This window comes from Cryptomeria japonica, chromosome 1 (genome assembly GCF_030272615.1).
Source record: "Cryptomeria japonica chromosome 1, Sugi_1.0, whole genome shotgun sequence".
In the NCBI taxonomy this organism is placed as follows: Eukaryota; Viridiplantae; Streptophyta; class Pinopsida; order Cupressales; family Cupressaceae; genus Cryptomeria; species Cryptomeria japonica.
In genome coordinates, this window is record NC_081405.1 from 711,000,819 (window position 1) to 711,072,907 (window position 72,089).

The following is a 72,089-nucleotide window of genomic DNA, read 5'->3' on the forward strand; positions in this document are numbered from 1 at the left end:
AGATCAATCACCATATTCATAAAATTTCCCTCGAAGTTATATTTCATATGTTAAAAAATGAGGCCAATCCACGAGGTGATATAGTTGCTCCCCTCACCCAAGTCATCAAAGATTTTTCAATATCAAGGGAGTATATTCCCTAGTTTGGGAATATGGATGAGGGTATATTCCAAAATGACAATTCAGATAATGAAAGTTGGGATAGAAATTACCCTAATATTGAAGTGGAGGCAGTTTGTGAGTTCATGGGCATCTCTCCCATACCTGATCAAGAAGATGAGACAACTCAAATAGATGAAGTAGAGCTTTAGAATTCAAAATATCTTAGAGCTTGATGAATAGGAGGACAATCCCAATGAGATATCCATTGGCATAGAAGGAGCAGGGGCAAAGTTGGGCCCAGACAATCTAGGTTTCCACTAAGTTCCTTATAAATCTAGACCAGGTTGTGGTAAATGCTCTAATAAAAAGGTTGGTAGGACATCTTTGCATGGACTAAGAAATATAGATGGTGTAATCACATAAATTTGTCCACTTAATTAAAATGAATATTTAGTATTTATTTGATTATTTAACCATCAATCAATAATTAATTAAATTAATATATTTAATTAATTCATCTTAACCCTCTTCTCCTGTTAATTAAATAAATTATTCAATTTATTTGATTTAATTCACTTAACCAAATTCAGACCATTAATTAAATAAATAAATCGTATTTATTTAATTAAATTTTCTCTCACATTTAAATAAATTAATATTTATTTAAATTCCCCCAAAATCCCACCTCTCACATTTAAATAAATTAACATTTATTTAAATCACCTTTATCCTCTACCCACTTGCATTTTCCTACAAATGCAAGTTGCACAACTATTTTAAATAAATCATTTATTTAAATCACCTTTATCCTCCACCCACTTGCATTTTCCTACAAATGCAAGTTGTACAACTATTTTAAATAAATTATTTATTTAAAATCCTATTTATCCTCACCCACTTGAAACCTTTAATGGTTTCCCTTAAAGTCTTCAAACTTGATGGCTTCCTTCTATAGTCTTCTTAAGCCTTTAATGGTTTCCCTTAAAGTCTTCAAACTTGATGGCTTTAAAGTCTTCAAACTTAATGACTTCCCTTAAAGTCTTCTTAAGACTTTAATGGTTTTCCTTAAAGTCTTCAAGCCTTTAATGGTTTCCCTCAAAGTCTTCAAGCATTTTAATGCTTTATCTTCCTTTTTCTCATTTAAATAAATTAATATTTATTTGAATATTTATCCAAATGCAAATTACACCATTTAATTGAAATAAATGATTTTATTTTAATTGAAAATACCAAAATTCCTCCCACTTGCATTTTCCTACAAAATCCACTTGCATGCCTAAACCCCTTCTAGATTCTTCTAAACCTTTCCTAATTAACCTAATCCATCCCCTAAATATTGTCACATTCCTAAGCAAATTGAAGTCACTTCTCAAAGACTCCAAAGTCTTTGAAAATCAATTAATGCTTTGTGTGTTCAACAAATTAACCTCTAAAGTCTTCCAAACCACTTATGGCTCTTACATGACCATTAATGGTTAATTCCACTTGCACCCATGGTTAAGGACTTTGACCCCTAACTTAACCCTCATGTAACTCATGTGTCTCTTCAAAGCATTTATTTCTTTGACTAGGGTAACCATCATGTCCCCTCAAGCATTTAATGCTCCTTATCTCTCCTCTCAAGCCTCCTCATGGTGACACTTGTCAACATGGGATTGGGTTGAAAGTCTCACATGGATTGAATATCTTTCAATCCTAACCCTTGTTAAGATTACTCAATCTTAACCCTTCATTTCCCCATTTCTTCTATAAATAGAACCCTTCTCCTCAAGCAAAGAGGAAGCATTAGAGTATTGTTGTTATACTGGCATTAGCATAGAGCTTTCTCATAGCATCACTATCTACACTTGCACAACATTTGCTTATCATATTCAACTATCTTGAATCTCCACATGGCATCCATGGCTAGTGCTAAAAGCTGAGAGCTACACTCATTTGGGACTTGGAGAGGAGAGGAACAAGGGAGGAGCAACTATGAGCATCTTGATTAGCTATTTTATTCTATGTTTATATGCTTTCTATTTCATGCTTAATATCTCTCTTGATATGCTTGTTTAGGATAATCTTTTGTTGCTAACACTAACGTTTGTTTCTTGTGCTCTTGTGTGTGTTGCCATCAAACAGATTTTCTAATCCTTTTTGCAAAGCATCATTTGGTGAACCTGACGTGAATCAAAGAGCAATCATTTTGAAGACTACTAACTTTTGAATGTTTTAATTGACACACAGGTCATTCTCTTGCGTTTTTGTTCTCAATTTAGCACCTTCGCAAATTGATACTTTAGCACTATTGTCTATATTGTTGCTCTTTCATGTTAAATATCACTTCTGTTTTCACACAGAGTAGAGCTATTGTAACAGAGAGTTGTAAGAAAATTCCTTGTAACCGAAAACCAAAAATTTTAGGCTTGTAGAAGCCCACCAAAACATGCGGATTTTTCTAACTAATTATCTTTTGTGCAGGTTTTAACTAACCCCTACAATAGGATTTTTTAGCAATTTTAGCTTAGGAAATAAATTTGTTCATATTTCTAACTTCGTCTTTCAAGTTAGGATAAAATAAATTCATTTTCCTTTTGGGTTAAAATCAACTACGCATTCATTTGGAGTTTTAAAAAGAACCACATCTTTCGTTTAGAGCTCTAAAAAGAATCACATTTGTTCAAAGTTAAAAAGAATCACAAAAACAAACACGCAAATTTATTTTTTTGCAAAGTTAGGAACAAATTCTTTTGGTGCTTAAAATCAACAAGGCAAATTTTATTTCTTGCATCAAGCTAAAACTCACAATCCACACTTCCATTTTTGGTGCAAATAAAATTCACAATCAACTTGTCTCATTTTTACAGCAATTTTACTTCATGCAAACGTGTTTTTCATTAAGTTAACCAGGATTTTCAAAATCTAGTTTACTCAAACAATTGCCTTTGAAAATTAAAAAGAACACCATGATTGTTGGAGCAACATCTCCAAATAGATAGAAAATCATTGTGATGACAAGTTAAAAGGAACGAGTGAATTTTGTGTTTGGCACACTTGTGCAAAAGAGTTGGTCGAGTGGTCCTACTTCTAACACACACTATCCTCTCCCTTGGCTCTTGTGGTCTTAGGTGCAAGAGAAAAGTGTTAGTAACACCCAAATTTTATCTTTTTAAGAGAGGCCTGCCAAGAGACACATCACTCTTGGGAACGACCTCGCGCGGTAAATCCTTTGAGCCGCTATAGAAATCAGGTGAGAGCGAAAGCTGTAGCCTTGGGTATAGCTGTTCCTACAGTGTAACTGGTCGAAAGGACAAATGGGCTCCACCGCCAGTTACAAGGCTCTTAAGTGAGTCACTGCAGAATGAACTTATGTCCAAAAACATTGAACATGACTAAACACCTTTAAGTAGTAGCCCACCCATTCTATTGATTGAGGATATTTGCGATATAACTTAGTGCAAGAGCATAGATGGTTTTGCTCCCAAGATACTCACCATACATATTTCCTTGAGTAGAAACATAATTTTTTGAAAAGTCACTTGTGGTTTGATAAAAGTGGTGACTCCCCCATCATAGGGATCATCTATTTGTTATGCTCGTGCAAGACTTAGGATATCACATCCTTACCTGCCAAGGCGGGATTCATAAGGTATGTAGTACCAAAGTCAAAGAAATATCAAGATGTGGGCTAAATTTATCACAACTGACCATTTGACCTTAGGGATAAAAAGTGTTTGAAGTGTGTTCATTTTAGTCAAGACCAAGTGCAAATTGAGCCGACTTCAGGCTTTGGAAATACACCTTAAAATACATGTAAAGGAAGGGTTATATAAAAGTCCAAGGACTGGGTTGATCTAGACCCATACTCATTTGTGCCTTTGGGGCAACATTCTTGTGTTTGTGTGCTTGCTTTGTTTTCTTGTCAAAGAAAAATCAGAAAATCACTTCCCAAAAATAAAGTATTCATCCAACCAAACATCTGTCAAAACAACCAAAAACATCAAAAACAAGGTACAAACAACAAAGAGTCAAATTTTATGACCATTCTTCACATCTTGCGAAAGAAGAAGCGTCATTAGAATATCAACTTGAAAAGAAGACCATTGAGTTCAAAGGCTTTGATCAAAAGGAGGAAATTCTTCTATATAAATAGACAAATCTTTGTCTCACATAGAGTCTTTCTGCATCACATGCATCTCTACCTTCAAGAAAAAACAAATGAATTTGATTCTGAATCATTGAACCACAGAGCTTTTATGCAATATAGAGCTCTAAGTTATCACAAAAACCAAGGAGGAAAGATTAATCCCAACTTCTTCCCAAATGTCTGTATCACATACAACACAGCTCAAGAAATACCACCAACACCCGAAAGGGAAGAGATAGAGTTTGTCCCATTTGTAACACAAAGTTTTTATTGAAGTTGAAAACATTTTCATCCATCATCTCACTCATACATCATCACTTCATCATCAATCCGTCCCAACTCTCAAAACATTAAGAGGTTCTTGTCCCAAGTTCTCTTTTAGATATTGCTTGAAATCAAACACATCACATCACTTTTTAGATTGTTTCTACATCTAGGATAAGCTCATCCTAAGAGACACATCTACGCAGGTTAAAACTAGTTCATGAGTGAATCCTCTCATTACTAGGTAATTAAATCTGTAACACTTTCTCAGATTTATCTACACCTTATCACATCAAAACTTATTAAACAAACAAGCAATTCAAAGAAGGAATTTCGGTTACATCCACCTTAAAGGTGCTAGAGATCCACGTGCAACACAATTCACCAACCATCAATCTCTCATTTCAACAAAAACTCATCATCATTTTCACACAACTTCAACAAAAAGCTTATAAACAAAATGGCCCAAACCCGATCACAGTCCAGGCAACGAGAAATAGAAAGGGAAGAAGAAGAAGAGGAAAATCTCAATGAATTTCAAGAAGCACTTGGAGGAAATGCAGATGACGAAAACCCAAGTACTCCCACTCCTGCAACAATAGAAAGGGCTCAGCATAACCCTCTCTTTAACAAACTTTTTGACGAAATACTCAGGAGCAATGCGGATGCTCACTTCTTAAGACTCGCTCAAGAAGGAGCAAAACTCCCCTCTGACTTTGATCTTGCCCAATTAAGACAAGCATCAGAAAGACAAAGTCGCCATGAAGAGGAAAGAGGTAGAGATCCCATCAGATATAACATTCCTCGAGGTAACCCACCACCTCCTCCTCCAAATGAAATGGAGATGTTGTGGCAACAAGTCGAGAATCTCGCCCAACAGCTTCATAGTGGTGTCAAGACTAGCCAATTCTCACTCAATGACATCTGTCCCTATCCTTTTGATAGAAATCTTTACATGCCACCATTTCCACGAGGATTTGAAACACCCAAATTTGAAAAATATAGAGGAAAGGGGGATCCCCACGATCATGTCCGAGAATTTCATTCTGCTTGTCTTGAAGTAGCATATGAAGACACATACCTAATGTGCCTTTTTCCCCAAAGCTTGGGAGGAACAACCACATCATGGTTTTCCCGACTACTAGGTGGCATTAGAACATTTGAGGAACTTATCCAAAAATTCCTCGCTCATTACTCTCATAACATTGAACACAACATCACCATGGCTGATCTGTGCAACACCAAACAAAAACCAGGTGAACTATTCTCAGTATTCCTGCAACGATGGTGCCAAATGTCTAGCAAATGTTCTCTTCAGTTACCTGAACGAGAACTAGTGGAAATATTCATTTCCAACTTAAACGAAGAAATGGAATTTCACCTGGATGTCAAAGACATAGACTCTTTTAATGATATGATCACCAAAGGTTTGAAATGTGAAAGGGCCCTCATCAAGAAAGGACTCATCAAAATCTATAATGAACCAAAGGATGGTCCTCGCCCACGCTTCAATAGCGATAAACCAAGCTTCTGGAATAAAAACAAGAATACCGTCAACGATGGGGTTGTAGATGCCCAAACTATCCAAAATGCACAACCTGTGGTTCAATTTGTAGGACAAAATCCTCCACCTCAGAATAACACAAATGTTCCTTATAATCAAGGTCGCATCACATCTCATGATGAACCAAGACCTCGTCAACAAAAACAGAAACGCACATACACTCCCTTAGGGGAACCCATTGAAACAGTATTGCGACAACTCATTTCTTAAATTTTGGTCACTCTACCTAAACTATCAAACTATGAGCCTCAGGTGAAACCGGCATGGTGGAGAGATACTGAACACTGTGATTTCCACCAAGGAAGAGGGCACAAGAAAAGTAATTGTCACCGATTGAAAGATCTAATTCAGGATCTTATTGATCGAGGAGAAATTGAAATTGAAGGACATGACCCAAAAACAACAAATAATGATCATCTGATGTTCAAAAATCCACTTCCATCACAAGATCAAAGGGGTCCTTCCACTTCTAGGTGAGGCACTGATACCACTGATTATACACAAGCTGCGTATAATTACACTGTAAATCATCTGTATGATGCCAATGAACAAGTTGCAACTATAACCTTCAAAAATCCCAACTCAAATTGCAATGTTTTTTTACGTGTCGCGGCAAAGTTACCATAAAGGCAACTCCACAAGGCACCACCTCCATCCCAAAGCAGTACAATCTTGTGGAACAATTAGACAAAACCCCTGCGTTTATATCCATTTTAGAGCTTTTGCGTCTATCCCCATCTCATAAAACTATCTTGGATCAAGCACTCCAAGAGGCGTCAGTCCCTGCAAACCTGAATACAAACCAATTTCAAGCAATGGTTGGAAGTCTAAAGTCATCACCTTGTCTCACTTTTTCCGAAAGTGACAACTCTTCCTTCCAGCAACCTCATAACACCTCACTCCACATCGAAGGATTTATTAACCAGCATAGGATCAAGCGAGTCTTGATTGATAATGGAGCAGGCCTGAACATTTGTACACTACAGTTGGTCACAGCATTGGGCTATGCGGTAGAATCAGTGGATCCTCGTAAGAAGATCACAATCAAAGCCTATGACGATGCAGAGTGTTCATCCAAAGGAGCCGTGGTAGTACCAATCCGCGTGGGCCCTATGGTAAAGCACATCATCTGTTAGGTTCTAGACCTTCCTCTGCCATACAATCTATTATTAGGGAGACCTTGGATACATGCCATGCAAGCCGTTCCATCTACCTACCATCAATGTATCAAGTTCCCACATAACGATGTAGAGATCACAATTCTGGGCGATGCAAACCCCTTTGCATTTTGCCATAATATCAGCCATCAACCAGAGATTACTGTTCCTAATAATAGAGAAGCCATTTCCTCCACATCATATATAAGTCTAGCCTCTCTTGCCAGTTCGAACACCACTATAACAAAGCAAGAAAATCTTAAGATGAAAATAGCAGAGGAAGGTCCCGGGGAATACAACTTGAGTCAACTCTTTTGTGTGGGACAGAGGCCCACTTCTCCTAGAACACATGGTAAACCACAACAGTTACTCCAACAACCACTAATCATGCCCGCATGTGCTTTGACGCCTTTCATCCTTGGAAAGAGTCAAGAAGAAGAAACCCAAGATGAGGACTTAGCAAAATGGATCTATAAAGATCCCATCACCACTGATCTACCACAAGTTAAACTTCCTACGGATCAGTATGGCAAAGGTCTCCTCATTATGCAACAAATGGGATATGATGGTTAGAGTGCTTTGGGATATTGCAAACAAGGACGAGATGAACCTCTACTGCTAGAATTAAAGCCCAAAGGTAATACAGGCCTAGGCTTTGAGAAAGAAATCTTTCCTAAACTCAGATTCAAAGGAAAACCCAACAAACCATTATGTCAGCCTACTGCAAAAAGGACACCTTTCATCATTAAAGCAGCCTCAAGCACCATCCTGACTGCCCCATCGAGGCTCACAACCCCAACACAACCATCTACAATACCAATCATCCCACCAATCAAACCAGTAATCCCATTCGCAGCAGCCATTACATCCATAGTACCATTAGCAGTAGCAACTGTATCAGAACCCGCAACAACATCTATGGTACCAACAGTTCCCGCAGAAGCCACTGAGTCAACACTGCCGATACTTCCTGTGCCAGATTCTTTTATCCCCATCAAACTTCCTGTAGCACCGATCACTACAAAGGTACATCAACCAATCACACCTGCAATGTTTAACTCAAAAGACATCCCAGTATGGTATAGCAATCGAATGCTGGAAAGTGATTCAGAGACCGACTCACATGAATGGGAATTTGATTCGGTACAACTTAATACTTCAGATGAGGAAGACACATCACCACCTCCACCACGCAAAGATATCCCTATTTATGGAGAAGCATAGATAAAGACCACTTGGGTTCCTGAACTGGAAACATCTTCCACAGACCCTACGTCTCATCCTATGCCTGATTCTGATAGGGAGAGTACCATTAACGACCTTCACCATAATGTCTTAACCCTCACTGATACATCTAACACACTTAACCTAATCGATGAAGTAATGCCCATTATCCACCCTGAACTCATCGAATGGAACCAACCAAATCCCCCATGTCTTGACTTCTTCCAAAATGATGAGGCCATCATTGACTTTTTGGAATTAAGGGATAACCTACCAAGCGGGGATCACAAAGCTGGATTCGCTATAGAACTTAATAGCGCAGCATACTTCGGGGCAGATGCCAAACCTTTCAGTTGCAAAAATATAACAATAAAACATGGATCTTCCAGTGAAAACCACACTGTGGCACTGTTTGATCTGACAAAAGTAAAAAGAAAGAGTGTATCCAATGATGAAAACCTCTTTGAGGCACCTGAGGATGAAGGGTTTGACATTCTCCCTGCTAATGTACAATAGGAACGATCAACGATTCTCATCGAGGAAACCAAAGAATACAATGTGGGGACTCCTAAAAATCCTCATCTCATACATCTGGCATCTCTTCTCACTCTAGAGGAACAGCCTAAATTTATAGAGTTCTTCCAGAAGCGTCATATCAACTTTGCATGGTCATATGCAGACATGCTTGGGCTTGATCCTGATTTAGTCATGCATCACCTCACCGTAGCAGAAGGAGCCAAACCTGTCAAGCAGAAGCTTCGTAAGATGCATCCCCAGATTGCAGTGCTAGTCAAAACAGAACTCAAGAAACTCCTAGATGTTGGTTTCATTAGGCCAATTGATTATGCAGAATGGATCTCCAACATTGTGCCTGTCGGCAAACCAAAAGGGGGCATCCGCATTTGTACTGACTTCAGAGATCTGAATAAGGCATGTCCTAAGGATGACTTCCCCCTACCAAATATCGACATCATAGTGGATCTGACAGCAAGACATGCCATGCTTTCACTCATGGATGGCTTTTCAGGATACAATCAAATAAAGATCGCACCAGAGGACCAACATAAGACAACCTTCACATGTCCATGGGGCACATATTGCTGGAATGTAATGCCCTTCGGTCTAAAGAATGCAGGAGCAACCTATCAAAGAGCAATGACCACCATCTTCCATGACATGATGCATACCATGATGGAAGATTATGTTGATGACTTACTAGCAAAATCACTCACCAGAGAAGGGCATCTCCACATCTTAGATAAAATCTTTGATAGACTAGAACAATACCATGTTTGACTCAACCCAAAGAAATGTGTCTTTGGAGTGACCTCTGGGAAGCTTCTAAGATACATTGTCTCAAGCAAAGGTATTGAGGTCGACCCAACAAAGGTAAAGGCAATCATGGACATGCCACCTCCAAAGAATATCAGTCAACTAAGGACATTACAAGGACGGCTTCAATCCATCTGAAGATTCATTGCACAATTGGCTGATAAGTATCACCCATTTACACACTTGCTACACAAGAACATCCGCTTTCAGTGGGATGCCCGATGCCAGCAAGCATTTCAAATGCTTAAAGACTATCTCATGAATCCACCATTGCTGACGCCACCACATCTAAGTAGACCGTTGTTATTATATATCTCAGCAACAAGTACAACATTGGGTGTACTACTGGCACAACATAATGCAGAAGGAAAAGAGTGTGCTGTATACTAAATCTCTCACACACTGGTTGGATATGAACTCAATTACACGCCTATTGAGCGAGCTTGCCTAGCAGTAATCTTAGCAGCCACTAAACTGAGGCACTATCTGTTAACACACAAAGTACAACTCATTACAAATATTGATCCACTCAAGTATTTACTCAACAAAGCAGCATTGACAGGCCGCTTGGCCAAATGGGTGATGATTCTAAGTGAATTTGACATTGAGTATGTAGACCGTAAAGCTATCAAAGGGTAGGTTATTGCAGAACAGTTGGCCGATGCACCACTCATAGACGAGCATCCTCTCATTTCCAATTTTCCAGATGAAGAGATATTCATGATCACAACAGCACAACCATGGAAACTATACTTTGATGGTTCATACACTAGACATGGCTCGAGGGCAAGCATTTTGTTTATCACACCTCAAGGTGACAGCATCCCGAAGTCTTACAGACTCACATTTCCATGCACCAACAACATAGCAGAGTATGAAGCCTTGATCACAGGACTCAGGTTAGTCGTACAATGGAAATTACAAGAACTACAAGTATATGGTGACTCCAAACTAGTCATTCGACAAGCAACAGATGAATATCAGACAAAGGATGACAAACTCATGACATATAAGCAAATGGTGGACACTCTAAAGACATTGTTTACTACTATCACCTTTGAGAAGATACCAAGAGATCAGAATCGAGCTGCTGACGCTATGGCTACCATCGCATCTCTCTTAGATCTTCCACAGAATTCAACACGCTATGAGTTCTTGGTCGAACAGCTTTGGATTCCTGCTTATGATATCCCCGAATCCGAAATGATATGTCACCTTGTCAGTTCTGAATCCCCATGGTACGGTGAATTCTACACCTATCTCCGTGATCACACCCTTCCTCCCAACCAATCAAATAACCAATGTAAAACCTTCATTCGCCAAATTGCTCGATATACCATTATTGCCGAAACCCTATACGGACGTGGTCTTGATGGTACTCTCCTTCAATGTCTGGAACAAGATGAGATAACAAAGGCTTTGGAAGAGGTACATGAAGGAATTTGCGGGACTCACTCAAGTGGTCCGTCACTAGCCAAGAAACTCATGCGAGCTAGATATTATTGGCCATCTATGGAAAAGGATTCCTACTACTTTGTCAGAAAATGCAAGAAATGTCAAGTTCATGGCGACCTGATACATGCACCGGCCTAGGAACTACAACCAATCACGACACCATGGCCTTTCTGTCAATGGGGCCTTGACCTTGTGGGTAAGATTCATCCATCTTCATCCAATGGCCATAAATTCATTATTACCGCCACCGAATATTTCACAAAGTGGATCGAAGCTGTTCCACTTACCAAAGTCACCGGCAAGCAGATCGCCTCATTCATCCTCAACTACATCATCTACCGGTATGGTGTACCCATGTCCATCATCACAGATAATAGTCTTCCTTTCAAAAATCAGGATGTTCGCGAACTTTGTGAGAAATTTCATATCCAACACCGCTTTTCCACTCCCTATTACCCACAAGGCAATAGTCAGGCCGAAGCATCCAATAAAAACATATTGAGGATCCTAAAGAAGACAGTCAATGATGCTGGTCGTGACTGGCATGTTCAACTAAATTCGACACTATGGGCATATCAAACTAGCATTCGAACCCCTACAGGTGCAACTCCTTATTCATTGGTCTATGGTGCAGAAGCTATCTTGCCTATTGAGGTTGAGATACCATCATTATGGGTTTCCTTGCACAATCTCATCGATGATGAAGCATATAGAGTATCCCGTCTTCAGGACTTAGAGTTACTCGATAAGAAGCGACAAGCTGCATACAATCACCTCAAAGCCTATCAGCAGCGCATGAGCAAAAGCTATAATCACCGAGTTAGATCTCATACATTTGAGGTAGGTGATCTTGTTCTACGAGAGAATCCTTGCAACCAACCAAACAGAGAACATCAGGGCAAGTTTGAATCAAACTGGCTAGGCCCATATGTTGTCACTGCTGTCTTCGGGTTCGGGGCATATCAGTTGGCTACATCAGAAGGAGAACCGCTCGCAGATCCAATCAACAACATGCACCTCAAACGGTTTTATACCTAAGCTATACAGAGCATCAGGCTCCCCTGCATATCAAAAAATACCAAAAATATTCAGAAAAATGTCCTAAAGAAATACAAAAACATTCAAAAAGTAAAGAAAAATCATGCATCCAAATGGTGAACAACCACTCCGGTGGCACCTTGGGTAAGTGCGATGGTGAAAACCTGGCAAACAGGCGCCACTCGTAAAGACAATGGCTCCAGTATCTTTTAGATTCGTTGCAATCACATTCATGCATCCACACATCCATCCATCTAAACCATGACTTGTTATTTGATCTGTAATCAAAGAAAGTACTTCATGCGTCTTGCATCCCGCTTTGTCATAGTCATGTCTACACTTGGGGGCAATGCCCTTAAATCTAGTTGGTGGAAGTGAATTCTACATTACTGATGATTCATTGGGTAAAACATTCAAAAATGTTTCACAAAATCCAAAAACATTCAAAACTATTTCACAAAATCCAAAAAAACATTCAAAAATGACTCACAAAATCCAAAAACGCTCAAAACAATTCAAAATCCAAAAACATCAGAAAACATAAAAAAATCAAACAAAAAAACATGGCAATACATTGTACATACCCATCTGAGCAGATCCCAAACAAACATTGCGACATACTTAACAAAATGACCATTTATCAATCAAACCAAACAACATCAACAATCTACACAACAAACTGTCTTCAACAAGGATGCATCATTCCTTACCAGAACAAAGACAAGATGACATTTTCTTTGACAAGAAAATTCTGTTTATGCTATCAAATACTTGGTTGATTTATGGTCTAGTAATTTATATCAGGTTCCTACGGCATTGTTTGTGTATCTTCAACACATTATTCTGATGAAGTTCTGGGGCATGTACTAATGGTGTCTACGTGGGAAGTTCACTAAGCTATGTGATCATAGGCAAAAATACAGTCATAGATCACTACGGCTTGCTGACTACAGCGTATACCTCGACCATATGAGCATGAACCATTACCAAGGATCCATATTCTTTATTCTTTATGTATATATTGTTTGTTTGCAGGTACAATGCTTTTTCTTTGGTTCCTCCTACCTCATCCAAACTGGATAAAGGTTTTATCTCTTATTACGGTATGCACTTGTCTTAGGATATGATCAGCCTAAGATCAAGGAGGACGATCCAAGTCATGCATGAAAGGAGATAATCCTTGTCTGTTCTGCAAGCAATACTCAGGTCAACTTGATCCATTATATCAAGTTGCTTGTATTAACTTGCTATATAAAATCCATGTAAGAAATACTCTGGTCATCTTGAATCTTTATGTCAAGTTGCTTGTATTTTCTTACAACATTTTAAAGCTCAATGATGAAAAATAAAGCACCATGGATCGTCATTCCATCTCATCTGTATATATTGCATTTCGTTGCATTCCACCCATCCATACATTCATAATAGTTGCATATCATGCATACATAGTCATAATAATGCATACTCTATTTTACTCATCTTCTTCCATAGAACTCAGTCCTAGTCCTCCATATCTTCTATCCAACATCAAATCCCCCCTCACCCTCCCTATCTTGATCATCAACATCATCCTAATCCCTTCATCGCTTCCCATCCTCACTCATCCACAAAATTAAGCTAGTTACTCTATCTACATAGATACATCGACTTCCACACACCTAGACTATCAATAGATACTCTGATCAAGTATCTTCGGGTCTCAACAGGTAATTGATCATGGTAATCCTAGACTACATCAGGCATTTATCATAATGACCTAGTCTCAACGGGGTTGCCATGATTCCCCACAACCATCCATCCCACGCACACACTATCAATTGATCAACCAATCAAACACAATCCAATGGACAATTACATCAATTGTCTAAGTCTCAACGAGTATTTTGCTTCAGATACCTTGACTTCATCCGGCAATTATATCAATTGTCTAAGTCACCAACATGTCACTTTGATTCACTTACTCCGACTTTATCATGTCTAAGCAAACAACTGACATCAACTGTCACGCTTTGACTTGATCGGAGCAATTAAACCAATTGCATCAGATTGTCCAACCAATTTTGATCAATTGTATAGCATCAATCCAAACCCCACACTACATCTGCTATGTATCTCTTGCATGACCTCAGGGTACTCACTTGCTTGTTGTTTCTTCATATTCACTCCATTTTCTCTCATTCTTTCATCATTAGTTCTAATTTCTTCTATTCTACCTCCCCTCCACTTTTCATTCTTTTTCGAGAGATCGCCCGATTTTTCAAAAAAATCCGGCCCATCTCTCGAGGGGGCATACCACCCATTAAATTTACATTTTATGGGGCATTTCTTCACACCTATTTTTCTTTCTTTGAAACGACGCGATAAATTGCACCGTCTCAAAGAGGGGCAAATGTAATCACATAAATTTGTCCACTTAATTAAAATGAATATTTAGTATTTATTTGATTATTTAACCATCAATCAATAATTAATTAAATTAATATATTTAATTAATTCATCTTAACCCTCTTCTCCTGTTAATTAAATAAATTATTCAATTTATTTGATTTAATTCACTTAACCAAATTCAGACCATTAATTAAATAAATAAATCGTATTTATTTAATTAAATTTTCTCTCACATTTAAATAAATTAATATTTATTTAAATTCCCCCAAAATCCCACCTCTCACATTTAAATAAATTAACATTTATTTAAATCACCTTTATCCTCTACCCACTTGCATTTTCCTACAAATGCAAGTTGCACAACTATTTTAAATAAATCATTTATTTAAATCACCTTTATCCTCCACCCACTTGCATTTTCCTACAAATGCAAGTTGCACAACTATTTTAAATAAATTATTTATTTAAAATCCTATTTATCCTCACCCACTTGAAACCTTTAATGGTTTCCCTTAAAGTCTTCAAACTTGATGGCTTCCTTCTATAGTCTTCTTAAGCCTTTAATGGTTTCCCTTAAAGTCTTCAAACTTGATGGCTTTAAAGTCTTCGAACTTAATGGCATCCCTTAAAGTCTTCTTAAGACTTTAATGGTTTTCCTTAAAGTCTTCAAGCCTTTAATGGTTTCTCTCGAAGTCTTCAAGCATTTTAATGCTTTATCTTCCTTTTTCTCATTTAAATAAATTAATATTTATTTGAATATTTATCCAAATGCAAATTACACCATTTAATTGAAATAAATGATTTTATTTTAATGGAAAATACCAAAATTCCTCCCACTTGCATTTTCCTACAAAATCCACTTGCATGCCTAAACCCCTTCTAGATTCTTCTAAACCTTTCCTAATTAACCTAATCCATCCCCTAAATATTGTCACATTCCTAAGCAAATTGAAGTCACTTCTCAAAGACTCCAAAGTCTTTGAAAATCAATTAATGCTTTATGTGTTCAACAAATTAACCTCTAAAGTCTTCCAAACCACTTATGGCTCTTACATGACCATTAATGGTTAATTCCACTTGCACCCATGGTTAAGGACTTTGAACCCTAACTTAACCCTCATGTAACCCATGTGTCTCTTCAAAGCATTTATTTCTTTGACTAGGGTAACCATCATGTCCCCTCAAGCATTTAATGCTCCTTATCTCTCCTCTCAAGCCTCCTCATGGTGACACTTGTCAACATGGGATTGGGTTGAAAGTCTCACATGGATTGAATATCTTTCAATCCTAACCCTTGTTAAGATTACTCAATCTTAACCCTTCATTTCCCCATTTCTTCTATAAATAGAACCCTTCTCCTCAAGCAAAGAGGAAGCATTAGAGTATTGTTGTTATACTGGCATTAGCATAGAGCTTTCTCATAGCATCACTATCTACACTTGCATAGCATTTGCTTATCATATTCAACTATCTTGAATCTCCATATGGCATCCATGGCTAGTGCTAAAAGCTGAGAGCTACACTCATTTGGGACTTGGAGAGGAGAGGAACAAGGGAGGAGCAACTATGAGCATCTTGATTAGCTATTTTATTCTATGTTTATATGCTTTCTATTTCATGCTTAATATCTCTCTTGATATGCCTATTTACGATAATCTTTTGTTGCTAACACTAACGTTTGTTTCTTGTGCTCTTGTGTGTGTTGCCATCAAACAGATTTTCTAATCCTTTTTGTAGAGCATTAGATGGCAAGGCAGAAGGGCAACTAAAAATCACATCTCTTGGATTCAAGGAAGGGAAACCCCCTTTCATAGGGGCCATGATGCTCCTTTTGTGGAATGTTAGGGGCTTAAATGCCCCTATCAAAAGGTGCCTAGTCAAGAAGAGGATTAGCTTGTCTAGGGCTAATATTGTCCTGATCCAAGAAACCAAACAATCAAAAGATGAGGCAGAGTTGTTATTTAGGAGTTTCAATTATTATAAGGTGGAAGGAGTTCAAGTTGATGGAGCTTCTGGTGGATTGACAATTTGTTGGAGCACGACCTCTATATGTTTTGAGTTTTTGTATAGTGGTAGATGTTGGGTTGGAGGGAGAGAATTTTTTTTTTTATCCAACCTACATTTCATTCTAATCAATGTGTATGAGCCTATTTCCTATCTTATTAAGAGATCTCTCTGGGTTGAAATTGATAGTTTCCTATCTTCTTATCCCTTGGAACACTTCATATTGGGGGGAGATTTTAATGCTATCCTCTATAGACAGGACAAGAGAGGAGGCATTGGAAGGCTAGGAGAAACACAAAATTATTTTGAAGATTGGGTTTCTAGGTTTATCCTACTAGAGATTGAGTCAAAAATGGTAATTATAGATAGAACAATAGAAGATTGAGATTCAACAACATCGCTTAAAAAATGGACAAATTCTTTTTTGCTAGTGATTTGACAACTTTCCCTTTCACCCTAGAGGGTGTGATTGTTCCATGTTCTAGATCAGATCACTACCCAATCTAGCTTAATATCCTAGGGGAAGTTAAGCCATGAAGATCCCTCTTCAAGTTTGAGAACATGTGGTTTAAGGATGAAAACTTCATGCCACTCATCAAATCCTAGTGGAACCACGCTTCTTTTGAGGGGTCCAAGCTTTTTTATTTTGTAACAAAACTCAAATTCATTAAGAAAAAGCTTATGGAGTGGAATAAGGAGCACTTCAAGAATATTTTTGAATCCAAATCTGAATTAGAAGGGGCCTTAATAGAGCTAAATGAAGTAGTTATCATGGTTGGCATGAATGCATAAAGTTTTCTTATAGAGAAGGGGATTCTCAAGAAATATGAAGATATTTTGGCCAAGGAAGAAATATTTTGGAGACAAAAATCTAGAGAAACATGGATTGATGTTGGAGACAGGAATACAAAGTTTTTTCACAACATCATAAAGATAAAAAAGGGATCTCAACTATATCTATAAATTGGAGTTGGGAAATGGTGCAATCATCGAGGATCCTAGTGTAATCAGGGATAAAGTTGTGGCCTTTTATTCAAACCTTCTTAACAAAGAAGTTGGCCCCACTATCATTGCACAACAAGAGCTTCTTGGTCACATCCCCAAGGTCATAACTAAGGAACATAATAGATGGCTCAATAGTAAGTTTATTTCATCTGAATTGAGTATGATTTGAGCCAATCACGCATAGATAAGCCCCCCAAACCGAACAATTTCCCATATGCTTTCTTTCAAAAATGTCAAGGCATTACTGGCAAAGATTTGGTAGAGGCTATAGAGGTAGCCAGAAATTCAAGAGATCTCTTGAAGGAGGTTAATAACACCTTCTTGACAATCATACTAAAGAAGAAAAAGGCCTCTAAATTAGAATATTTCCATCTCATCTCTCTCTGCAACACCATTTATAAGATTTTGACAAAGATAACGATGAATAGGTTGAAGAGAATTCTCCTCTTTGTAGTTCCTCATGCTTAGGATTTAGTGTTTAGGGGTTATGGTTGATGATGAAGAGTTGAGGGTTTACCTACATCTCTATACATCATCTCTAATGTCTTCTCTTTCTATCTCTTTAATCTCCCTCTCTCTTCTTCTCTTTATCTCATATATCTCTTTTATCTACCTTTATATCTCTAAATCTCATCTCTCTCTCTCCCTGCTCTCTACCACTTTATCTTTCTCTCTCTCAAGATCTATTTTAACTTTATATCTCTTATCTTTATACATCTCCCTTCTTTCTTCATTATCTACCTCTCCCTCCCTCCCTCCCTCCCTCCCTACTATCTCTCTTCTCATCTCTATCACATGTGTCTCAAGTTTTCTCTACCTCTCTTGTCTCTATCTTTCCTAGACTCTCTATCTCTCTCACCCCTCTCTAAGGGTTGAGGGCTTATTTTATAGGATTTAAGGCTTGTTATCAAGGGATAGGGTTAGGTTTTAGGGTATATAGTTTAGGTTTTAGTGTATAGGGTTGATAGTTTAGCATATAGGACTTAAGTCCTAGGATTGATGGATAAAGTTTTGGGTTAATGGTATAGGGTTGACGGTTTAGCATATATGCTTTAGGTCATAGGGTTGAGGGATAGGGTTTAAGGTCCAGGGTATAGGATATGGGTTGAGGGTGTAGCATATATGATTTAGGGTTAAGGGATGAGGGTATAAGTTATAGGGTTTAGGGTGGTTTAATTTATACACTTTAGGGCCTAGGGTTGGGGGATAACATTTAGGGTTTAGAGATGAGGATTGTATAGGGAATATGATTGAGTGTATAGCGTTAATGGTTTATCCTATAAGCTTTAGGACCTAGGGTTGAGGGATAGTGTTCCAGGTTCAAAGTATAGGATTGAGTGTATACGGTTGAGGGTTTAGTGTATAGGATTTAGGGCCCATGGCTTAGGGATAGAGTTTAGGGTTGAGGGTATAGGTTTTGAAGTTGAGGGTATAGGGTATAGGATTGAAGGTTTAGTGTATATGATTTAGGGAATAGGGTTGATGGATAGAGTTCAGGGTTGAGGGTATAGGCTTAGGTTTTAGGGTCGAAGGTCTATTGTTTAGGGTAGTGTATAAAGTTGAGGGTATAATGTATAAGATTTAGAGGCCAGGGTTGAGGGATAGGGTATAGGATTGAGGTGATAGGGTATATAATTGACTGTATAAGGTTAATGGTTTAGTGTATAGGCTTTAGGGACTAGGGTTGAAGGATAGGATTTAGTGTTTAAGGTTGAGGGTTTAGTGTATATTCTTTAAGACCTAGGTTTTAAGAATAAAGTTTAGGGTTAATGGTATAGGGATTAGGGTTAAGGAATTTATGGGGAATAAAATTGAGTGTATGGGCTTGAGGGATAGGGTTTAGGGTTGATGGTATAGGGTATAGGGTATAGGGTCGAGTGTATAGCATTCTGGGTTTAGAATATAGGCTTTAGTGCCTACCGTTGAAATACAGAGTTTAGGGTTGAGGTTATAGGCTTTAGAGTTGAGGGTATAGGGTTGAGTGTATAGGGTCAAGGGTCTAGCGTGTATTATTTATGGCCTAGGGTTGAGGGATAGCATTTAGAGTACACAGTATAAGGTTTAGGGTTGGGGATACAAGTTGAGAGTTGAGTATATAGGGTTGCAGATTTAGCATATAGGCTTGAGGGCCTAGTATTGAGTAATAAGTTTTAGGGTTGAGGATATAGGGTATAGTGTTGACTGTAAATGGTTGATTATTTAGTGTATAGGCTCTAGGGCATAGGGTTGAGGGATACAGTATAGGGTATAGGGTTGAGAGTATAACGTAAAAGCTTTAGGGGTTAGGATTAGGGGATAGAGTTTAGGGTTGAGGGTATAGGGTTTAGAGTTGAGGGTATAGGTTATAAGGTTGAGGGTTTATCATATAGGATTTACGGCCTAGGGTTGATGGTATAGGATATGGGGTTAAGTGTATAGGGTTGAGGGTTTATCATTTATGTTTTAGGGCCTAGGGTTGAGGGATATGGTTTGAGGTTGAGTGTATTGGGTATAGGTTTGAAGGTTTAACACATAGCCTCTAGAGCTTATGGTTTAGGGTTAAGGGTATAGGGTATAGGGTTGAAGTATGAGGGTATGGGGTTGAGGTTTCAATGTATAGACTTTAGGGCCTAGGGATAAGGGATGATGTATAGGCTTTAAGGCCTAGGGACAAGGTTTGAGGTACAATGTAAAGGGTTGAAGGTTTAACATATATAAGATTTAGGACCTATCATTAAGGAATAGAATTTAGGGTTGAGGTTAGCATATAGGATTTAGTGCCTAGGGTTGAGGACCATATTAAGTTGAGTGAATAGGGTTGAGGGTTTATCATATAGAATTTAGGGTATAGGTTTGAGGGATGGGGTTGAGGGTTTAGTGATTAGGGTTAAGGGTTTAGGGGTTAGGATTGATGATGGAGGGTTTAGGGTTTAACATATAGGTTTTAGGGCCTAGGCTTGAGGGATAAAGTTTAGGGTGTAAGGTTTAGAGTTGAGGGTTTAGGGTATATAGTAGAGGGTCGAGGCTTTAGTGTATATGCTTTACGGTCTAGGGTTGAGAGACATGGTTTAGGGTTGAGGGTTAGTGTTTAGGGTTGAATGTACAAGGTTAACAGTTTACCATATAGGCTTTAAGGCTTAGGTTTAACATGTAGGGTTTAGGGTTGAGGATATAGGGTTTATGGTTTATGGTATAGGGTTTAACATACGAGATTTAGGGCCTATTGAGGGATATAGTTTAGGGTACATGGTAAAGTGTTGAGGGTATAGGACATAAGGTTTAGGGTTTATCGTACAAACTTTAGGGCCTAGGATTAAGGGATCAAGTTTAAGGTTGAGAGTATAGGGTATAACGTTTAGGGGTGAGGGTTTAGTGTATATGTGTTATAGTTGATAATGAAAGATTGAGGGTTTATCATATAGGTTTTAAGACCTAGGGTTGAAGGATAGTGTTTAAGGTTGAGGGTATAGGGTTGAGGGTTTAACATATGAGATTCATGACCTAGTGTTGATGGATAGGGTTCAAGGTCTAGGCTATAAGGTTCAAGGTTGATGGTTTAGCATATGTGCTTTAGGTCATAGGGTTGAGGGATAGGTTTTAAGGTTCAGGGTATAAGCTTTAGGGCCCAGGGATGCGAAATAGGGTTTAGGTTGAGGGGACAGGGTTTAGGTTTGAGGGTTTACCTCCCTTGTTCTCTCTCTCTCTCTCTCTCTCTCTCTCTCTCTCTCTCTCTCTCTCTCTCTCTCTCTCTCTCTACTTTTTTAGCTTTCCTCATCTCTAAGTGATAGAAGTGTCCATGTAGGTTAATGTGAATGTGTGTTTTAGAATTAGAAGAATGGTTAAAAGTCATGTGACCCTCATGTTTCAGACCCACATACTCTGTTATTATATGTTTTGTATGAATTATTTGACAAATAAACACTTTTTCGCATTGTGTTGACAAAATATAATCATTATTTACATATTCCACCCCCTTTTTGATTTGTTATTGTAGAAGAAGAAAATTGGATGTTTTTATAATGGATCATTACTCTATGAGCTTATATTTTCATGTTCCTATTGTGGGAATGCTAATTTCTTATTTTTTATTGAATTTGATAATATAGATTCATTATTTTCATAGTTTTTACTAATCCTATTAGGTTTATATAGAATTGAACCTTGAAGACAAAGGAACTTGACAAAAAGCTCAAATTTTTGTGGAGTTTGAAGCCAAAAAAATGAAGTAGACATAATTGTGCAATTGGTCAAATTGAATCTCAAAGTTTGATGTATGTTCTCTTTATCTTTCTACATTTTGTGCATGCCTTGTTATCAACATATTTCATGTGATATAAATGTTAATTCACTTCATTGCAGTGCAATTGTTGACCCAAAACATATAGCCATTGGTCAATTATAGTCATTTTCTTTTCTTTTTATCATTTTTGTATTCATTTACTTCACTTTATGATTATGTTAGCATGTTCGTAGTTAGTATGTAAATGATATGTTAGCATGTTTACTTGGAATTATGATCGTGCTACGTCTTACAAGTTTTAGCAACTTTAGACTTAGTTTCCCCATCTAATTGAAGATACATCTCTCTATCTTGGATACTAAACATCCACAAATAGGTCCAAAGGGTCCAAACAAAACGAGAAACCCTCAAACCAAAATCTTGTTCTGTAACCTAGACCAAAACCTACATACTTAGGTTCTATGGAGCACAATCCATGTCATACATGTCTTTGGTTTTAGTTGATTGGACCCCATCATACCACCTACTAGTTGGTGACAAGCACATAGTCACACAGATGGGATAAGGAAGTGGATAAGATGAAGAATTTCCAACAACACAATCAACAAGTGCACAAGAGGGTTTAAAAAATTATAACACAACAAAATAATTACAAAAATGCTAGAATGCACATGCCACACCTCCCATAACTTAATTGTTGGTAATAAGGTTAGGTTGCATCTATATAAAATTGAAATATTGGTCTAAAGTCCCACCCCAAAAGATATGCATTGATGTTATGTTCCTTACATCATATTGTGCATATGTGGGGATTAAGCCTCTGTGTACTTGATTTTCCACCATCAATGTTTGTTGCTCAAGCCATCATATTCAAAATTTCTAGGTCCTATTACAACTCAACCTATCTTTGACTTGGATGATTAACATCTATAAATAATTTAAAAGAATCAAATCATTGAGATTGCTACTACACACCCCTTCCATAGCACATCATGTATTCAAAATTGTCAAGGTTAGGTAATATGACGATTAAGCTAAGTGGTATAAACTTAAGCATATTTTGACTATGTTTGCACATCTTTTTTAGGTGGTCCACGTTGACACAAGTGAACATATGGGTATGTGGACAAAGATGGTGGTCATAAAAGTGGACACCACCCAAAAAAAACATGGAAAAACAAGCAGCGCGTACGTGGTTTTAAAATTTGAAATTCCCGCATATGCGCTTAGGTTTGTTCTTCATGAGCCTAGAGAAGATAGCATGTACGTGCTGCTTTTAGGAAAATGAGCGCGTACGCGCTACGCCTAGGAAAATGAGCGCGTACGCATTGCTCATAGGAAAATGAGTGCGTACACGCTAATAATCCAAATATAACTATGTACGCGGTGCTTGGTAAAAAAAGTTTTTAAAAAAAACTGGGTCCCATTTACCCATGAATAGCACATTTTTTACTTCGTTTTTTCCCATTTCCTCTCCTAAATCATGAACGGGGTGCTAGATTTGTCCTCCAAGCTATGGATCAAGGTTAGTTTTTGTTTATTTTTGTCTTTCTTTCTCGTTTGTTCAATTTGTTTTACATTTTGAATTTAATTTCATAATTTTGATTAGGTTTTTTCATTTTTTGTTGCAAAAACTAGATTCTTCTAATCCATAACAAGAACAACCAAATGCACCTCCTGAAAAACCACAAGAACAACCAAATGCACCTCCTGAAAACATATAAGAACAACCCCCAATTCCTCCTTTTGACCGCACACCCGAAACACGGGAGCAATTAATTAATTAGTTAGGACAAAATACGTCTAAAATCAATAGACTGATTGTTAAATTGAAAACTTCTGAACTTGAGCATCATCAGTCCCTTGCCAATAGCCTAGAAACATTAGCTAGTGGTGCCATAGTTGTTTTCACACAAATTATCAAATGGGGAAGCTTTAGGGATAGGTGTTGTCAATTCTATGTCGATGGGCTATCATACAATGGAGTAAAAACCAAAAATATTACTAAACAACAAATATGTGACCTTTTCGTTGATCTTAAAACTGGTCAGTCATTACCTCTTAATGAAAAAAGGTTTCCCATACATTGGTGTACCAATATGCAGATGAAGAATATTTTTTGGCAGAGGTGGTGGATGATCTTTGATGATCCACCTTGTAATAATTATGAGGTGCCATTATATTTTTTGAGAAAAGTATATTGTGAGTTTGTGCTCAATGTGCACCCAAACTATTTTGACATAAGAGAGTTCAATGGTAGAGGTTGTGGCTCTGCCCAAGATAGACCTGGAGCCCATAGGCGATTACCCATGGAGAGTTTCTGCCCCCTAGTACCCAAACCCAAGGTGCATCAGGCTGTCCCAGTAGAGCTAAAAGAGTCAATGGAGCTACAGACTCTACAGGCAACCGCACCATTGATTGGTGCCATCATCCAACATGGGACATCATTAGCACACCCTATTGTATTGGATGATGAGCCATTAGGTGGTGACAGACAACCCATCTAGCATATGTGTGTCAGTTGCTCGGGGATAGATGATGCAGCCAATGTAGATGGATCTTCATCTCATATGTGCACGATTTGCGGGACTAGATGTCAGGCCCACACGGTTGAGGATTTCACATTGACAGATGAGTTGATGGACATGGTGTTTGCCCATGAGCCACAGACACAGGTGTGTTGATTTGAATTCATAGCATTTTATTTATCAGACACTTAAAATTTGTAATTACATAAATGAATTTTCATTTATACATCGATTTAAATTGAGACAAATAATATGCATTTCAGGATGCAGCAACCGTATCCCATAATCCTCCCCCAGTTACTATAGTTGCAACTTTGATGCATGAGGTATAAATTTTGTAACATGTTAAAATAGAATAGTACACTTTGAATTCAAAAAAATACAAGATATACTAACTATCTTTGATGGTTGGTCCAATTTCTGGTTTGTAGGTGTTGAAATATCCCAGATTGATGACATCAGGCTCTCAGTGATCGATTTTGGCCTACAAGGCTATATGGTATCATATTTTGTACAACCCTTTTTATGTATTATTTTGATGGAATACACAAGTCATTTCATTTTAGATTTTTAAAATTATGTTTAATTTATTATCTGTACTAATATCTCGTGTTAATTTTGTTTTTTTAGGGTACCCCCTCAACATCTAGGGCTTGTCCTAAGAAAAAGAATTCCTCGAAGACGCCAAAACGTAGGAAGAAGGTAATTGAACACATTTTTAGTTGTACAATTGTTTGAAAATGTTGAAATCAAGTATTAGTTGGGGTTTGTAGATTGATTAGTGTTTTTTATCTATTTTACATGTACAACAACCATTGAGCTATGTGGATTTATTGAATGCACCTGATTCGCCCGTGGATCAAGAGAGGGCGGAGGTATGTATCTCTACTTTATTTTCTTGATTTCATGATTACATGCACGCATACATGTGAACTTGTGATATATTCTAATCTTATAATTTTTCATACAGGAAATATCCATACCTATTTCATCAATGGTGAACCCTCCTCCTTGCACTGGAGAAGCATCTCAGGATCCGGTACACTTTTGTTTGATATGTAAAATTAATTGTTTTTAAAATTCAATACTTATCATTATATTAATTGTATTTAATCTTTGAACATTTTTTGTATAGGTAATAGCGACAGTTTCTACATCGATGGTGAGCCATCCTCAATCCATTGGAGAAGTATCTCAGGCACAGGTACATCATTGTTCTCTATATTATAACTTTTAAGTGTTTTTGATATATTTATGTTAGTACATTGTATTAATTGTACATTTAATCTATAATAGACCCCTTCACGATACGACCATAACGTGGATCCATTTAAGTATGTCTTCACAAAAACTCCTAAGAGTGACAAGGAGAGGAGAGCGAAGACATTAGCTCCTAGATCAGCCGATGAGGTAATCTACATTTCAATTGCAAAGGAATTAAAGTTAAATGCATAGTTATGTTGTTAATTGTGAACTATTTTCTACAAAAGAATTCTAACTTGGCTTTTGAATTGTGGTTTTGTAGCCATCTAAAGAGCCACGTACTGCATCGAAGAGGCTTGATTTTGATGATCCACCACAAGTTTAGGATCATATAGTGTTAGTTTTGGTCATATAATGACCAATACATGTAGATATATTCTACATTTTTATTGTATATCGATTTGGACATGGCATATGCCACATTTTTGTAATACTTGTATTGACTTGGCAAACATGCCTTTTTTTAAATATATAAATATCGATATTTGATCCAATAAATGTGTACTGAGTTCATTATTTTGTATTCATTGTATTTTGTTGTTGTCCTTTTATAAATTTAAATGAATATTTGCATATGTAATCAACAATATGAATATAAAAAACAAAATATATGATATAAAACATTGCAATCGTGGAATATGATTTGATAAAATTTCTAAAATGTTGAATTAACCCTACCAAACTCCTTGTATTCAGTTCATTATTTTGTATTCGCTTTATTTGGTGGCTTCGCTTTTATAAATTTAAATGAATATTTGCATATGTAATCAACAATATGAATATAAACAACAAAAATTGACAATATGAATATAAACAACAATATGTGTTTGGTGCGAGAGCACCCTCACACTCGCAATGGTCAAATTTTGTTTGTCGTGTGCACAAACAGACATCGTGAGCATGTTCAGGTGGGAAAGTTTACGCTAGGCATGCCCCTGTCATGCATCCCAAAGTGTCGGAATATCGAGAGTCATACCCTAGCGGTGCAATCTCTTAAGTGCCCTGAGTCCAAAAAATTGTCAAAATTTGACGAACTGTTTCTTCAAATCCAGGACACATATGGTTGATCCATTTGAACCCATGGGGTCACGTGAGGCTCCTCTACAATGCCCTATCTTGGTTTTTGACGAATCAAAGTCATTTTCGATTGGTAGCATTTTTTCACCTGCTGCAAAAACCGCCAGTTGCATGCAATGCAAAGTTGCAAGATTGGATAGAATTGATTTGGTTTGTCGTGTGCACAAACCGATGTCACGAGCGCGTCTGAGTGGGCAGGTTTACACTAGGCATACCCCTGTCATGTATCCCAAAGCATTGGAACGTCGAGAGTCATACCGTACCGGTGCAATCTCTCAAGTGCCCTGAGTCCAAAAAATTATCAAAATTTGACGAATTGTTTCTTCAAATATAGGACACATATGGTCGATCTGTTTGAACCCCTAGGGTCACGTGAGGCTCCTCTACAATGGCCTGTTAGTTTTTGACGAGTCGGAGTCATTTTTGAGCCTGCTACAAAAACCAACAGTTTCATGCAATGCAAAGTTGCTAGGTTGGCTAGAATTGATTCGGTTCATCGTGTGCACAAACTGACATTGCGAGTGCATCTGGGTGGGAAATTTTATGCTAGGCATGTCCTTGTCATGCATCCCAAAGCGTCTAAATGTCGTGAGTCATATCATACCGATGCGATCTCTCAAGTGCCCTGAGTCCAAAAAATTATCAAAATTTGATGGACTTTTTCTTCAAATCCAAGACACATATGGTCGATCCATTTGAACCCATGGGGTCATGTGAGGCTCCTCTACAATGGCCTGTCTCGATTTTTGATGAGTCAAACCCATTTTCAATTGGTAGCATTTTTTCGCCTACTGCAAAAACCGTCAGTTGCATGCAATGCAAAGTTGCCAGATTGGCTAGAATTGATTCGGTTTGTCGTGTGCACAAACTGACATCACGAGAGCATCTGGGTGGGAAGGTTTACACTAGGCATGCCCCTGTTGTGCATCCCAAAGTGCTGGAACGTCGAGAGTCATACCGTACCGGTGTGATCTCTTAAGTGCCCTGAGTCCAAAAAATTGTCAAAATTTGACGGACTCTTTCTTCAAATCCAAGACACATATGGTCAATCCGTTTGAACCTATGGGGTCATGTGAGGCTCCTCTATAATGTCTTGTCTCAGTTTTTGATGACTCAGAGCCATTTTCTATTGGTAGCATTTTTTCGCCTGCTACAAAAATCGTCAGTGCATGCAATGCAAAGTTGCCAGATTGGCTAGAATTGATTCGGTTCGTCGTGTGCACAAACCGACATCGTGAGAGCATCTGGGTGGGAAGGTTTACGCTAGGAATGTCCCTGTCATGCATCCCAAAGTGTTGAAATGTTGAGAGTCATACTGTACTAGTGCGATCTCTCAAGTGCCCTGAGTCCAAAAAATTCTCAAAATTTGATGGACTCTTTCTTCAATTCAGGACACATATGGTCGATCCATTTGAACCTATGGGGTCATGTGAGGCTCCTCTACAATGGTTTGTCTCAATTTTTGATGACTCAGAGCCATTTTTGATTGGTAGCATTTTTTCGCCTGCTACAAAAACCATCAGTGCATGCAATGCAAAGTTGCCAAATTGGCTAGAATTGATTCGGTTCGTCATGTGCACAAATCGACGTCGCAAGCGCATCTAGGTGGGTAGGTTTATGCTAGGAATTCCCCTTTCATGCATCCCAAAGCACCAAAACATTGAGAGTCATACCGTACCAGGGCGATCTCTCAAGTGTCATGAGTCCAAAAAATTGTCAAAATTTGACAGATTGTTTCTTCCAATCCAGGACACATATGGTTGATTTGTTTGAACCCATGGGGTCGCGTGAGGCTCCTCTACAATGTCCTCTCTCGGTTTTTGATGACTCGGAGCCATTTTTGATTGGTAGCATTTTTTTGCTTGCTGCAAAAGTCGTCAGTTGCATGCAATGCAAAGTTGTAGGATTGGCTAGAATTGATTCAGTTCATCGTGTGCACAAACTGACGTCATGAGCACATTCAGGTGGGCAGTTTTACGCTAGGCATGCTCCTGTCATGCATCCCAAAGCACCAGAACATCGAGTGTCATACCCTACCGACGCAATGTAGAAGTTGCTTGACAACATTTTTGACAATTTTTTTGACAATGACTATTTTTGCTCAAATTATATCTAGTCTCAATCTATGACCACTATGACCTGATAATGACTTAAATAATTCTCCATGATTATACAAGAATCAAGAATGCTCATGATTGACCAGGGACACATCACATATACTCAAAACATAGTCACACAAAATAGTCACTGTAACATCCTAAAATTGCGACACTTGCAATTTCGACTGCATTTGGGTCTTCACGATGGTGATGCAACACGGAACCTGAATGGAGACCCCGAAACTTGTTCATGACATCAAAAACTGCATTTTTCAGCACCCTGGCCTGATCCTCCTTGCACCCTGCTGTCCCTAGAGGTGGGACCATGGCGCCCAGCGCCCTGGTCCTTTAGGACCATGGCACCCAGCGCCCTGGTCCCCCAAGACCATGGTGCCCAGCGCCCTGGTCCTTGGCCCTATTTTGGGCCCCGTCTCTTTTGGGCCTCGGGTCTTTAAGTTTGCAAATTGGAAAATAAGGTTGCTATGTTGGCCCAAGGTCGGAAAAATAAGTCTTTCAACCCTAATTGACAAGTATATAAACTAAATTTCCTCTCCCATTTGGAGGAGGAAGGACATATGTGTACAAGACGCGGAAACGATATTCAAACATTCAAGCATTCAAGCATTCCTTCAAGCAATTGTGTTGGGAAAAATGGTGTCTCAACCTTGCATTTATGCGAGGTTACTATTTATAGTAAGTTTTCATTTGAGCACGAAATAGTGCAAAACTCTCCCTGAAGCTTTTGGTTGGCTAGATAAGCATTCCGATAAAGTTGCGTCGCAAGGTCAAGGCTAGTTTTGAAGATATTAAAGTTTTCGTCTTGGAGGGGTGCGATAAAATGTTTAAACTTAAATGTGGGGGATTTAGAGGCTCCTAAATGCCCTGAAAAGTGGCCGTAACCAGCGTAACTAGTTATGAGGTGATAGAGCACTTCGCGAGCTTTCCGACGCTTCAAACGGTTCGTCAATCGGACACTCGGTTCTCAAGTGATGGCCTCTGGAAGTTTGTACTCCTGAAATAGGAAAAATAATTTGTATCGGATACATAAATGAGCTGTAAAAGGAAGCGACATATGTTGATGTGTGTTTTAACATGTCATAGGGCATCTAGAAGGGAGATAAGGTTGGCTACACCTTATTGGGTGGTTTTAGCCCATGGTTTTGTAATACCGTTTGACGGTTTCTTGTACTGTATCTCCTATTTATGAGGTGTGTGAGATAGAGGTTGGGTGTAAGAGAGTCTTATGGCTATTGAGTTGCCTCTGAATCTCTGATTAGTGGTACTCCTACGAAGAGCTTGCTCTGCAAGTATGTTGTAATCTGTTTTTGATTGCTGAATAAAATATTGAGCTGCTTTTGGAGTGTGGGGTTTTTCTCCCGAAAGGGTTTTCCCCACGTAAATCACTGTGTTGTGGTATGAATGCTATTATATCTATTTCTATTTTCTGTAACTGTTGTAACGATTTGAAAAAGTTTTGCATTACCCTCCTCTCAAGGTTAGTGTAGGAAGTTGTTTCCGCTACTTAACTTCCTTACAAATTGATCATTCTAAGTCTCCATTCAAGGCTAAGTGTTGCATTCAAGACAAGGATTCAATCATTGAAGAGGAGATCACATACCACATACAACATACAACATACAACATACAACAACATTTACACCTTCGCATGTAAGAATACAAACATTCTTACAACAAGGTATTAGTACTTGTTTACATTACAATCATTTACATTTACAACATTCTCATTTCTTGGTTAATTCCAAAACCGGCGTTTGACCTAAAGGCAAACCCCTAATCCCTAACCCCCCAATCGTCCTCTCTTTTCTGTGTGTAGGTTGCAAGTACGCGGCTGTAATTGAAGATCTGGAATCCTTGTGCAGAGACGAACAGATCCCTCTTCGTTTTGCGGATTTTTCGGAGGACCATGTGCACGCCAGGCGCCATCATCCCATCAACTTTCATTCAAATTTGTAGGACAGCGTCGTCTCGATATTTTACTGCTAATTCCAGGTCTGCAGCTTCATTCTATATTCCTATCTCTGTTTATAAGCGAATCTTTCTCACTTTACATGCATTCCTAGCTCAATCCTTCTATCTACATTCTTTACAAAAGAGGGTAGTCTTGTTGTCATAACCTTTGAAACTCATTTAGAATCCAATCTTGCATTGTGTGGGATTGGATCTTGTGGGTTTCAACCCCTCTTTTGAATGTAAAGTCTCTCCTAAGTGAAAATCGTCAACCCTAGTGACCTCCTTTCTCTCTCCTTGGAGTGGTGGGGGGAACACTTAGGGTTCGATCGTGATTTTTCCGCTTTACATTTTGGTGAACCCGACGTGAACATCCTTTCTGATTATTCATGGTTAGATCTGAAAATTGGATGCCTTGATTACATTTTCATGTTTGATCTTTTGCAAATTTTAGAGGTTAATTGCATAAAAACCCTAAATTTTCTTTTTAGTAATTGAGCTTGTGAAATGTTTAATTGTTAATGCTTGTTTCAGATCTACCCTTCTACTGCAAATTATCAAATCATATCTGTGCTTTAATTTTGAAAATTAAGTGGTTAAGTGTCAAAACCCTAATTTTTAAAACCCTCTTGATTCAACCTTTGACCGATGATTTCACTGATCAAAACATCTCCAAATCAGCTGTAACTTTGGATTCTGCAACAAAATCATAATATCTTTCATCCCTGAAAATTTGGAAAAAAGTTGCGAGGACTGTGTGCACCCCGAGCGCCATCATCCCCGACATTTTTTTTGAAATTTCGGGAGTTAGATCTTACTGTATTTTTCTGCTAAAATCCAGAATTTTGGCTGATTTTATCAATTACAACACTTTCAAAATTAAAGTCAAAGTTGGTCTAGTGATTGCTTGGATTAAGGCTCCTAATCATTCAAAAATTGTTGAAATTGAAGTTTTGTGGCAAAATTGTGTTCTTACTGTCCTAAATCTGAAAATTGTGTCGGCATTCATTCGAAATTTCAGTGCTTTATTCAAATTCTTGCAATTTGTGACTTTTGAAATTAAGTGTTTAATTACACCAACTTTGATTTCCGCTTTCAAGATTGAATTTTGCGTGAAATTGAGTCAACTTTTAAAATTCAAAACTTGCATTGCTTTTGGTATTCCCTCTAAAATCATAAAATTCAAAATTTCAGTTTCCCTCTCTTTTTCAAAATTCAAAATTTGCATTTTTCAACAATCTTGGTAGGGTTCAATTTTGAGATTGCAACTTTAATTTGGCCTATCTACAGATCGTGAAATCACTCAATTTTTTCAGATTAGCTTGAAAATCATCATAACTTTCATCCCTGAAAATTTTGAAAAAAGTTGCGAGGACCGTGTGCACTTCGTTCACCACGGTCCCTGACATTTTTTCCGAAATTTTGGGAGATTGTCGTGATTGCATTTAACAGCCTAAATCTAGGAGATTGGCTGATTTTACTGAAATTTGCTACCTCTAAAATTCAAAATCTTCTCTCTCTCTCTAGTGCATGAGTTTTACAACAATAAGCCCTACTTACACTATTCCCATTAGATGAAGCCTTAGAATTAAATCTTTCCAAGGTTTAATTACCGAGAAGATGGAACCTAATTTGAATAGCCTTTTTAACGAGGACACGGGTAATTCCTCTAATCCTCCTAATGATGAAGAAGCTCTCCATGAGGTTTCTGTAGAACAACTTTCAAAATTGGTAACCAATTTGATGATTTTCAGCAATGGATGTCTCAAGAGTATCCCGATAGTCAAGCTCTTTCATTAATTGAGGGTCTAAAACGTATGGTTCAAAGTGATAAGAATGGAATTGATATTTTGCGTGGTATTGCACACATTGTGGATTCGAATGTGATGCCTATGAAGAGTTGTGGCGAAACTTTAGGTTATACACAACCTCCCACTCAAGTCAATCATTCTATTCCGTTGACAACTTCTATTGCTAGTATACCTACCTTTACATCAAACATAATGACTACTTCAATACAAGACATTCCACCTATGATCACCAGTCATGGGGGCAATCCTTCTTCTTCAATTAACCCTCTTCCTTCATTTAATCCGACTTCTTCATTCATTCCTTGAATGAGTGTTCCTACTACATCTCCACAAATGAACCTGGCGCAAGGGGGCAATTCATTTAACCATTCCATTCCTCCTTGTAGTGTTCCTCCTTTCCAATCATCTCCTATGACTAACTATCATAGTGTCCTGCCACCTTAGTCTCAATCAATACCTTCTTTCAATAACATAATACCTCCATCTCAATCTAACACGTCTAATATGAATTCTTCAACTGAAGCGACCATTAACAATCTTGCACAAACTGTCTCTTCTTTACAGCAACAAATTGCCTCTATGAATCAATCTAAGTTTAGTGTGCCCACATTTGATGTGGCGAGCCCACTTTCTCTTGACATTGTTTGAGCTATTCCTCCTAAACATGTTGAAATCCCGCATTTGGAGCTTTATAATGGTAAAGGTGATCCTCTAACACATGTTAAGACTTTTCAAACAATATGTACCGATTTTGCTTATGACCAAAGGTTGCTTGCAAAACTATTTACTAGGAAATTAAGAGATAAAGCCCTATAATGGTATTGCTCATTACCTTCTTATTCTATTACTTCTTTCGAACAACTTGCAAATGCTTTTAATCAACAATTTCAAAACAATATAAGTCCTCAAGTTACTTTGATTGATTTAATGCATTGTAAACAAGGTGTTAAAGAAAAAGTGACTAATTTCATTGGTAGATATAAGCATTTGTATGCTCAAATCTCTTTTCCAGTGCCTGACAATGATATTCAAAGAATCTTTATTTCTAATTTACAAAAAGATATTAGAGAAAAACTCCTGTTTTCTGAGTTCACTTCTTTCCAACAGTTGTGTGCAACTCTTCACAATTATCAACTGACTGTGAGTCAAATGGAACAAGCAAATCCTATGGCTCTGAGTGATAAGGGTGATAGTAGTCAACAACCATTTGGGAAGTTTAAACCGAACAAAGAGTCCATTAAGTTCAATGAAAACATCATCAACAACAATGTGAATGCAGCATCAGGTGTGCCTCCTATTTCTATGTTTTTCAAGAAAGAAAGAAAGTTTACTCCTTTGAATGAATCATTGCATAGTATTATGAATAAGTTATTGGAGCAAAATGTGCTTACTCTTCCTCCTATAAGGAAAATAGATCCTACAAAGATTAATTCACCCTACTTTGATAACAAATCCTTTTGTCAATTTCATCGTCAACCTGGGCATGATACTGAAAAATGTTTTGCTTTAAAGGGTAAAATTCAAGATTTGATTGATAATAATACTATCTCTGTTTCAGGAGTGAATGATAAATGCAACACATCTGTAGCTCCTCCTAACCAAAATCTTAAGATTTTTACTGATCCATTACCTTCTCATACCTCTAATGTGATTGAGACTAATGATTCCTCTTTCTCATCTGATGGTCTTGTGTCTATGACTCCGAATGTGATTAACTTTGTAGAGCAGCAAGAAAACCCTAAAGAACCTTCCATCACATTTGATTCTAGTGAAACTATCAGGGCACCTGATGGTCCTTTATACATAGCTGCAAAAGTCAAGAATACACCTTGCCGTGAAGTGCTTATTGATCCTGCTTGCATGGTTAATGTTATTACTAAGGAATTTCTTTTTACTTTGCAATTGAATCAAGTGATCTATGACAAAATAGATGTGATTGTGAAATTATTTGATGCATTTTCTTCTCCTGCAATTGGTTCTATTACATTACCTATTGAGGTCCATAACAAATCCCTTGATGTGAACTTTGCTATTATTCCTTCATCTGAACAATTTCGTGTGAAGCTAGGCTATCCTTGGCTATCTTCCATGAAAGCTATTGCTTCTCCTATTCATAAATGTTTGAAATTTCCCCATAATGGTGAAGTTGTTACTGTCAATCATAGTCTCTTTAAACCAGCTGAAAGAACTTCTAGCGTTCCTATTGATTATTTTTGGCCTAAACAATTCCAATCTCTTCCACTGCGAAGTGATCACCTTTTCAAATCTTATCAAAAGTGGAAAACCGATATGATCCTATCTCTAAGTGAACCTAGAACACCCAAACTTGATATTCCTATTGTTCTTGAGAAGGAAGTTCTTCCTTTGAAAGATAAAACTAATGTCTTTCCTCAAGAAGATTCCCAACCCATTCCTATGGATGTGACTATGTCTATGTCTAAAAGTAGACCTATACCTCCTCATCATGATGGACTTGGTCTCCTTCCTAAACCAAATATTCCTCCTTTATATGGAGCAGTTCCTCCTCCTTCCTCTTATGGAGAGAAGAGACCTTCCTCTTCTCCTATTATCTAGCCTAAGAGACCACAACCTAAACACCCAAGTGATAAGGATGAGAATATTCCTCCTACTCAATCTTCTCAACTTCCTACTAAGACTAGACGAAATCATTTTGTGCATGAATGCCGACGAAAGCGTCATCTTAGAGCTCAGGTAGCTGCTTCTAACTTTGCAATCCCCAAAAACACCTTCAACAAGCATTATTCCATTTTCTCCAAAATCTCCTAAACATAAGATGCATGATGGTCTTGATCCTGTGCGAGTTAAAGATCCTATTTTTATAAATCTTGATGATGATATAGATGAAAATGTTATTCATGATGAAAATGTTACTTCTCTTGCTTCTGATAGTGAATATGAATTTGTTGATGTTGATAACCATCTATCTAACGAATTTTCTAAAGCACTTATCCTAGCTCCTAGACAAGAACAACGTGGCTTGGAACATAAACATAGCCCTTGTTTAGATCTTGTGATAGCTCCATCTGTTGTGTTGAATGTTCCTCCTCTAGCGTGTTTCCTGCCTTCCCGAAATATTGATCAACAAGATCAGGGGGTGGATGACGTGCTAGACTCATGTTATTCTCATTCTTCTATTTGTTGTCCTTAGTGTTGTCTACTTGAGGATGATGCAAAGCATTGCGACCTCTTTTGGTCTCTCTCATGTTGACTCAAAAGACACATGTGTTCCCTTCTTCTAGGTGACCTTCCTTGATTGGGGAATGAAGAACAATTATGCATACATACATATGATATACATGAATTATCATACAACATACTGACCCCAAGGAAAGTGAAGTCACCTTGTGCTTTGTGTTTTGTGTCTATTATCCTTGGGTTTATCTCACACTTGGGGGCTAAATCTTTGTGATAAAGTGATCCTTTCCCTTCTCATTTCTTATGTGTATCACTACCTTAAAGCAATCACCCCCGTTGAGGTGTGTGCGATCGCTTTAATGTAGGGGGGCATACACCCCGTCTATCCCTTCAAGATACTTGAAAATTTCTTGGCGAACTTAGCTTTGCCTTGAAATTTTTTGATATTTTTCTTGCATGACTCATAGTGAGGGAACCTTACTACTGACAGTCATGGTTCTCCCTCGTGATCTTCCCTTTTACTTTGTCAATCGAAGTCGTAAGATCCTTAGTCCACTGGGGGTTTGGTGTGTCTTGCCTCCTTGATGTGGTGAAAGTCTTTCAATGTTGTTTCCTTGTACTTTACCGGAAGTATGGGCGTACGCTTATACTCCCGCTAAAGTGGGGGCTAAATGTAACGTCCTAAAATTGTGACACTTGCAATTTTGACTACATTTGGGTCTTCACGATGGCGATGCAACACGGAACTTGAATGGAGACCCCGAAACTTGTTCATGACATCAAAAACTGCATTTTTCAGCACCCTGGCCTGATCCTCCTTGCACCCTGTTGTCCCTGGAGGTGGGACCATGGCGCCCAGCGCCCTGGTCCCCCAGGACCATGGCACCCAGTGCCTTGGTCCCTAGTCCTATTTTGGGCCTCGGGTCTTTAAGTTTGCAAATTGGAAAATAAGGTTGCTATGTCGGCCCAAGGTCGGAAAAATCAGTCTTTCAACCCTAATTGACAAGTATATAAACTACATTTCCTCTCCCATTTGGAGGAGGAAGGACATATGTGTACAAGACGCGGAAACGATATTCAAACATTCAAGCATTCAAGCATTCAAGCATTCCTTCAAGCAATTGATCATTCTAAGTCTCCATTCAAGGCTAAGTGTTGCATTCAAGACAAGGATTCAACCATTGAAGAGGAGATCACATACCACATACAACATACAACATACAACAACATTTACACCTTTGCATGTAAGAATACAAACATTCTTACAACAAGATATTAGTACTTGTTTACATTACAATCATTTACATTTATAGCATTCTCATTTCTTGGTTAATTCCAAAACCGGGGTTTGACCTAAAGGCAAACCCCTAATCCCTAACCCCCCAATCATCCTCTCTTTTCTATGTGTAGGTTGCAGGTACGCGGCTGTAATTGAAGATTTGGAATCCTTGTGCAGAGATGAACAGATCCCCCTTCGTTTCGCGGATTTTTCGGAGGACTATGTGCACGCCGGGCGCCATCGTCCCGTCAACTTTCATTCAAATTTGTAGGACAGCGTCGTCTCGATATTTTACTGCTAATTCCAGGTCCGCAGCTTCATCCTATATTCCTATCTCTGTTTATAAGCGAATCTTTCTCACTTTACATGCATTCCTAGCTCAATCCTTCTATCTACATTCTTTACAAAAGAGGGTAGCCTTGCTGTCATAACCCTTGAAACTCATTTAGAATCCAATCTTGCATTGTGTGGGATTGGATCTTGTGGGTTTCAACCCCTCTTTTGAATGTAAAGTCTCTCCTAAGTGAAAACCGTCAACCCTAGTGACCTCCTTTCTCTCTCCTTGGAGTGGTGGGGGGAACACTTAGGGTTCGATCGCGATTTTTCCGCTTTATAGTCACAAAACATTATCAAATATTATTCAAAAATTTGCCTCTAAATATGGTCAAATCAGCTCTTGGCTATTTGATTATACAAAAAAATGTCTTACAAATCATCTCATGGGTTTTTATACAAAATTTGGCATTACAATATGTGCGATTCAACTCATCACCATTTTAATATACAAATCATCTCATGAGCTTTTATACAAAATTTAGCATTACAATATGCGCGATTCAACTCATCGCCATTTTAATATACAAAATTTGGCATGTACATATGTATAAATCAGCTCATTGCCATTTAAATATACAAAATTATGCCCCTAAACATGTAAAAATCAGGTCATGGGCATTTATATATACAAAAAATGAATATAGAACAATTCGTCAATGATTTATACAAAATTCTCAAAATCATTCTACTCTGAGCCATAGAATCAATCAAGTGAGCCTTCAGGATCAACTCTAACTCGTATTGTGTCAAATATTACCTTGTGGTCAGATTCACGAACTTTCCATAAAATATTGTTATGAGGTCTACCACGATACTTCATCAAATGAATATTTGTTGCAACAACAAGGTTAGAGAAATGAAGAATATGTCTGTGTGTTTCAAAGTCCTCAAACAACCAAACATCAGAATTATTGATACGGTATCTTTGAAGCCATGTTCCTGTCACGATAACAAACCCTATTGGGTACTCAATACCCTCTCCGTCAATGATTGTGGTTGTCAATTTTCTTTTAGGCTCAACACAACCACACAAATAGTAATCTGTTCCTTCTTCATTGTTCTCTTCTGCAACAATTGCATACACATGACCTGCATTTTATAAAGTGTTAATTAATACCAAAAATAAAGTATGATGTACAATAAAATGAACCAAAAAGAATACTTGCAAAAAAATTAACTCAAAAAATCACCTGAATCCACTAGGTCGGATACATGGTCAAAATCCACTAATGTCTCCATCTGGCTCAATTGTAATTCTTTGGGAATTTGATATGAATCAATGGGAACCAACGGTCTACAAGACCATTTGTCAACCCGCTCTTGTGATTCACATTCTTCCCACAAACAATACATGCATGAAGAGAAAAAACATACCATCTGTCTCGTATAAATTACTAGTGAACTTGAATTTGAACTCATAAATGAGTGCATGTCACTCGATCCTGTAACTATACAACAATCTAGATAGTTTTCAATGTTAGATTTAGTGATCAACCAAAAATGTCTACGAACCATTGACGTACCTGGATTACTTGGACCCATCATAGACTTACACCATCGCACAATTGTTTCTACATCTATCAACTCAACACCACCTTCATACTTCAATTCTTCCCTAGCTAGGGCTCTTTTCACACATGTTCCTGCACCATCATGCTCTCCCTTACCATGTCTAGCCTCAGTGAAATTCCAAAAATGTTGTACACCACTTGTCATATGCATCCTTGTCAACCAATAAAACATCCTTGCATTCTTGAATTGTGCGGTGCAATTATCTAACCATATTAAGTGTCGGTTGTATCGTATGTTCCTTTCCCTTAAACTATCATTGAAAACTTTAAAGCATCCTTGTACAAACTCCAATGAATGAGTACGATCATCACTTATGTAGAAGTGATACTCTCTTACAACCTTTCTATCGTCCTCTGTGCTATCATCTGCATGCATGAATGCTATGTGTACAAAAATAGAAACTCGTGTAGAGTGATAATACATGGATTGCACTTCATTTTGAGGTTGTAGTGTATAATTTTCAGTGAAATCAATGATAAAGACAATGGTGCCAAGAGGAAATGTGTCCTTACATAACTTGAATTGCTCATCTAACCATCGAGCTCTATGTGTATGCATTATGTACTCATAAACTAGTTTCTCTTGAAACATTTTCATAAATTAAGCTACACATATATCATATTTTACTAGCTCACATCTCTTCAAATCTTTTCCATCTTTAACTCCATATGTGGTTGTCTTGTATTTTCTGAAAGAAACTAGTTTTGTACCAATTTCATGTGTGCTCTCCAAATGTACGCATCTTGGTAAATGTTGCAAACCACACATATAGCACAAGAACCTTCCAAACAAGGAATCTTATAATAAATGCAACCATCATGTCTATTACATAGCACACTTGAAATAAATTCTCTTACCGACTTAGGAGGTGCTTGTATATTACATTCCTGCAAAACATCGTTAGTGTGCAAAGTCGAACAAATATGACGAAAAATATCATAATGCATGGAAAATTTAATATGCATCCTACAACAACACGTGGTGCATACATGATTAATCTTAATATAAAAAGGTTTTTCCATTTCAAAAAATCTTTGAGAAATTCTTATTTGAGGAAACTTTTGAAGGAATCTTTCATAAAATTTAGTTTGAGTCATATCCAAATAGTGTTTGGCATGTGGCTCACGATTTGTAGACCCAATTCGCCTTCTAACAACATCTCTTTGGTTGGGCAAAACTCTTGTGTTTTCATGCCAAAAATTTTCAATTAATGTTTTTAGTGCATCAACAACAACCTTGTCTTTGTGTAGTAGTCTACCCGAGAATGCCCATCAAACGATCGAATGATCTTTTTTTATTTTCTTGCTCATTATGGCTGATGTAATGACACATCGAGTAGCATTAGAATCTTTAGTATGTGATTTTGAACCAATAGCTTTATATGCATCAAATAGATTTCTCACAATAGTTCTTTCACTGTTACCTTCAGATGATCTTAGGCCTAGAATTTTCATTGTCTCTCTAAAATTCAAATTTTTAATCATTTGAACAATTAATTGACATCTTGCAGTCTGATTAAAGTTATTAAAATAGTTTTGCCATATTCTTTTAACCATTCTCCTATAAGTTCATTTATTCATTTTATTGGGCATTAACTTCAATATATTCTCATCAATGTCAATTAGATACTTTGGTTTCCTACGAATGATTCTAGGAGGTGTTAACATCGGTGCATTATGTACATTCAATTCATCAAGTAGAGAAGGTGTAATATGCTCATCATTTAATTGATTATTCAATGCGTTATCTTCTTCAATTGCATTAGGTTCAAACGGTAAATCAAATGTCTCTTCTTCAATTGCATTAGGTGAATTATATTCGTTTGTTCTTATGTCACACTATTTCTTCACATGTTGCCTTTGTCTTTCCTTTTGAGCCTCTCGTTGTTCCATCGTTCCTCGCTTGTTCTTTCTCATGGTTGTTATCGGTTGTCATAAATAGAATCATGTTACATATATATGTAAACAAAAGTTCATAAACAAACAAATAACCATAAATATGCATCTTATCACTACTTTTTGGAATCAAACTATTAAACAATCACAATACTATTGACAAAAGCTAATAAGAACAACAATTCAATCATTTGAAATCATGCAAAAATAAAAAAAATCACTTACTTCTATGTATAAAACAGTGATAGAAGTGCAGACACAATTCTAGTGGGGCCTTCAACGACCTCAAAAACTTTTTTTGAGGCCATTGAGGCTCTTGGGCAACTAAAACTATGTCTATAAACCGCATACGTGCTACATTAATAACCACGTATGCGCTGTTAGTCCATAAAATGTTGACAAGCCCAACGATATTCTTTTTCCCATTCTGGACTAATAAGTAGCGCGTACGCACTCCCAAGCCTAAAAAATGTTATCGTAGGGTAACGAACAATGGGCTCAGTACAAGTAATAAGTACCATGTATGCACTCCTTTGCCTTAAAAAAGTTATGGCAGGGCAGTGAACTAATAGTTTCAGTACCCTGTACGCGCTATTGGTAGTAGAAAATATGTGAATGAAAAGGGAGGGAGGGAGATAGAGAGAGAGAGGGAGAGGGGGGAGAGTAGGGTGGAGGGAGAGAGGAGGGGGGGTGGAAGGGAAGGAGGGAGGGAGATTGGGAGAGAAGAGGGGGGAGGGTGGGAGAGAAAAAGGGGTATGGAGGAAGGGAGAGGGAGAGTAGGGGGGAGGAAGGGAGAGGAGAGGGGAGAGGGAGAGAGAGGGGAGAGGGAGAGGGAGAGGGAGAGAGAGGGGGAATGAGGGAGAGGGAGAGAGAGGGAAAGGGGGAGGGAGAGAGGGAAGGTAGAGATAGGGAGAGGGAGAGTAGGGGGGAGGGAGGGAGAGGAGATGGGAGAGGGATAGAGAGGGGGGGGAGGGAGAGGGAGAGAGAGGGGGCAGAGGTAGAGGGAGAGAGAGAGAGGGAGAGAAGAGGAGGGAGGGAAGGAGGGAGAGAGAGAGAGAGAGAGAGAGAGAGAGAGAGAGAGAGAGAGAGAGAGAGAGAGAGAGAGAGAGAGAGAGAGAGAGAGAAGAGGGGGGAGGGTGGGAGAGAAGAAGGGGTATGGAGGAAGGGAGGGAGAGAGAGAGAGAGGGATAGGGGGGAGGTAGAGGGAGGGAGAAAGGGAGAGAAGAGCGAGGAGGGAAGGAGGGAGAGGGAGAGAGAGGGAGAGAGAGAGAGGGGGAGGGAGGGAAGGTAGAGAGAGAAGAGTGGGAAGGGAAGGAGGGAGAGGGAGAGGGAGAGAGAGAGAGAGAGGGAAGGAGGGAGAGGGAGAGAGAGGGAGAGAGAGGGGGGGAGGGAAGGTAGAGAGAGGGAGAGAGGTAGAGGGAGGGAGAGAGGGAGAGAAGAGGGGGGAGAGTGGGAGAGAAGAAGAGAGAGGGAGAGGGGGGAGAGGTAGAAGGAGGGAGAGGGGAGAGAAGAGCGGGGAGGGAAGGAGGGAGAGGGAGAGAGAGGGAGAAGGAGAGAGAGAGGGAAGGAGGGAGAGGGAGAGAAAGGGAGAGAGAGGGAGAGGGAAGGTAGAGAGAGGGAGAGAGGTAGAGGGAGGGAGAGAGGGATAGAAGAGGGGGGAGGGAGGGAAGGAGAGGGAGAGAGAAAGGATACATGACACCATATGATTGATCTCGATTGTGACTATAGGAATTACAAAAGAAGAGAAAGAGGGAGGGAGAGAAGAAGAGAAAGAGGGATGGGGTAAGGATGAAGGGAGAAGGGGAGAGAGCGCACGAGAGAGGGATGGGGTATGGAGGAAGGGAGAAGGGGAGAGAGAGAGAGGGAGAGAGAGAGATAGGGAGAGAAGAAGGAGGGGGGACGAAGGGATAGGAAGAGATATCGAATCCAGGACACAATATGACCCTTAGAAAACAATATGACCCTTAACAACATCTAAGGGGGCACAGGGTATCCTAAGGAGTCATATGACACTATATTATCCCTTAACACACTATAGGACCTATAATGACACCAAATGGTGTCCTAAGGGGTCATAGAACACCATAGGACCCTTTAGAACACCATATGGTGTTGTTATGGGTCATTGGTATCCCGAGGGGTCTTAAGGGGTCACAGGACACCATATGACCTCTTAGGAAATAATACGACCTCTAATGACACCTAAGGGGTCATATGGTGGGCTAATAAAATGATATATTAAATTTAAAGTTATGAATAGAACATCATACGATGAGACTCCAAGTGAACAAACAATGAGGCTTCGCTAAAAAGCAAGTGTAAGAGCTTGACCTAACCCTAAGAGTACTGCCTAAGTTCTAAAACATATGATGCTATTAAATTTGCAAGGTTATAAGACTGATCTCGATTGTGACTGTAGGAATTACACACTTGATTTCTTTCATGGGTATGTACCGTTCCAAGCTAATTGACAAGTGATGATCATCATATACTACCACTACCATACATGCAACAAACTTTAATTTCTTTAGGTGACAGGCATTGTATAACAACATGGGAACTCTCGCATACCCACCACTATCATTCTACAAGACACGCATACCCACCACTATCATTCTACAAGACATCATCTGTGTTACTCTCCCTCTTTCTCCTCTTACCTATTGTTTCCTTCTGAAAAACATATTGCAGGTACTCTAACTCATCATGTTGCTTTGTTGACATTATTTTCCACATCTACTCTGCTCATTAAAAACACATTCGAGAAGAATATTATTGTAGGTTTCCTTGTTTGTCACGATAATACACCTGTTGTTCAATTTCAAACCCTATTCCTCCTATTCAATATACACACACAAATCCATCAGTCATTGAGACTCCAAGCAAACAAACAACGAGGCTTCACTAAAAAGCAAGTGTAAGAGCTTGACCTGACCCTAAGAGTACTGCCTAAGGTCTAAAACATATGATGCTATTAAATTTCCAAGGTTATAAGACTGATCTCGATTGTGATTGTAGGAATTACACACTTGATTTCTTTCATGGGTATGTACTGTTCCAAACTGTTTGACAAGTGATGATTATCATATACTACCACTGCCATGCATACAACAAACTTTAATTTCTTTAGGTGACAGGCATTGTGTAACAACATGGGAACTCTCGCATACCCACCACTATCATTCTACAGGACATCATCTGTGTTACTCTCCCTCTTTCTCTTCCTACCTGTTGTTTCCTTCTGAAAAACATATTGCAGGTACTCTGACTCATCATGTTGCTCTGTTGACACTATTTTCCATATTTGCTCTGCTCATTAAAAACACATTCGAGAAGAATATTGCTGCAGGTTTCCTTGTTTGTCATGGTAATACACCCGTGGTTCAATTTCAAACCCTATTCCTCCTATTCAATACACAAACACAAATCCATCAGTCAATTTTCTTAGGAGAGCATACATGATAAAAATCAAAGAGGAAGTTGCAGACAAGAAATAAATTCACTTACTTTTATAGAAGTGCAGACACAGTTGCAGTGGGGTATGGAGGGAGGGAGGGAGAGAAGAAGAGAAAGAGGGATGGGGTATGGAGGAAGGGAGAAGGGAAGAGAGCGAGAGAGAGAGGGATGGGGTATGGAGGAAGGGATAAGGGGAGAGAGGGAGGGATGGGGTATGGAGGAAGGGAGAAGGGGAGAGAGGGAGGGAGAGAGAGAGAGGGATGGGGTATGGAGGAAGGGAGAAGGGGGGAGAGAGAGAGAGAGAGAGAGAGAGAGAGAGAGAGAGAGAGAGAGAGAGAGAGAGAGAGAGAGGCACTTTTTATGCGTTTGAGAGGGGGAGACAATACACTTACATGTGTATATATATGTTTAATATATTACACACACACATTGTATATACAATATCATATTATACACATATTATATGTATATACATATATTATATATATTATATATTATATGTATGTACACATTATATATAGAATATCATATTATACAATAGCGTGTACGTGCTGTTTATAGTAAAAAGAGTACGTATGCATTGTTTATAGGAAAACGAGCACGTACGCTGCTTACACCATAAGTACCCCGTACGCGCTTTTTAAACTTGTAGTACCCGGTACGCGCTTTTGATTGTTTAGGCTTGGAAATAGGCCTGGATGACAAAACTACAGTTTGGAAGTTTGATTTCCCTCCATTTCTCTCATTTTTGATATGTTTTATTTTATCAACTTGGTTTATCGACTTTGTCATCATCAGGTTTACAATTCATCAAGTGGGTATTTCTAAAATTGCCACCATATTTTCACCCATCTTCTGAGCTTTCTAACCATATAATTTTTTTTCAATTTGAACAATAACATATTATTATTGAATTTCTTTTACCAGTGTCTCCATAGTTCTCATAGACATAGGTGTACCATTTTTTGAATAACTTTTGATATACTTATCCAAATTTTTTTTAAAAAAATATTATTGTAGTGCACTTGATTCTTTACAATTAAAAAATAATAATTGTATTTTCAATTTGTTTAGTGAAACTTATGCTTCGCACACGAACATGTACCTAATTTTTCAGGATGTGCTCGATAGGAAAAATCATAAAAACAAAAATACTCAACAAAAAATTACAAAAAAATACACCTTCTAGTGCTCACTCTTAACTATCTTTCTGCCAAAGGATTTGTCAAAATACTAAATCTAACTATGAGGTTTTTGATGCGCACGTCAAACACTATGTTATGTTTTTTCAGAAAAAACCAGGGTCAGTTTTTTGTGCGCGAAGGATTTGACCCCCTTAATCTTATCCAATTTTGAAAAAGTTTAGTAGTTTGGAAACTAGATTCAGAGCACTACAATACTTGTTCTTTTATTATCTTCATATCTTGAGTGGACGACTTTCAAATTTTGCCTCCAAGTTCAGGTTCACCTGATTTCAGAAAAAAAATGTCCACTTATACCCCCCTTTTTGACCACCATCTTTGTGCACTTACCCATATGTTACATTACTATCTCACTTCCCTACATCAGTCCATTTTGGCATGCATATGTTACCATGTTTGTACTTAAAATATATCAATAATACGAAGACACGTTAATATATTAATGAGGAACTTATGATTAATGCTTATGTTATCATAGTTCTAGTGAAGCGGGTAAGAAATTGAACAAATAGGGCTTTGTTGGTGTAAATTGAGTAGGTGACTTAAGTAGTTGAGAAGATCCATTATTGGTTTTGCGTTCTCTTTGTTTATTAATATTGTAGTTAGATACACCATGATTACTTTTTTCACAATTGACTTGTTTATTGGGCAGGCTTAATATTATGTGACTTGATGAGGCATATAATAGAGCAATGCCTCAATCAAGGAGAAAGTTACAATTATTCATTATTATGTGATATCATTCTATATCAAGCTTTATAATTTTTTTTGTATGTATATCAATTTTTCTTTTCAATTATAAAATTTATTTGTTCAATTTACAAGTATCATTCAACATAATAACATATGGTATGGATATGCATTTGTTTAAAAAGATAGCCTAAATTAAGATGATGTGCCCTCTCTTAAATTTAAAAGAGTTGAATTTAATGGCATACCACATTGACCCCAAGTCTAGCTAAGTTCGTAACTTAAGGATCATGTTAGATGTTCCTCTAAGTTACCAACATAAGTATCATTATCATTAGATAATTTAATGGGTAGACCTAATGTTATGTGTATTGATGAAGAATATATATAAACATAAGCTTCTTACCTTATAACATATCAAGAAGAAAGTTACAATTATTCATTGTTATGTGATATTATTCTATATAGAACTTTATGTTGTGTATATCAATATTTTTTCTTTGAAATTGTTATAAAATTTATATAAACATAAGCTTCTTAACCTTATAACATATCAAGAAGAAAGTTACAATTATTCATTGTTATGTGATATTATTCTATATAAAGCTTTATGTTGTGTATATCAATATTTTTTCTTTGAAATTATTATAAAATTTATTTGTTCAATTTATAACTTTCATTTAACATAATAATATATATTAAAAATAGATATTTCTTAAAAAAAATATAACTTAAATTTAGAAAAACTAATCATTACAAAATGATTGAACATATATATAATGACTTCTCTAGCAACTATATTAGAGTGGACTTGGTAACGCTACATGGTAATACCAACAACAATGAAGCATATGTAGAAGCAACAATTTACATGGCAACACCAAATGTGTGTGGTGGCTTATTTTGATTTTGATAAGAAATAAACTTGTACAGATTTAAATAAAGAATTATTTCTTGAGATAACTAAACTCTATTCTAGTAGTGTTTGGACAGAAGCAAATACAAATAAGTAGAATTTTTTTAGGTTCAAATATAATTTTGGCACATCCAGGATGGGATAGCGATGGACTGTGAGTGGTCATCTGGATTGAAAGTTAATACTCCGAATGGCCCAGGCGAAGACGAAGGCAAAGAGAAGTACCATACCCACAATAACACCTGCAACGGCTCCTAAGAAGTCATGTTTGAATCCAAAGTAGCCCTCTAGGAACTTGTTCAATGGCTGCTTTTGCCCATCTGGTAGGCTCATTGGATTTGAGAGGTCCCCATACTGAGACACGATCAAGCCATACAAAGTCCATGCATAAGGGCATGCCCAATAGTACCATCTCCACCAAATTGGGATTTTCTGCATTCAGTTACACAACACCACACATCTTATATATATACACATATTTAACAACAAGACCCTTAGAAGAAGTTGAAGAAGAAAGAGGAAAACCTAATTATATCATATTTGAACTACTTACAGGTCGGGGAACTAGAAAGCCAGAGAAAAGCATCCAGATGCCATAGAAGCCAGAGGAGACAATTGCAGCAACGGTGGCATTTGGAGTGAGAGCTACAGTCATCATCCCATAATAGGAGTGGTACAAGAAAGTAAAAAACATGAAAAAGAAGAACCAAAAGAATTTGGTTGCGATCCAGCTAAAATCGATCATTGCATAAACTATCAACCCATACATGACTGATTGGACAAATACGTAAGGTAGCTCGATCAGAATCTGCAACATGAAGCCTATCATTATTAATGTCTCTCATTAATATGATCAAGAAACAAGAAATGTTTGTTTTCCTCAATATTATCTAGGAAGTAATACAGTATTGCTATTCGAGAGAGGAGAGGAGTATGAAAGATCATTTCTTACTTGAGCAAAAGCATAAGGAAGAGGTGAGTACATTCCAGCTGCTTTTTCTCTATAGAAAACAGTTCTTTCAACTTCAACCACGGGTTGAATAGAAGTGGCATTGTTAACTCCAATGAACACAATTGCAGCAAACATTGATCCCATTGCATTCAACACATCTTGTTGCTTCTTTCTGCATATGTTAATTATGGCCCAAAATTCAAATCAATTTCCAAAATGAAAATTGTACTAGCCATGTCAACAAGTTACTCAAGTGCATGCAACTTACATCTTACTCCCCATGTTCCAAAAGATGGTACCGAACAACAAAGCACAGACGAGAGTGAAGAAGAATCTAACGACGTTGTACTGCGGATTTCTCCAATATGACAGGCGTTGTTTCCATAGACAGGCTACTATTTGAATAAAGAAAGGCTGTGAAAACTCTGACTCAAAATATAAATCTTGGGAGCCTGGAGCAGGTGTACTGATTTCCTTTATCAAAGCTTGGTTTTGCCTGCACTCGTTAATATTAGGATTCACTTGTTAAATAGCTTCCCAGGGTTTTGGTTTTACCTAGTTTGACTGAATAAATAAATTTTGACATGATAATTAGAGTTCCTACTTGTATAGGGATGAAGATCGATATATTTCTGCAAAATCTACTTCCAAACGCATTTCAGAACCCACAGAGCTTGCTTCAAGCATCCAAGTAGCAGGGTTGTATCCTGGTGTGATGTAAGAAACTCCTTTCACTGACTGGAAGTAGTCGATGAGAGTTTGAGAGTGGCGACCAAGAGGTCCCACATATATCATCTGCCCTCCACGCTTCATCAACACAAGCTGCAGAGATCCACATTCATTTGATTTGATTAATTAGGTAGAATGCTCTGGACTGGAGAAGCTATGAATATGATATAACTAGGTATAGTTTGGGTAATTTTCCCAGTCACATGGACACCCACCTCATCAAAGGCTTCAAAAATATCAATGCTAGGTTGGTGAATGGTGCAGACGACTGTTCTTCCTGTATCCACAGTGTTTCGCACAGTTCTCATAACAATGGCAGCAGCCCTTGCGTCCAAACCTGATGTGGGCTCGTCCATGAAAATGATGGAAGGATTTGCCACCAATTCAATTGCAATTGTAAGTCTCTTGCGTTGCTCTGTGGAAAGACCGTTCACTCCTGGTAGCCCAACCAATGATTCTCTCAGATTGTTTAACTCAACCAGATCCATCACTTCATCCACGAATGCCTGCAATAAAAAGACATTCCACAAAATTGTTCTCGCTTTACTTAAAACTCTGATAAACCTTACCCATAATGCACATTGTATTGAGTTTGAGACTGGAGGAGGAAACAGTGCAGCTATAAACTTGTACAGAGAATGCAATTATATACCTGTCTTGCTTGAGGATCAACCTCCCTTGGAAGACGAAGCCAAGCAGAATAGACGAGGGACTCGTAAACAGTAACATAGGGAGAATGGATGTCATTCTGCTCACAATAACCAGAAATGCGAGCAAAAGTCTGTTGCTGCTTTGGATAGCCAGAGATGGTGATGGAGCCTTCAATGTATCCCCCTGTTTTCCTTCCGGCAAGAACATCCATCAATGTTGTCTTCCCAGCCCCACTCACCCCCATCAAACAAGTGAGCACGCCAGGCCGAAAGGACCCACTCACTTCACGTAGTAACTGGAGTCTATCCTCTGCAACTCCCTGCTGCTTCATTTCCTACGTACATATAATAAGCAACAACACAGTAACTCTTATGAATATCAGTTGATGTAGCCAAGGAGTAGAATTATGAATGCAATATAACTGAGGGATGGCAGGGCAGAGAGCATACTGCAGGCATGTCGACGAAGTAACTGACATTTTCGAATGCCATTGCCAAGGGTTGGAAAGGCAACACCATTCCCTTCTTACCTCCTGTGGCCAAAGTTCAAACACAACACCTTAGAAACATTACTAATAATCCCTCCCTACCCACTCCCGATTTGATTCAAACAACAGAGAAAAACCTTCCAAACAAGCTTACTTCCAACTGAGGAGATAGTTTTCATTTCTTGTGGAGTCTGTTTATCTGCATGGCTTTCCTCTTCGTCTTCTTCTGGAATCGTTGCTTGAGGCGTCCCAAGAGCTTCACAAGTAGTGATATACATGGACACGTAGATTATTATTTTCTTGAATTATTCGAATTACCATTACTTAGTAAGGCAGTACAATTTAGAGAAAGGGGGATCGGTGATTTCAAGAATTCAACTTACGATCTAGATACGCCAATGCCAGGGTGTAGAGCAAGTTAAAGATAATGGCATATCCTGCTAGTACTCCAACGGCCATCCAATACCAGTAGCTTTCAGGAAACAATCCACGAGATTTTACCAATGTTGTACCAATTATTTCATTTCTTTCTCCGGGCTGCAACAATAACAGGTCCATCACAATATCATAACATTTTAACAACACAAGACAAACATCAATACTGCTTCCTGATCTGGATAAATTATAACTCGGTTACGATCCTAACCTTTTGCCAACGTTTTGCTAGATATTCAAGCACTGCAATGGCATTTTGAGCATACATGAGAGGAGATGCCTAGTAACCCCATATCCACCAGGGCTTGATATCCTCTGCAAACATAAGATCCGCGAGGAATGTCAAATTAATTCAAGTCTGGATTACATTCTAGTTTCTTTATATGTGATATCTATTTTATTTTGTTGAAAATGGTATGGCACCTCTGGATACAATGAATCCGCCAAGAACTAATATAATCAGAAGTGCAAATGATCCAAATGTGTTTGCCACAATCTGAGTCCGTCCGACTGCAGCAATGAAACGAAAAAGAGAGAGAGACATTTGGTGGAGGACGAATAAGAGGAAGAACTGTCGGAAAAACCTGCATCAGGAAATGGATTAGAGTCATCAAGAATTGATGGCACCATAACGAAATGTATGCTCAAATCTAATACCTCTGTGGGCTTGGGGCAAAGCCAATGGTGTAGTAGGTGAGGACGACCCAGATGGAAGACTCCATGAGTGACAGGGGGACTCTCATGACCCATGTGGGAAGTGAGTAAGCCCAGGCCGGATACAGCTTGGAATCTCTCTGCTTGTAGAACACAGGAAGGCGAGTCATCGTCATAGACAGCTCTACAAATCCGTTGAACATGATGTTAACCAATGTAAAAAACAGAGCACCGAAGTAAATTGAGGCTCCCTCCTCAGTTTTATCATCCATTTCTGTGCGGAAGAAAACTGTGAGCGTAATCAACCCAATCGTTGTAATCTGGCAATGATCAACAAATTGCACAACGTCAAGATCAACCTATGCAAAAATTATGGTACTCTTCCCAAGGGCCAAGACTAATAATGTATGCTGTAAAATAGACCCAGTGGACTTACTTGGAAGATCTTAAATATATAGATGAAGGAGCTTCTCCTCATCAGCAAAATCTCTCTGTCAAAGCAAGCTTTAAAAAGCTCCATTTTGCCCAAACCATACTCTTTGGTTGTAAGAGCTGCGGGATGGCTTTTACTTTTATCATATAGAACGGCCAGTTCCCTGTTTAGCTCTACACCAACTTTATAGGATTGAAATGCATCTGCGAACTCCTTCACAGGGACGTAACGGTATATCTGGCTTTCTCTAATCCAGTACTGCTCTTGATCTTTTCTAGATGTCACCTGTTAATTCCAAATGGTGGGCATGAAAAACACTAGCAAAAATATGTTCCAGTTAAAATGAAATGTAGTGGGTATTGGGCACTGAGCACTGGGCAAGGAGAAGAAGAGGAGGATGATGAATATACCTCTTGCAGGAAATCTGCAACACCTTTTCTTTCGGGGCAAGCAAAACCCATGGACTCGAAAAATTGCACGATTGAGTCTCGGGGACCCTGGTATACAAGTTGCCCTTCTGAGAGTAAGATGACATCGTCGAAGAGGTCAAAGGTTTCAGGAGCAGGTTGCAAGAGCGAAATCACCATTGTTGTGTTGTACACGTGAACAATCTGTCGCAAGCATTGCACAATCTGAAATGTTGTAGAGCTATCCAGACCAGTTGAGATCTCGTCCATGAAAAATGCCTTTGCAGGTCCAACGATCATCTCCCCAGTTGTCACTCTTTTCTTTTGACCTCCAGATATCCCTCTTGTCATATTGTCTCCCACCATTGTATCCCCGCATACGTCTAACCCCAAAATCTGCCCACAATCACAATCACAATCATAATCAAAATCATCGCTAATTGAATCGTTATAGTAACCTATCTTTTGGCACATCTAAAAAACTACAAAATATTAATGCTCATTGCATATAAAATCATCTCACCTTCAAAACATAGTCTGTTAGCATACTGGACTTCTGTCCCTCCATAGCTGCAGCCTACGCAAAACAAGCCAAGAAGAGTTATAAATGAATTGCATTATCATATTATCATGACTTGACTACATGTACAGACTATTATCAGCTATATATTACCTTCATGAAGACATCAATGTTGGGGTCTGGTTTGATCCCCTTCTCCTTCTCTCGTCTCGAAAGTTCACTGAGCACATCTGCAACAAATACATTCTACGCAATTATTATTATTATTTTTTTAATAAAAGTGGATTATTTTACTAAATTTTTTTATTAATATTTTTTTTATTTTTTACACAGGATTCAAAGAGCATATGGGAGGAAAGAATCCTGGAAGAAAACCTCCGGTCACAGCTCATAAAATAAACCTATAATATCTAACGAATCAATTTATGCACCCCACCCAAAACCACATACAAAATGTGGTGACAACACAATTATTATTAGTAATAAATACCAGTGTGATTAGGAGTCAAATTTCAGGGTGAGTATGCAGAGAAACCAATAGATACCATATCTTTCAGCTACGCCTTGGCATCGAGCGGAGAAGTCAAGGGTCTCTCTCACAGTCATTTCTCCAATGTGCAAATCGTGCTGACTAATATAAGCAGACGTTCTCTGAGCCACAAATTCATTCATCGTATGTCCGTTGTATGTTACTTCTCCTCTCACCTGAAACAGTCACACATCATTTGATTCAATTCATATTCATTCTGCCTCTGGGTTTCTAAATGACAATCTTATCAAGAAAGACAAATGTGGCTCGAGCTAGACAGATCAAGACTAACTTTTAGTGCTGCCTCCAGTTTTCCCGTAAGAGCTAAGAGAAGAGTACTCTTTCCAGCACCGGGTGGACCCAAAAGAAGTGTCAGTCTGCATAATGTATTCAATTCGTTCGTTAACCACCTGGAAGTTCTACTACTACTCGCGCATTTTTTAACAAGTTATTGCAACAATTTGTTCTTTTCACCTGCCAGGCTTTATGATGCCGCTGATATCCTTTAGAATCGTCATGGTTTTCTTATTGGTCTTATACAAATGAAGTGACTCCAAAAAGCTCTGACAAAGAGAAATCCCCAAGAAAATGACACATCAGATAGATGCAAATAACTTAATAGAGAATCAAGAACATGTATGGATTTCAATTGAAATGTGCCTGGTAATGGTCAATACCTCGGCCGCATTATCTGTATAGTTGAAGAGCGTGGGCAATGCCCTGCTTCCAATGTATGCATCAGCTTCCACATTGAGGTTCTCAAAACGGACCTCTATCTCAGGCAAAGTAATCCCCACCCTGCTTACAACAAAGAAACCCATTAGCTATCTATACTGACTCATTTAATTCACAACTGAATAGAAAAGAACAAGTACCTGTCCATCCTTTCCCTAAGTTTATGCAGAAACGGTTCATTGTCTTGGTCGGCAGCCTTCACAAGCCTGTCAAGCAGTTGCTGTCTTGTGCCCAGCTCCATATTTCTTACGTCAATTTGGTGAAGAACCTCATCATCTCCCTCAGTCTGTTTGAAAATGGATGTTCTTATGCGATCATATGTGGGAAGTTTCTCTAAAGCCGCCCATTTGAGTGCCTCCTCGTCATCGTCTTGCTGTTGATGTTGAGACCCAAAAACACTAGTTGATCTTCCAAACAATCTGGTGCTCCCAGAACGCAGACTTCCAGTCCAGGTCAACCCTAATCCTCTGTCGCCCTCTAACGCTATAGGCGCAGCCATTCTGCTCTAGATATCTCTACACCCAGTGCCCACCAGTATCAGTACCACCTCCTTTAACAATTTCTACCCTCCTTTCTAGTTTAAATCTAACTCCCACGCCAGCGAAATTATAAGGAGCACAACAAATTCACCAAAATTCTCGATGGGACCAGAATGCACCACCACCCTTATAATACATGATTCTTAGACTGAGTTAATACATAGATCTAAAAACAAGCAAATTATTTCTTTTATGTGAAGGATAGTTTGTAATGGCTACTTCAAATTTTCTCTCTTTCTCTGGCATAGAAAGGGAGAGTCCCCTAGAAATTACAATTTACAATTGCATTGTTTGTGACGGTGTGAGGAAGAGAGAGGATTATAAAGAGAGAGGGCTAGGGGAAAGAGCAAGAAAAGGTGGTGTGTGAATCCTAGGGGAATTGGATTCCCCATCCGCTAAAAACAATAAACCCATCTCAACATTCATCTGTTTTTGTCATCAAGGTCTTGATCCCTATTTCTAACTCATCCGCTATGAGTAAATCCCCAAAAGCAATATCTCCATTGCATAGAAATTGCAGTCAAATTAATATAAAAATGGATAGTGATATATCCATATCTTTCTCGACAAGGACATTAAGGATTAATAGCTTTTGGTGCTCGATTGCCTTCACAATCTGTGAAAGATTTAGTTGCTGAAACCTCCCAGATCTTCCTTCTCTTCTAATAGCTTAGATACTTTCCAAACATAACGGACATGGTACATTCCGCTACACCTCTTGTGGATATAGCATACATATCCCAATGAAGAATTACAGATGTGGCGGCTAAATTTTGAAAATGACTTCACCTAAACGACTAATATTTAGAATTGTTAGAGATCTTTGGATATACTCTTTTCATTTTACTATTTTCAAATATACAAAAGTGTAGGAAAATCAAGAGTGAAGTTAAAAAAAGTCTATGAAGTTAAAAAAAGTCTATGGAGATATTTCAATCTAGATTTGCATACAAAAATCCAACTATAATTATTTGACCATCCAAGTGTCAAGATCAAGGAGTTGAGGGTAATGTGAGATGAGAGAATGTCAAAATAGAACCTCAACATATGAAGTGCTTTCAAGATGTTGAGATCTAAGAGTTGGGATGGGGTATGACATAGTAATGAGAGATGTAGACGGAGACGACAAACACTCCACCATCTACAATCCCATATTGGAATGTGTAATCCCAACCACCGACGAAATTGCAATAGTCATTACTATAATTCGACCAGGGGCAATAGCTATTGGATTGAGGATTTCAAGATTCTCATTAATAAACCTTATGTTATGTTTCCTTTTTGTAGATCTAAGTTATGATGTATACAATAGCACATACGTAGCCATTTTCAATAATGCTCTATAATAAAGCAACTCATATATGTTTCTCTCTCCACAACTAAACTTTCTATATAATGTTTGAGTTTGTTTTTGTTCTACACTCTCTAGTGAGTCCAACTCCTTAGAGTTGTAAAGGATCTCAGTTAGTCAAATTGATGTAATGTTATATTTTGATTAATATAAATTTATGTCTCTCTTTATCTTCTCCCCCTTAACCCTTCATCTGGTATCAAAGAAAAGAGATCCAAGGAGTCTTGAAGTTTGATAAGTTCCAATAGAGATCAAGGGAAGAAGTGACCCAGTAGTAGTTAAAAATTGTTGCTAGTGAAAGAAAGACTAGCCATGCATAAAGAGTTTGTGATAGATGATTGTAGAAGGATTTGAAAGTTTTGTAGGGATCGAGGAAAGACAATCATAAATGATTTCTGCATTTGTAAAGCCAAAATATATGAGTTTAAAAGAAATATTACCGTTATTTTGAAGCCACTTGTGAAGCTTAAAAACTAATTGAAAGAAGGAAGTTGCATACATAATTTAAGTTACATGTGTAGAAGAAATAGTCACTATTTTCTCAAGAAAAGGACGATTGTTGGTTAAATAGAAAGTTTGTAAAAGTTGTATGGGTAATTATTTAGGTTGAGAGAGAATAACAAATTATGTAGAAGATAAGCCTATGTTGGAGGTCATATCTAAATTTTGTACAACAAAGTAAGAAAGAGGATATGATAAAGGAGATAAGAAGATCTAAGGAGGATACAACATGTCTATCATGAAAAGATTAGTAAAGTTGTCAATCATAAAGGAATGATATGGTTAAATGTTGTAGCATTTTGTTCTTGAATTTGTGTAAGCAATGTTTGAGGCTAGTAGAGAAAAATCAAGGTTGGATCCCTAAGCCCAACAGTGTGGCTCTAAACAAGGTGTTGAGAGAAAACAAGTGGATCACACCTGAACCGTGGCTAGAGCATCTCAATAGAATCATGGGATTTCCTAGGTTTGATTTGTAGAGCTTGAAGATTCTAGATGTTGAAGCATTAGTAAAAGAAACTAACAAACAAGAAGATAGATGGTAGTAGTTGTGATTAAGGGGGAATGTTGGAAATCGTAATTGCAACCACCACCATATTGAGTTAATATGCAAATTGGCAGAGCATAATCTACATGGTTTAATATCTAAAAACTTGTATTAGCCTTATCTCTCATTTCTACTTTTCAAAGCTTATATTATCCTATTGTAGATTTGAGTCATGATATTGACAGAAGTCCATATGTAGCCCATGCCTAGTAAATCTTACTTTATCTTGAATATGTTGCAATCTCCCATGCTCTACCTACCACCCATCCATAGCTAAATTGAACCTTCTATATCTTGTAGTGAGTTTGTAATTGTTACTTACAATGAAAAGTCACAAATCTGTAAAAAGTTATGTCTATGACAAGTAGAGTGTCTGATGAAAGTAGTCAAGTTAGAATGTAAGAGCTGAAGCTTAGATGGAAAGTCTTTGGAATAGTTTATTTTAATCAATATAAATTTTATGTTTGTTCTCTATTATTTCACCTCCCTCTATTATTTTACTTTTGGTATATGAGAAGTCATTAATCTGTAAGAAGTTATGTCAATGTGTAAGATTTGGCTATGAAGGTAGCCACCCAAGATCTAGAGGCCTAATGAAAAGCACAAGAACAAGATAGAAATAATATGTGACAAAAATAAAGAATATTCTCATCAATGATGCAATAGAATCTACTGAAATCCATGAGTTTACAATAGAGACCCCTTGGTTATGTAGCCAAGGTGAGAACATAGGAGTGCATAAGATCATGACAAGTGTTGTAATATTATGACACGATAAACAAAGTGAAAAACTATCATCCCACCTAAAGTGGAAAAGTGATAGTGTAATAACACCACTAAAGGTGGATCACCCACTAAAGGTGAAAAAGTGTAACCATGAAAGGTAAATATAATAATGTGATAAAAGCACTAAAGGTTGAGACACCACATAAAGTGGAAATGATAAGATGATAACATCGCCTAAAGTGGGAATGCTCCTAAAAGCTCCTATGTGGTCCTTGAGAAAGCTTAAATGATGTACATTATTAAGACCTCGTACAAGGTACAACACTTTTAATTACACCAACAGTATGAGTAGAGTGTTTGATGAAAGTTGTCAAGTTAGAATGTAAGAGTTGAAGCTCAAATAGAAAGTCTCTACAATGATTTATTTTTATCAATATAATTCTTATGTTTGTTCTTTATTATTTCACCATCATATTGAGTTCGTGCATGTGGCCTTACATAGCACAGTCTGCATCATTTGATATTTGAAAACTTGTAGTAGCTTTATCTCTTATTTTTTCTTATCAAACCTTATCTTATCCTACTGCCAATCTAAGTTATGATGTTGATAGAAGTCCATACAGAGCCATGTTCAATAATTTTCTCTAATAGAGAAACTCATAAATGTTTCTCTCTCCACCATGTGCACTCAACTTTCTATACAATGTTTTAGTTTGTATAATTTGTTCTACACTCTCTTGTGAGTCCATCTCCTTAGAGCTGTAAAAGGATATGAGCTTGAATGTAGTGGTGTTTGAATATATGAGAAACAACTCTGTCAATCAAATTGATGTAATGAACTATATTTTGATTAATATAGATTTTGTCTCCTTTTTTCTTCTCCCCCTTAGTCCTTCATCCTAATCAAGAGAAGTAGATGTATAAAATAAAACCATCAAACGTGCAAATAAAGAGACAAAAAACACTCCACCATCTACAAGCCTCAACAAGAGAAGAAGTATAAAATGGAATCATCAGTTAAGATTTTAGTATTCAACAAGGTTACTACTAAAGGAGAACATATTCCTTTTGGAGTCATGTAGAGTATGAAAAGTGAACCACTACAAAGGATAATCAAATCCTTCAAGGATTCAAGTTTCAACCCTCCACTTAGGTAAGTCTTTAAGTAACTACAAACTTCAAGTATACAAAAAATAGTCACAAGTTCCACATAGATATCTAAACATTCTTTTGCTATAATTTTGATATTTTCTCTCTACTAGGGTTGGACATAAAGCTTCTAAAAAATTCTATTACTTGGGAAACATTTAGTTTAGTGCAAATTATCTAACAACACTAGTATAAGGCTCATTAATCATTCCATCAAAATCATTATCAGATTTAGAAAACATAGCTTAAGTAGTCTTTGCACCAACTAGAAATAATATAATGATTGGCTTATAATTAGCACATTCAACTGTCACAAAATGGTATCCATGTGTTTTCTTGAATGAACCAGTTTTCTAGGTACCTAATGCCTACTGATCTTCATCATATTATATATTTAGAAGACCCCAAGTCATTCATATAAAATGTCACAAAAGGTTATGTTTTGAGCTTGCTAATTTTCACCCTACTATCCCTTGTTAACACATTCTCTAATCTCACATCCCCCTAGCATGACTTTCATATCATCCCTAGTTCCCCAATCTTAACAATCTAATGCTTAGATAATTTTAGTGTATTTCATTGGACTTTCATAGTGAAGCGTGTTCAGGCATCCAACTGATATGTGTTGTGAGAAATCTACAATATAAAAGAAGCATCGATCAATATTTATAGCCTGAATCAAAAGAAACCATATGTGACTGATACTAAAATGGGGTTAAAATAAAGAACTATTAAAGATTTGTATACATTATTCATGAAATGAGATTTTATGTTTTAGGGTTTATTTTATTCAATTTCTAAAATTTGTTTTAAAACAAACAAGGCTTGAAAGGGGGAAGTATTTGAAAAAATAATTTGGAGGTAGTAAATCTAAATTTCATTTCTTTCTTTGCTTTTGGTGAGATAAGGACATGTTTTGCATTTAGAAGAATAAGGTTAATAATTATATTTGAATTTTAGAAATAAATTTATATAAACATATTATATAAGGAGTTATAAGGATATATTTCTGTTTAAATTATATTATCAAAAGTGTGTTTTGGTAGAATCAGGCATCTTGTCAAATAGTTTTTTATTATGGTCACATGTATTGTTTATATTCTCAAGGCCTTATATGCTAGACTTGGCATGGTTTTCAAGCTTCCTAGAGACTCATATGTTGCATTTGGTATATAGAGCATAAATATGACATATTAGAGGTTGGAGACATTAGAAGCAAGAAGAATTTTATTACATGATCTAGCTTCTCACTCAAAGATGATTCTTTACATGAGAAGAACCAATTTCAATTTGTGTCTCTTCATAGAGTAAGGGGGGATCGATAATTCTTGATAAAACTTGTGGATGCTGTAAACTCCAAAATGGGGTAAGATTAGTGTATCTACATTGGTCCAATTTCTTTTGTACACTGGAGGAGTGATGTGGTTATCATGGCATAGGAGGAGGGATCATATTAACAGTTTTAGAGGAAAGTGGACTCTCAGACGAGAGTTTTACTCTCACATGTATGCACTAAAAGAGGGATTTTGTTACTCTTGGAAGAGTTAAGGAATCTCAAAGGAAAATTATTCTCTCATTGTACATGGGAGATGGGATGATGTTCCCTCATATAACATAAAAGATTTACAAGTTTGATAGTGTATAGATCTATTACTGGATTTAGTTTAGTGTTTTTTGGGTGAGCAAGGAGAATTGATGGAGGTGCTTCTTCAAAGTTTTCAAAAGGGCTAATGTGTGTAGTTGTTTTAGTGTTTCATACTTTGTTCAAATTGATTTAATAAGGGGGAAATGTTAGATTTATATTACACCATTAGATAGAGATTATATTAATTAATTGACAAATAAATTTACATATAAATGTTAATTTATAAATGTAGGCTAGTTAATAGTTAGATTATATAATAAAATAATAGCTAGTTATTTGGAAGTTGTTTTCTATAGGCGAGTTTGTTTTTACAGGAAACTAAAAGGCTCTATAAGCTATTACATATAATGATAAAAAATAAAGAAAATTTTACTTGAAGTGAGTTCCTGATTCAATATATTACTTCATTTTTGTAACTTCATTGTTTAGTTTTTAAAATCTATATACTCTTCCAATTTTTCAATTTAAAAAAAATATACATTGCTTAAGTTTTATAAAATGGCATTCTTGTCAATAACATTATTTTATGAGGAATTATCTAATTTTATCAATATAATATTTATGATAATATTGTCAAAAAAAATTCCTTCACAAGTAAATCAAAATATTTTTTTTTCCAAAGGAAGCCTTTCTACTCCCTTAAACCCCACAAATGGGCTTCTCTTAATCATATTTTGAGAGCTACACCAACACAATTCACATCTTGCTGCCTACATTAGTTTGAAAATGGCCCATGATCTTGTATAAAAAAATATCTGGATTGAAGATGACTCTTTAAATATTGTCAACAATCTCGAAGGTATTCAAGTCCCTAGTTGGCCTATTGAGGGGATTATTAGAGATTGCACTCACCTCTTAGGATATTTTGATGAGGTTTTTATATCCTATATTTATCGTGAAGGTAATAGGGTTGCATATTTTTTTGCCAACTAGGGGTCTCTTTGGACTCTATCCATTTATAGGGTCTTAATGACCTAGTCACCTTTGACGCTAAAATTATCATTTCCATTAAAATTATAAAGTTTTGAGGTGGTGGCTTCTCATAGTTGTGAAATGATTACCAATCTTGTTGACTTCAAGGGTACACATATTCTTGGTGTTTTGTGGGGCTTCTCTCTTTTAGGTTTGTCATTTCTTCTTTGCTTTGTCATAGATCAACCCACACTCTGATTCAATCACTACGTCGACTAGTTAGACACTATATCAAACCCTAATTAGCTATTCAACCCTGGTGAACTGTCTAATTTTATCAATCGAGTAGTCATCCTTATTAGCTATGCATTTTTATCAAATACACAACTTTAGAACACAAAAATGCAGTTTCTTAATAGAAACACATCTTTAGCTTGCATAAACACATTGTTATTAAAAATATAGCTTTATAATACATCTATGCAGTTTCTCATAAAAAATCTAGCAACATTACAAATACACAGTTTTATCTTGCAAAAATAAGCTTGCATTCAAAAAATGCAACATTAAGCTACAAAAATGTAGAAATTATCTTCTTTAATTTCTACCTAACCTCACTTCTAGACCCATCAATGATGCATTAAATGCAAATTGATGACAACAGGGTTAGCTACGTACCATCTCACCATAGTCCTTTGGCCGATCATATTATCGCACACGCTCGAGTCAATGACCTACAACTAGAATTCTTGCCATCTCTGCCATGAATTTGCTCTCATTTGCTCTAATATGCTTTGGGTTTATATCTAAGGATGTGAGATGCAAACGAGGAAAGTGAACCCCCCAAGCCCTTATATATAGGCATTGTAACCCTAATTGGTTGTATAAATCGATTGTTGTTGATCATGTGACCCTTGTGACCTCATATTGGTACCCGATGTTGATAGAAATGGGTACAAGGGACAAACAAAGTTCAACATTAGTATGTTAGTTCCAACCAAAAACCATAACTAAATGAGATAAAAAACCATTTCAAAACATATCAAAAGAGATTGTACAAAACATAAAAGAAGCTTAACAAAGAAGGAAAGGTGAAGAACCTTCCTAAGATGCCTCCATGATGCTTTGTGATGCTTCTCCCTTGTTTCTCCCCTCTCCAAGTTCAAAATGAATGAAGCTCACAACTTTTAGCACTAGCCATGTATGCCATATGGAGATTCAAGATGGTTGCAAATGATAAACAAATGATATGCAAATGAAATAATGATGCTATGAGAAAGCTGTAGTTATCTATGCCAATTTTACTATAATAACAATGCTCTAATGCTCCCTCCTTTGCTTGAGGAGAAGGGTTCTATTTATAGGCAAAATAGAAGATTAATCTGGTTTGTGTCCAGGGCCACGATTGCATGCTTCATGATCTATATGATGGTTTTCAACCCAATCCCATGATGACAAGTGTCAGCATGAGATGCCTTGAGAGGAGAGGGAAGGAGCATTTAATGCCTGAGAAGACATGAGGATAACCTCATGTGGGTTGGGTTATTGGATAAAGATTTTATCCAAGGGTAAGGTTATTATCCAATGGGCAAACTCTTGTGCAAAGTTTACCCATGGTGAAGCCTTGACTAAAGAAGGGTCAAGACCCATGTGGGTTGGAGTGTTGAAGAAAAAAAATATTTATGACTATGTAAGAGTCTTAAATGGGTGAGATGATGGGTTGAGGGTTAATCCTAGATTAGGATTGTGCAAATGATTAGAAGAGGGGTTAGGCTAAATTAGAAGGGGTTAGAAGAATCTAAAAGGGGATTAGAAGAGCCTAGAAAAATCTAGAAAGAGATGGGTGTGGATAAATAGGATTTATAAAAATCTATTTAAATGTGCAACTTGCATTTGTAGGAGAATGCAAGTGGATGAGTCATTTTTAAATAAATATTGATTTATTTAAAAAGTGGATTTGATTAGGGGATTTATGATTTTTAAATAAATATTAAATTTATTTAAATCGGAGGAAAGGGGTGAATATTAAATAAATTAGATTTATTTAATAACTTGGACTATAGTTGTGTTGTGTTTTCTTTGGTTTTTTCTGCTCTGCTGTTCCTTTCTTTTGTTGTCCTTTCGGGTGACTGGGGTTTTTTCAGTCTTTTTGTTAGTTGTTCCTAGCAGATCTGGCTGCTTTTTGATGATCTCTTATACTCCTATGTAATGGTTTTGGGTCCTTAAAACCTGTTTTTCTAATTAATTAGAACTTGGACTATAGTTAGTAATCAAATAAACTGATGAAATTTATTTAACTAGAATAGCAAAATAGGCTAAGGTGAATTAATTAAATATCTATTTAATTAATAGAGGAATAGTAGTCATTAAATAAATATTTAATATTCATTTAATTAGTAAATAAATTTGTGTCTACATTTGCCTCTCTTTGGGACGGTGTGGTTTATCGCGTTGTTTCAAAGAACAACAGATAATCATGAGAAAAAATGCCCCAAAGATGTTAGTTTTATAGGTTGGTATGCCCCTGTAAAGCGGAAAATTGCGAGCGAACCCTAAGTGTTCCCCCCACCACTCCGAGGAGAGGGGAAGGAGGTCACTAGGGTTGACAGTTTTCACTTAGGGGAGACTTTACATTCAAAAGAGGGGTTGAAACCCACAAGATCCAATCCCACACAATGCAAGATTGGATTCTAAATGAGTTTCAAGGGTTAAGACAGCAAGGCTACCCTCTTTTGTAAAGAATGTGGATAGAAGGATTAAGCTAGGAATGCATAGAAAGTGAGAAAGATTCACTTATAAACAGAGATAGGAATATAGGATGAAGCTGCGGACCTGGAATTAGCAGTAAAATGTCGAGACGACGCTGTCCTGCAAATTTGAGTGAAAGTTGACGGGACGATGGCGCCCGGCGCGCACACAGTCCTCTGAAAAATCCACGAAACGAAGGGGGATCTGTTCGTCTCTGCACAAGGATTCTAGATCTTCAATTACAGTCGCGTACCTGCAACCTACACACAGAAAAGCAAAGACGATTGGGGGGTTAGGGATTAGGGGTTTACCCTTAGGTCAAACCCCGGTTTTGGAATTAACCAAGAAATGAGAAATGTTGTAAATGTAAATGATTGTAATGTAATAAAGTACCAATACCTTGTTGTAAGAATGTTTGTATTCTTACATGCGAAGGTGTAATTGTTGTTGTATGTTGTATGTTGTAAGTGATCTCCTCTTCAATGGTTGAATCCTTGTCTTGAATGCAACACTTGGCCTTGAATGGAGACTTAGAATGATCAATTGCTTGAAGGAATGCTTGAATGCTTGAATGTTTGAATGTTTGAATGTCGCTTCTGCCTTTTTTTTCATCTACCCTTTTTGAGAGGGGAAATGTAGTTTATATACTTGTCAATTAGGGTTAAAAGACTGATTTTTCTGACCTTAGGCCGACGTGGGAAGATTATTTTCCAATTTGCAAACATAAAGACCCGAGACCCAAAAGAGACCAGGCCCAAAAATAGGGCCAGGGACTAGGGCGCTGGGCGCCATGGTCCTGGGGGACCAGGGTGCTAGACGCCCTAGTCTTGAAGGACCAGGGCGCTGGGCGCCATGGTCCCACCTCCAGGGACAGTAGGGTGCAAGGAGGATCAGGCCAGGGTGCTGAAAAATGCAGTTTTTGATGTCATGAACAAGTTTCGGGGTCTCCATTCAGGTTCAGTGTTGCGTCACCATCGTGAAGACCCAAATACGGTCAAAATTGCAAGTGTTGCAATTTTAGGATGCTACATTTAGCCCCCACTTTAGCAGGAGTATAAGCGTATGCTCATACTTCCGGTAAAGTACAAGGAAACAACATTGAATGACTTTCACCACGTCAAGGAGGCAAGACACACCAAGCCCCCAGTGGACTAAGGATCTTACGACTTCGATTGACAAAGTAAAAGGGAAGATCACGAGGGAGAACCATGACTATCAGTAGTAAGGTTCCCTCACTATGAGTCATGCAAGAGAAATACCAAAAATTTTCAAGGCAAAGCTAAGTTCGCCAAGAAATTTTCAAGTATCCTGAAGGGATAGACCGGGTGTATGCCCCCCTACGTTAAAGCGATCGCACACGCCTCAACGGGGGTGATTGCTTTAAGGTAGTGATACACATAAGAAATGAGAAGGGAAAGGAGCACGTTATCACACAGATTTAGCCCCCAAGTGTGAGATAGACCCAAGGATGATAGACACAAAACACAAAGCACGAGGTGACTTCGCTTTCCTCGGGGTCAGTATGCTGTATGATAATTCATGTATATCATATGTATGTATGCTTTATTGTTCTTCATTCCCCAATCAAGGAAGGTCACCTAGAAGAAGGGAACACATGTGTCTTTTGAGTCAACATGAGAGAGACCAAAAGAGATCTCAATGCTTTGCATCGTCCTCAAGTAGACAACACTAAGGACAACAAATAGAAGAATGAGAATAACACATAGAAGAAGTAACAAAAGAGAGGAGGAGAGAGTCTGCTATGCTAATGAAACTAGTCTAGCACGTCATCTACCCCCCGATCTTGCTGATCAATATTTCGGGAAGGTAGGAAACATGCTAGAGGAGGAACATCTAACACAACAGATGGAGCTATCACAAGATCCAAACAAGGGCTATGTTCATGTTCCAAGCCACGTTGTTCTTGTCTAGGAGCTAGGATAAGTGCTTTAGAAAATTCGTTAGATAAATGGTTATCAATATCAACAAATTCATATTCACTATCAGAAGCAAGAGAAGTAACATTTTCATCATGAATAACATTTTCATCTATATCATCATCAAGATTTATAAAAATAGGATCTTTAACTCGCATAGGATCAAAACCATCATGCATCTTATGTTTAGGAGATTTTGGAGAAGATTGAATAATGCTTGTTGAAGGTGTTTTTGGAGATTGCAAAATTTGAGAAACAGCTGCATGAGCTCTAAGACGACGCTTTCGTCGGCGTTCATGCACAAAACGATTTCGTCTAGTCTTAGTAGGAAGTTGAGAAGATTGAGGAGGAGGAATGTTCTCATCCTTATCACTTGGGTGTTTAGGTTGTGGTCTCTTAGGCTGGATAATAGGAGAAGAGGAAGGTCTCTTCTCTCCATAAGAGGAAGGAGGAGGAACTGCTCCATATAAAGGAGGAATATTTGGTTTAGGAAGAAGACCAAGTCCATCATGACGAGGAGGTATAGGCCTACGTTTAGAAAGTTTATTAGACATAGACATAGTCACATCCATAGGAATGGGTTGGGAATCTTCTTGAGGAAAGACATTAGTTTTATCTTTCAAAGGAAGAACTTCCTTCTCAAGAACGATAGGAACATCAAGTTTGGGTGTTCTAGGTTCACTTAGAGATAGGATCATATCTATTTTCCACTTTTGATAAGATTTGAAAAGATGATCACTTCGCGGAGGAAGAGATTGGAATTGTTTAGGCCAAAAATAATCAATAGGAACGCTAGAAGTTCTTTCAGCTGGTTTAAAGAGACTATGATTGACAGTAACAACTTCACCATTATGGGGAAATTTCAAACATTTATGAATAGGAGAAGCAATAGCTTTCATGGAAGATAGCCAAGGATAGCCTAGCTTCACACGAAATTGTTCAGATGAAGGAATAATAGCAAAGTTCACATCAAGGGATTTGTTATGGACCTCAATAGGTAATGTAATAGAACCAATTGCAGGAGAAGAAAATGCATCAAATAATTTCACAATCACATCTGTTTTGTCATAGATCACTTGATTCAATTGTAAAGTAAAGAGAAATTCTTCAGTAATAACATTAACCATGCACGAAGGATCAATAAGCACTCCACGACAAGGTGTATTCTTGACTTTTGCAACTATGTATAAAGGACCATCAGGTGCCCTAATAGTTTCACTAGAATCAAATGTGATGGAAGGTTCTTTAGGGCTTTCTTGCTGCTCTACAAAGTTAATCACATTCGGAGTCATTGACATAAGACCATCAGATGAGAAAGAGGAATCATTAGTCTCAATCACATTAGAGGTATGAGAAGGTAATGGATCAGTAAAAATCTTAAGATTTTGGTTAGGAGGAGCTACAAATGTATTGCCTTTATCATTCACTCCTGAAACAGAGATAGTATTATTATCAATCAAATCTTGAATTTTACCCTTTAAAGCAAAACATTTTTCAGTATCATGCCCAGGTTGACGATGAAATTGACAAAAAGATTTGTTATCAAAATAGGGTGAATTAATCTTTGTAGGATCGATTTTCTTTATAGGAGGGAGAGTAAGCACATTTTGTTCCAATAACTTATTCATAATACTATGCAATGATTCATGCAAAGGAGTAAACTTTCTTTCTTTCTTGAAAAACTTAGAAATAGGAGGCGCACTTGATGCTGCATTCACATTGTTGTTGATGATGTTTTCGTTGAATTTAATGGACTCTCTGTTCGGTTTAAACTTTCCAAATGGTTGTTGACTACTATCTCCCTTATCACTTGGAGCCATAGGATTTGCTTGTTCCATTTGACTCACAGTTAGTTGATAATTGTGAAGAGTTGCACACAACTGTTGGAAAGAAGTAAACTCAGAAAACAGAAGTTTGTCTCGAATATCTTTTTGTAAATTAGAAATAAAGATTCTTTGAATATCATTGTCAGGCACTGGAAAAGAAATTTGAGAATACAAATGCTTATATCTACCAATGAAATCAGTCACTTTTTCTTTAACACCTTGTTTACAATGCATTAAATCAATCAAAGTAACTTTAGGACTTATATTGTTTTGAAATTGTTGAATAAAAGCATTTGCAAGTTGTTCGAAAGAAGTAATAGAATAAGAAGGCAACGAGCAATACCATTGTAGGGCTTTATCTCTTAATGTTCTAGTAAACAGTTTTGCAAGCAACCTTTGGTCATAAGCAAAATCAGTACATATTGTTTGAAAAGTCTTCACATGTGTTAGAGGATCACCTTTACCATTATAAAGCTCCAAATGTGGGATTTCAACATGTTTAGGAGGAATAGCTCGAACAATGTCAAGAGAAAGTGGGCTCACAACATCAAATGTGGGCACACTAAACTTAGATTGATTCATAGAGGCAATTTGTTGCTGTAAAGAAGAGACAATTTGTGCAAGATTGTTAATGGTCGCTTCAGTCGAAGAATTCATATTAGACATGTTAGATTGAGATGGAGGTATTATGTTATTGAAAGAAGGTATTGATTGAGAGTAAGGTGGCAGGACACTATGATAGTTAGTCATAGGAGATGACTGGAAAGGAGGAACACTACAAGGAGGAATGGAATGGTTAAATGAATTTCCCCCTTGCGCCAGGTTCATTTGTGGAGATGTAATAGGAACACTCATTGAAGGAATGAATGAAGAAGTCGGATTAAACGAAGGAAGAGGGTTAATTGAAGAAGAAGGATTGCCCCCATGACTGGTGATCATAGGAGGAATGTCTTGTATTGAAGTAGTCATTATGTTTGATGTAAAAGTAGGTATACTAGCAATAGAAGTTGTCAAAGGAATAGAATGATTAACTTGAGTGGGAGGTTGTGTATAACCTAAAGTTTCAGCACAACTCTTCATAGGAATCACATTCAAATCCATAATGTGTGCAATACCACGCAAAATATCAATTCCATTCTTATCACTTTGAACCATACGTTTTAGACCCTCAATTAATGAAAGAGCTTGACTATCGGGATACTCTTGAGACATCCATTGCTGAAAATCATCAAATTGGTTATCCAATTTTGAAAGTTGTTCTACAAAAACCTCATGGAGAGCTTCTTCATCATTAGGAGGATTAGAGGAATTACCCGTGTCCTCGTTAAAAAGGCTATTCAAATTAGGTTCCATTTCCTCGGTAATTAAACCTTGGAAAGACTTAATTCTAATGCTTCGTCTAACGGGAATAGTGTAAGTAGGGCTTATTGTTGTAAAACTCATGCACTAGAGAGGGAGAGAAGATTTTGAATTTAGAGGTAGCAAATTTCAATAAAATCAGCCAATCTTCTAGATTTAAGTTGTTAAATGCAATCACGACAATCTCCCGAAATTTCAGAAAAAATGTCAGGGACCGTGGCGCTCGGGGTGCACACAGTCCTCGCAACTTTTTCCAAAATTTTCAGGGATGAAAGTTATGATGATTTTAAAGCTAATCTGAAAAAATTGAGTGATTTCACGATCTGTAGATAGGCCAAATTAAAGTTGCAATCTAAAAATTGAACCCTACCAAGATTGTTGAAAAATGCAAAATTTGAATTTTGAAAAAGAGATGGAAACTGAAATTTTGAATTTTATGATTTTAGAGGGAATACCAAAAGCAATGCAAGTTTTGAATTTTAAAAGTTGACTCAATTTCATGCAAAATTCAATTTTGAAAGCGGAAATCAAAGTTGGTGTAATTAAACATTTAATTTCAAAAGTCACAAATTGCAAGAATTTGAATAAAGCACTGAAATTTCGAATGAATGCCAACACACTTTTCAGATTTAGGACAGTAAGAAGCACAATTTTGACATGAATTTCAGTTTCAACAATTTTTGAATGATTAGAAGCCTTAATCCAAGCAATCACTAGACCAACTTTGACTTTAATTTTGAAAGTGTTGTAATTGATAAAATCAGCCAAAATTCTGGATTTTAGCAGAAAAATACAGTAAGATCTAACTCCCGAAATTTCGGAAAAAATGTCGGGGACGATGGCGCTCGGGGTGCACATGGTCCTCGCAACTTTTTTCCAAATTTTCAAGGATGAAAGATATTATGATTTTATTGCGGAATCCAAAGTTACAGCTGATTTGGAGATGTTTTGATCAGTGAAATTGTCGGTCAAAGGTTGAATAAAGAGGGTTTTAAAAATTAGGGTTTTGACACTTAACCACTTAATTTTCAGAATTAAAGCACAGATATGATTTGATAATTTGCAGTAGAAGGGCAGATCTGAAACAAGCATTAACAATTAAACATTTCACGTCGGGTTCACCAAAATGTAAAGCGGAAAATCACGAGCGAATCCTAAGTGTTCCCCCCACCACTCCGAGGAGAGGGGAAGGAGGTCACTAGGGTTGACAGTTTTCACTTAGGGGAGACTTTACATTCAAAAGAGGGGTTAAAACCCACAAGATCCAATCCCACACAATGCAATATTGGATTCTAAATGAGTTTCAAGGGTTAAGACAGCAAGGCTACCCTCTTTTGTAAAGAATGTGGATAGAAGGATTAAGCTAGGAATGCATAGAAAGTGAGAAAGATTCACTTATAAACAAAGATAGGAATATAGGATGAAGCTGCGGACCTGGAATTAGCAGTAAAATGTCGAGACGACGCTGTCCTGCAAATTTGAGCGAAAGTTGACGGGACGATGGCGCCCGACGTGCACACGGTCCTCCGAAAAATCCACGAAACGAAGGGGGATCTGTTCATCTCTGCACAAGGATTCCAGATTTTCAATTACAGCCGCGTACCTGCAACCTACACACAGAAAAGCGAAGACGATTGGGGGGTTAGGGATTAGGGGTTTGCCCTTAGGTCAAACTCCGATTTTGGAATTAACCAAGAAATGAGAAATGTTGTAAATGTAAATGATTGTAATGTAATAAAGTACCAATACCTTATTGTAAGAATGTTTGTATTCTTACATGCGAAGGTGTAATTGTTGTTGTATGTTGTATGTTGTAAGTGATCTCCTCTTCAATGGTTGAATCCTTGTCTTGAATGCAACACTTGGCCTTGAATGGAGACTTAGAATGATCAATTGCTTGAAGGAATGCTTGAATGCTTGAATGTTTGAATGTTTGAATGTCGCTTCTACCTTTTTTTTCATCTACCCTTTTTGAGAGGGGAAATGTAGTTTATATACTTGTCAATTAGGGTTAAAAGACTGATTTTTCTGACCTTAGGCCGACCTGGGAAGATTATTTTCCAATTTGCAAACATAAAGACCTGAGACCCAAAAGAGACCGGGCCCAAAAATAGGGCCAGGGACCAGGGCGCTGGGCGCCCTCGTCCTGAAGGACCAGGGCGCTGGGCGCCATGGTCCCACCTCCAGGGACAGCAGGGTGCAAGGAGGATCAGGCCAGGGTGCTGAAAAATGCAGTTTTTGATGTCATGAACAAGTTTCGGGGTCTCCATTCAGGTTCAGTGTTGCCTCGCCATCGTGAAGACCCACATGCGGTCGAAATTGCAAGTGTCGCAATTTTAAGACGCTACAGCCCCCTCGAGATCAAAAATTTCAAAAAATTGGGCGATCTCTCGAAAAACAGAAAGAAAGTAGGGGATGATAGAGTATATTAAGTTTGATTAAATTGTGAAAGAATGGAGGAAAATGGGGTTAAAACAGAGAAATGGCAAGCCTCAGAAGTTCTGGGGGTCCACGACGGTGAGCGAGGAAAAGCAGGGGTAGGGTTGGGAAGGGTATATTTAGGATAGAAAGGGTAAAATGGTCCTCATTTGCACACTTTCCTATAGCGATTCAATGCCCCTGATAGTGACTCTTTGCAACAGATTGAGGTAGCAAAAATGGTGTTCCCGTTTGCAGATCATCGATTTGAGTGCATCCGGATGTACCAGCGGCAAACTGACTGCAGACCCCCGGTATGTCTAATTATAACTTTGTCCTTTAGAGCTCATTTATTAGCTAGGGGAAAATTTTTTAGGACAAAGGCACCAAAATGTTGTTTTAGTGCTTTTGTCGCCCAAAATAGCGCTATTGTGCCGTAATGGCACTTTTGTGCAATAGTTGTAGCGCTATTGTTGATATAGCATGATTGTTAGTTAGTTTTAGTGCTAATGTTTTCAATGTTTTGGCAGTACTGTTGTGGCATGTGGAATGAGATTTATGTAGCGCTATTGTCGCACAATGTAGTGCAATTGTTTCAATGTAGCGCTTTTGTATAGTTAAAGTAGCGATATTGGATTGTTTAGCGATGTTGTGTTATTTTCTTAGCACTTTTGGTTTTGTTTAGTGCTTGTGTCAAGTGTTGAGCACTTTTGTCTCTGAGTATAAGAAAACCAGTTTCGATTGCCCCTGGTTGATTCAAATGTGGACAGTTG

At 37.7% G+C, this 72,089-nt stretch overlaps 1 pseudogene; it reads right to left on the minus strand.

Moving 5' to 3' along the window:
* Positions 1 to 47,038: 47,038 nt before the first annotated feature.
* LOC131062528 (pleiotropic drug resistance protein 1-like) lies at positions 47,039 to 54,442 on the minus strand (annotated as a pseudogene).
* Between the last annotated feature and the right edge of the window lie 17,647 nt (positions 54,443 to 72,089).